General features: G+C 31.1%; 1 protein-coding gene across 1 annotated transcript; it reads left to right on the forward strand.

Annotated features, from left to right (window-relative positions):
* Window positions 1-1542: 1542 nt before the first annotated feature.
* Window positions 1543-56161, forward strand: LOC118198828 (uncharacterized). The gene is made up of 4 exons (XM_035370607.2): window positions 1543-1662; window positions 14513-14644; window positions 23769-23821; window positions 41020-56161. The coding sequence occupies exon 4, from the start codon at window positions 41076-41078 to the stop codon at window positions 44934-44936; it is 3861 nt and encodes a 1286-aa protein (XP_035226498.2). The 5' UTR covers window positions 1543-1662; window positions 14513-14644; window positions 23769-23821; window positions 41020-41075; the 3' UTR covers window positions 44937-56161.
* The last annotated feature ends 7021 nt before the right edge of the window (window positions 56162-63182 follow it).

Consider the following 63182-nt stretch of genomic DNA (forward strand, 5'->3'; position numbering starts at 1 on the left):
GTCATCGATTATTCTAAAGAGAAAGAAGAGATACCAAATATTTTAGCTCTTCACTGATTCATGGACAGCATTTAGTTGCAAAAATCTCAGCTACCTTTTGGATTAGTCATTGCAATACGTCGTCTCTGCTGTGAACAAAATTCGCAGTAACGCTCTCAACGATCAATTACTCGAGCAGCTGCGTGAGGACAACGACGAAAAATTCGATGGCTTGCTCCTACAAGCCGATGTTCGCTGGTTCACCAAAAGCACCTGCCTCAATAGGTTCTGGAATCTTTCCGATTCTGTACTTGAGTTTCTCGAAGAAAAATATGTAGCTCTGAAAGACAGATTGCTATAACTTAAGACAAGTGTTGCTTACATGACCGATTTATTCGCAACATTCAATGGAATTAATTTACAGCTTGAAGATGAAGAGCTCAATTTGATCACAGCAAAATCTGTTATTTCTGCCTTTCCAAAAAAGCTCACTTTGTGGAAGTAGAATTTTTGTTTCCACGAGTTCAGTCAGTTTCCAATCTTTTCAGATCTGCATAAAAGCAGTGAAATCCACTTGGATGAAATATAAGTTTACAATCAACACCTTTAAGTCTTTGCACCAGGATGTTTCTAAGCGTTTTGAGGATATTTTGTCCCTGGAAGTCCCTCAGTGAGTCATGAACACTTTTATGAATATTGAGACAGAGGAGGTTCAGATTCAAAAACTGGCCGAACATTAAACCAATGAAATTTTGAAAGCTAGTTTCCAGAATGGTGATAGTCTCACAGAAGTTTAGCTTCAAGGTAACAACAGATGCCTCATCAGATGCCGACGAGTCCATCTCTGTAATGATCAGACGTTGACACGAGACTTGCTCTTTGTCGAGTAGATCGTGAAAAACGACCTGTTCTTCCATCTCGGCGGTGTCCAGACTAGGGCCCTGAGGGTTACACTAGGCAGCACAAATAGGACCCATCGAGATTACGCCGTGAGACAATATGACTCTTTCCGAACTGCCCTGGATATCTTCGTGGAGGACTTTCTAGGAAAGAACCTCTTGTATTATATTACACGGGGAAAAACTACGAAAGTTCTCATATAGCCAGCCTGTTCTGCGGGTTTTGAATGAAGTCGAATTATCAGTGTTCAGTGACTCCGTTGCTGATTAGCTCGATGTGGATCACTTTAATGCCAAGAAAAGACTTTTAGTAGCAGATACAACATAATTACTAAATCAACTTCATTAAGCTTATTTTATTAATAAAAGAAATTTTCAAGCCTGAATAGGAACTAGAAACATTTTCTCCCTTTGAAAAGAAAGAAAACATGAAATTTTCGTCATAAGGAGTCAATAAAAGCCAGTATCCATCAAATAGATGACAGCAGAAATTTGTCTTAATTACGGATTCATCAGTCTTCGCGCTAAAATTCTAGAAGCAAGTGCACACAATAACTAGTGCGTAAATAGTATTAAATTTGCGTTATTAATTCTATTTCAGGTTCATTTATTCTTCCAAGTTTTTATTCCTACTTTCATTTTCTAACATATATTTTTCTGTAGAGGACGCTGAGAATGGCAGAATTAAACGCGACATCCGGGTGCCATTGCTTATGGCTCCTTTAAAGTTTTTTTTTTAAAAATTATTTATACATAGCTATTTAATGTAAACATTTATTTTGTGGTGAGTTGTATATTGCCTTTAAGTACATAAATTTTGAGAAAATTTATGCGAGAAGTATTTTGTGTATTAATTTTAATTTGATTTTGCGGAAGTTTTAAGTATTTAAAAATTGAAATAAGTGTGTACCACGTCTATGTTTCTTTTTTTCTTCAAAAACACATGACAATTTCTGTATTATGTACTTTGTAAAGAACTGATTTTAAAATTTATTCTATTCTCCGTTGTTAAGTAATTCCAGTCCCATAATTATACAAATAATTACATGTCCATACCATCGGCATGTGTTGGAATTCAAATAAATGTTACGGAAATATAATTCATAAATATTGTTTTAAATTCATCAATATTCTAATTTATTAGAATTATGGAAATTTATACGGAGGCATAATTTACTTTTAGTTTTCGTGATACTACGCTGATTTTAGTTACTTTTAAGTAAGCCTACTAATTGCGGAAATCTTGTGTAATAATAAAAAGATCTTTTGCAAAATTCTTTCGAATTGTATTAAAATTCTTATAATCTAGAAGTATTTATTAGGGAGAAAACAGCCTCCCATCACTGATTGCAATGTGAACCGTGTACAGTAGTTAAATAACCAAACATATTGACATATATCATGATAAATTCATTCTTTGGCGACAACTTTTAATAAACTTTGGAGTATTTAAAATTTCATTGCGCTTTATAAAAGCATATTTAATTAAAATTTTTCTGTTTGATTTCCTAGAAGAGTTAACTTGGTTCCTTAAGCATTTTTGTGTAATTTCAAATGTGTTTGTCAGCATAGAATATTCTCATTAATTATTGGCCATATATTTGTTTTCCTTCAAACTCTTTAATCCAGTTTAATTTGTTGCGTTTAAAGATTGCATTCTGAAGTGTAAATACTTATTCTAGAGGGAAAATGTTAGCTTCTCAAGAAAAATTTCTATAAGTTAGTTTTATAGCTGGTTAAAAGTAAGATAGGATGTTTATTCTTGAATTGTCTCTTACTGTTGGTAATCTATTATATTTTCAATCGTTATGGATTCATAATATGGATTTTTGATTAATTTACATATTGTAGATGACATAAATTGGGCAAGTGGCATTACTTATGGCTATCTAGATATTTAGCTAAAAATTTGATTATTTACAACTGAATGTCATCTATTACAAGTTCTGAGTAACTTTTATGAAATATTTCTGTTGTCTAAGTTGCAGGAGATTGTTAAACTTAATGAGAACTTGAGAATGACTGTGAGATTTAAGAGAAGATTTAAAACTTACATGAGAATTTTATCCTAGTTATGTTTTTATAAATAATTCCTTAATCATTAATTCATCCTATTTCTGTGCATATGTATTTTGTACATTCAGATTCAAGATGTAGCATTTATTTTCTGTTTTACTGTTTTATATTTTAAGATACTATTTAAATTTATTTTAATTATTCATATTTTTGCTAAGGAATGAAGAGCATGAATCTGTCATTATATTTTTTCATATGGTGTTATGTTTTAAATGTAGTTTGTTATCTGTCTGCCATGTTATGGTATTTGTAATCGTATGTCTGGCATTTAATCAAAGATCTTCATATTGATATCTTGTAGCCTAATTATTCTGTATTTATTTTATTGCATTTTAATTTTCTTACTAAATGGCTTTTGTTTCATTACTGAAAAGTTTCATTTTGGCTTATTTCTAATATTCTAGCATTACTGAAGATTAGCACTTATTAAATAGCTTTATAAATAATTAAAATTTAGATTGGTATGAAACAAATTAATACTGCAGCAATTAAATTGTTAATACTAATTATACATTCTGTGTAATGATTATAAAGATGCATATGTATTTATTTACTTTTATATGTCAGTTTCAGTTAAGTGATTTTTACTGATTATTTTAAATATCTGGACACGTTTTGTTGTTTTATACTTCAATGGGATTTAAACTGTCTATTTATGTCAGGATATTAAATTTTCCGTTTTATTTTTGTAAACCAGATTTATTTATGATATTAAAATAGTGTATTTATGCTGTCGTCTAATCTATTGTACATGTGTATCATTTTTAAGATTTAATTTTTAAGTTTTATGGGTTATTTATTTTATTTCTTGTAAACTAATTTCTTTTTAGTACACATTTTAGGTTGATAAAAGATTTGATTTGTATAAATTCTGTCCTAAAAATCTGTGAAAAGAATTTAATTATGAAGATTTAGTTTTAAGTGTTGGAAATTGGATCAAAGCCAGTTGTGGCTTAAATGGGAGACAAAATTTTGGGTAGGCAAAATTCTTTAGGAGCCACATAAATTGTAATGTATGACAAAAGTCTAGCACTGCCTTTTTCCCCTGTTGCTTGTTATAGAAACCCATTCTTATTTTAATATAGCCATTAAAAACTTTGACTCACATTCTCCTTTTGAATAATCTACTACTTGGAAGAATATTTCTTTTGAATTTTTCACTGAAAGAAAGGTACGTGTTTTTTTAACTCCTTTCCATAGAAAGTTACTGGTTGTTTATCTTTCAACTAGTCAGCTATCAGCATCAAAACATCATGTCTGCATTATTGTTGAATACCTGTTTATCTGTTGTCGTAATCTTGTGGTTTATGTTAGTTGAGTATTTTACATCATGCAACTAAAAGAAAAAATTGTACGAATGAATTGTTAGTCTTGAATGACTTTTATGTGCTTATGATGCTCATTCATTTTTTGCTTTAATGCATTTATATTTTAGGTATGCACATTTGACCTACCAGAAAAATGGATCTGTCTAATACCTGGTAGGATGAATTCTGAATCTTAGAACTGTGGAAATAAGATGGAGCTTTATAAGCTCTATGATACCATCCTTTTGAAAAACAGTTTTAAGATTATGTACTTGTCATTGGTGGTGTATAATTTCTTCAGATGGAATATTGTCAAAAATTTATTCAATAATGTCAGGATCTCATGAACTAGTGGACCGTTTTATTACACAAATTTAACTGCTTGCTTATCAAATCATTACACATGTGATTGCACACTGTTAGAAGATATCAGTTAGAATGGATGCACGGAATAGAGTAGGATAAATCTTTGAAAGGATATTAACAGATGATTTACTGGTTTATAAGGACATAGTATCTGTGTGGCAAGAGGCACTCAAAATCTATGGCTAGCTGAAAGTTCTCTTGAGAAGTTGGTGGTAAGGGAAACAGAGTTGGGAGACCCTCAGACCCTTCTAAGGGTTTTCTTCCTAAAAATTGGGGTAGAAGTGCACAGTTAATGTGACAGAAGTATATTTGTATGACCATTGGTAAAAATTCTGATGACCTGCTCACTTCTGTGCCTGCCATACGTTTGGTGTTTTGCTGGAATTCTTATGTTTGAAGTATACTTTTTAATTTGTCAAATATTAAAATGCAAATTTAACCTCAATCTGGAATGTCTTATCGTATTTAATGAATACTTGCTGTCATAGATGTTAGAAAGTAGCTTAAATTATAATGCATTCATCTTCACTTGTAATAAGCTCTGAAGCTTCTGATAGCTGTTACTCCCTAGGAGCAATTTTCAATTGAAATAATTCATGAGAAATATTTTGTGGCTTTATATTCTGAACAGGATTATCTATTCCATGTTTTTTCACTCTCTTTTTTAACTGTATAAACATTTCTGAGCTATTTAATTTTACAATTTATTAACCTCTTCTTTGTCAACATATTGTATATGATAAGCTTCATTTTCCTTTCATAGGTCCCGCATATCAAATATGATAAAGGAGTGAAGTGTCACTGATTGTCCGCTATATCACTTTTGACACAATGAAATAGAACATTTTATTTGAAATTTTAAAAACAGATAAAATATCAGAATGCCATGAATGTAACTATATAGTCTTTGGCATTAACTTTGTTATGACTTTAATTCTGTTTTATTCTGCAAATGTAAAATGCATTTTGCTTACAATATTCAGAATTTAAAAGTGTTTTACACAATGAAAAATGTGTGAATTTCTACATGCATATGTATGGCAACTGGATATAATACATCTTAATATTTGATGAGTTCTTACATTTTTGTATTTCATTATTGGGTGGAAATAATTTAAATACTATAGAAATATTATGTAATATTATGCTTTATCTCAATTTTTTTTCAATTATCTATGATGATTTTAATTTATATTATAAAAACAGTACTTCCTTATTTCAGCAGACACCTTGACCATTTTCCAAAATTTGGAAATCTGTCATGATTAGAAGTTGTTGCCAGATTTAGCAAACTTAATTGCCGAATTTTTAATGTGCAGCGTGTTTCATTTTCAGACTGTTTTAGTTATGAATTTGTTTATGTATATATCAAAGTATTTTTCTTCTTCCAAAATGTTTACTTTTAATTTGTAATCAATTAAAAAAGAAACAGTAATATTTTGTGATATTTATAGCATGGAACATATTTTATTTTCACGCTGGCTTTAAATCATGTTATATCTTCCCTTTGTTATTTTGGTTGATCTTTGGATTATGGTAACTTGGTGAAAATTTGGCGACCAACTCTGCTACAGCAACCCCCTATTTTTTTTTCGCCGCCATTTTATCTTCACTAAGTAAAGACATGTTTCTTTTCTTTTTATTTACTCAACACTTTTTCCAACAATCTGCTAGCTGAATTACACTTATGCTAGAAATTTTATGGAACAAAACTGCTTAATCATGACAAATATTAACTGCAAAATTGGGAAAAGTGCAGAATCGCAAACTCCTTGCCGCATTTTTCAAAATCGCACATACACAGTAACCATGTACACGTCGACTTCTTTTTACTTAACAAAAACATCCCAGAATTGCACAAAAATGGCATTGCGCAAACTCTTGACTTTATCCATCTACACTGCTATTTTCTCATAAATTACAAAAATTTGCATGAAAATGCAGGAAAATTTTGTGAATCTTTAAACTCGGTAAAAAGCACATACAGTCAAAAGTCGTTAATTCGGACACCCATAATTCGGAATGATCTATAATCCTAGCAATTAACGGGACTTGAACAGCGGAACTTTGTAACTGGACAAAAAATTGTGTCTGTTTATAGAATTAAAGAGAAAGTAATATCACATACAACGAAGCAAAACTTAAACAACTTACATTGAAAGAAATGTTTAATAAAGTAAACAAATAAATATTAAGCTTTTTTTGTAAATTTTGATACCCTTTAGATTATAATTGTTCTTTATTTCATAAATTAAGGTTTCATATTTTTAATTTTAGAATTTCTGCATGCCATCTTACGCGATTTAAACTGATGATCTATAATCCGGAAAAATCGTTAATTCGGAATCGCCGAAGTCCCGACTAACGACTTTTGACTGTATATGAAATTACCTGATCGCGAAAAAATATATACCCTATCCAAGGATGAACATTTCCACGTATAATATAAATAAAATATCCAAAAACTTTTACCTCTAAATTATCTATTATAAACGTCACCAACGAATTCATAACAAAACATTAAAAATGGTTACAAATACTTAGTATCAAATATTTAAATTATTTCCATGCACGTTTACTTCCACTCAAACGTATACCAAATTGCTACAAACATATAATTCACAAAATAGCTATCATTTAATTAAAATATAATTAAACCATGTACACGTCGACTTATTTTTACTTAAAAAAACATCCCAGAATTGCAGAAAAATGACATTGCGCACACTCTTCACTATATCCATGTACACTGCTTTTTTTCTCATAAATTAGAAAAATTTCACGAAAATGCATGAAAATTTTGTGAATCTTTAAATTCGGTAAAAAGGACATATATGAAATTACCTGATCGCGGAAAAGTATATACTCTTTCCAAGGATGGACATTTGCACGTATAAAATAAATAAAATATCCAAAAACTTTTACCTCTAAATTATCTATTATAAACATCACCAACAAATTTATAACAAAACATTAAAAATGATTACAAATACTTAGTGTTAAATACTTAAATTCTCTCCATGCACATTTACTTTTACTCAAACGTATTCCAAAATACTACAAACATGTAACTCTCAAAATCACGATCATTAAATTAAAATATAATTAAATTAAAAAACACTACTTAAAATATAAATAAGCACATACATTAAATTAATAAAAATTAGCTTACAATCCTAATTACTTTAAACTAAATCATTGCTAATAACAATTTTCCAATAATACCATATTAATTTATTTACTCCTTACATTTAGAACAATGGATAAAAATAATATCCTTAAATAATTAAAAATACTAACTTACCTAATCTTCTACAGAATCTTGAGTGCATGGTGGATCACAAAATGTCCATTTTCACCAGGTTTCTTGCACCGCCATTCAAACTATCTGTAATATCCTTCCTTTCACACAATCTCATTTCATTCCCACATATTGGACATTCATACTTATCCGCAATTAAGCAATTCTTTTCAATTACACATAAACGTAATAAAAATTTTGGATTTACTTTATATACGGCCATGGGATCCAAATATTAAACGAACACTTTTTCACAGAACATAGAATGAAACTACTCCTATAAATTACAGCAGATATTTTTACAAATATACCCCCTTTTCCGATTAAAGAACAGTGATGCGTCCATTAATGTCACATGAAATATCTCATGATCTCTCATTTCCCTCACACAAAATAATGCGTAATCGGAACTGAGTACTTCTCACATTATTCCCAAAGTCCTAGGTAGTAAACTTTATCGCCTCCAAAATGTCGCCAAACTACCTGTTACCATATTCCAAAGATCAGCTGTTATTTTTTCCTGTCTAAAAATGTTGACCACTTTTAACGGTCCATCAAGTGGAAAATAAATAGTACAGTCAAAAGTCGTTAATCCGGACTTTTCGGGACTTCAGCAATTCCAGATTAGGGGTTTTTCCGGATTATAGATCATCAATTTAAATCTGGTAAGATGGCATGCAGAAATTATATAATTAAAAATATGAAACCGTAATTTATGAAATAAAGAACAATTATGATCTAAAGGGTATCATAATTTACAAAAAAAAAGCTTAATATTTATTTGTTTACTTTATTAAACATTTTTTTCAATGTAAGTTGTTTAAGTTGCTTCATTTTATGTGATAATACTTTCTCTTTAATTCTATAAACAGACATAATTTCTTCTTCAGTTGCAAAGTTCTGCTGTTCAAGTCCTATAATTGCTGTGTCGAGAATACCAACTAATATGTCAATCGAAATTTTTCCGTTTTCAATAACCTCTGTGTCACTTTCTTCACTATCGGAAGTGAATTATAATGACGAGAAATTTGATTTAAATCATATCAAAGACAGAGTACATCGAGATGAAATACTACATTTAGTAAGAAATTATAAGCCAAATAAAATAAAAACATCTGCCCTGAAGATAAGGATAGTGCTGAAAGATCAACTTCCAGTTCATTGTGTGCCGCGACGTCCCCCCCCCCCACACGCACGCAGAGCAGCGTGAAATTGATAAACAGATTTCGGAATGGTTAGATAAACAAAGGATATGCCTTTATCCACTTTTTGCAGGAATTCCACTTTTTGTTTGATGGTCTTCGAAACATACTTTCGCTTTGTAGATCCTTTACATATTAGTAAATATATATCAGAAATTCTATTTGACATAATCAAAAGTTCAAGCTTACTTTTATAAAATTGCTCTAACAGTCTGCAAAAAAATAATAAGCCGGATCCAAAGATTAAGGAACAACGCAATCTGCAACATTAACTGAATTAGATAATTTTAGCTTAGCTTATACCGTCCGTTATACATTAAACGCGCATGCGTAAACGTATTATGCGCATATGCACACGCATATTCGCAGCCGTAAAGGTCTTACGCGCATGCGCAGAAAGTTTGTAGCTTTGAGGTCCGGATTATGGGTGCCCGAATTAACGGCTTTTGACTGTAGTTTCTTTGCTGTATTTTTCTTTTGTATCTTGTTATTCCTTTTCGTCTAGAATGTTAACTGTGTTTAACCTACCATCAACTGAAAAAGAAGCAATGGTTTTTTTTTCTTCAAGTGAACAGAATTTTACATATTCAGGAAAAGTGCAAAATTGGCTACCAAATTATGAAATTATTTATCTGAAGGTAGAGAATTTGGTAATGCAATGTGAAAAACTACAGGGGGATATTCTTTGTGCAGTTTCATGGCTCTTACTCCTTTCTGTTTCATATTCTGTTAGGCTGAAGAACTAACTTCTATAAGATGGTGCAATAGACAGTTAAATGAGGATGAAAATTAGAAAATATCAATATTTGATTCTGTAATAGCAGGAGCTGTTGAATTATCACTAAAAAGAAAAATGTTATCCCTCTCCCAAATCAGTGCAAATTTTCATTTTTTGGGGGTTCCTGCTAAATTAATTATAAATGTCACTAAATTTCATGACAGTGCATGCTGGGGATGCTTTGACAAGGAAGTACCAAAATAATATTTAAATAATATATACATGTATCAAATGTTTTGATAAAAATCTTGATTTTATAGGAATTTTTTTTTGCATGCCAGGCTTAGTTAAAATGTACTTGGACACGTAGTCATGTTCAAGGCTACATGGGCATATGCCCCCAGGGGAACTTTTTTTCTCTTTGCCAGCAGCAACGAAATTAAACTTCATCTAAAGATAATTATTATCATTATAAAATTATATCTGAAGTTGTGTGTTGTATACATGTAGCACAGAATAGGAATTTTTGTATTTGTGACATATATTATAGAAGTGAAATGCTCATGAAAACTTGAAATAGATTTTATAGTGAATTAATAATTTGTTATTATTCATAAATTGAAAGTTAGTTTTTATGAAGTTCATAAATTGAAGGTTAGTTTTTATGAAGCATGAAAGTGAAGGGCTTCATGAAAATGAAATACCCACCACATAGTCACAGATTTATGGGAAAGAAGAAAATCCTTTTTTTTTCTTTCTTAAAAATATGATACTTAGTATTTAATCAAATATTAAAACTTGTATTTAAATAATTTGAAACTGTTCTTAGTATTTAATATTGGGAGAATTTGAAACTGTTCTTAGTATTTAATATTGGGAGAAGAATCAAGATATTTCTTTCAATTAAAATAAATAAAAATAAAAGAATTTCAACAACTCTGTGTTAAATTCCACATTGCATTTGCATATTTTGTGATTGGGAATTTTGTCAATACTTTTGATGTGAACATTGAGTATGCAAGGTTCATTCTGATTTTGTGTTTTGCTGCAGTGGGATGTTTATCTTTTGAATATTATAATGTGATTATGAACCATTATATTTTTTTATCAACAGAAATAGCACAGGGTCTGTGGCAGTGCTTGTCTTGTATGGGTCAGTCATTGAGCCTGTAAAACAGTCTTCTTCAGGTTTACTTCTGTTCTTCTCATTCTTCACTTTTCTCCAACAGTTCTTAAGTGCTGCAGTGAAGTATCATGAAAACTAGAGTAGTATTTCATCATATTTCAACTGTGCTAACATTGATGGAAAAAAAAAAAAAAAAAAAAATCTTGTGTGACCAGATTGTTATAATTTTTTTAAAATTCAGTTTGCTACTTTTATACTTCAGAGTTGCTTGGGCAAATAAATGTGCATCTATTTTATTTATCTCACAGTCCGTAGTTAGTTGAAGTGTTATTAATTGATTGCGAGAAGTTATTTACAAGGTATGAACTGATGACCTGGGTCTGAATTAAATAGCCGAACAGTTTTCTTTTCTGTATTTATATTTCCTCACTTTTCAAAGAATATTTTTTCATTATCCTGCCACTTCCTGCTACCCAACCCTTCAAGCGTTTGGTCCTAACTTATTAAAAAGCCCACGAGTAAGTGATATTTTCTGGATTAGAATTCTAAAATGTCCCTTCTACTTTAACCTGACTCTTTCTTTTCTACTGTTTGTATATTACTTTGTCTTGGCTTATTTCAAATTATATGTTTGTATACTTAAAGATATCATGATAGATTTTTTTTTTTTTTATGTATTATTATTGGCTGATCGAGTTTTAGTTCCATTTACATCACCAGCATCATGTAAAAGTCGTATGACATGGTTAGTCTCAACATAGCGTTCTGCATTGCATTGTTTCGAGACTAATCCATGGCTTTGAGATTCATGTCATTCAAGACTAATCCAATATCTCCCATGGAATACATGTTACCTTTGTTTCTTCTTGTTTCCATTGTCAAAACTAGCAAATAGTTCAAATAGCTAGATCAATAACAATAATCAAAGCTCTAGCACTTTGTGGTAGAAACTTCTGTAGCATGCATGTTTTTAATATATTTATATGTATCATCAATTGTAGATTTTATTTTGCTCATATTTGCTCATATTTAGAGAATGGGCACATGATCATCTTGTTATAATTCTTAAATAATAGATATATCATTCACTTCGTATTTCAGTATATGATAGAAAATTTACATGTACTGCTTTCTCACTGGACCCTTCAGATTTATGTTTTGATACTCTTCAGGAGTGAAAATAACTGAAATATTTTATAAGAGCTGCATTAATTAGATGAAAAAATGAAATTTTATTGGTTGAAAAATCATTAAATATATATTATATATTATTATTCATTAAAAATGTATTATTATTTATTAAATGTAGTTCTATTACACAAATAATTAAGTTATGAAATTAAGAAATCCAGTTTGTTTGCATTATAACTGTGGGGCAGAGAGCTTTGAGTTCATTTAGTGCAGTAAGTGCTTTGTTAAAGTTAAGGTGTTTATTTTGTGTCAGAGTCATTTTTATTTTGGGTCCATAAAAAAACATAGATTCATTGTTAAAAAGAATTTAGATTTTTTTCAAGCTGTATGTTATGAAATTTAACAGATAGTTGTACAGTTAGACTTTTATATTTTGACTTAGAATTGAAAAGAAGAGGTATCCATTTTTTGGCGTGTATTGATAGTGTTATGAATTTTGTACATAGATAGATAATTTTAGTGAAATTATATGTAAAATTGTAGTATTTTTCAGTATAATTTAACATAGAAAGCTTGAGAGAAATGATGCTCTGCTGGAAAAGTAAGAATGCAGGGGCAAGTCTGTTTAACCTTTGAGTAAATGACTGTCTTGCTAAATTGCAAGATATCTTTAAGCTGGCAACAGTATTGGCGAGAAATAAGTCAACTTGGTGACCATTTGGCAAAATTTGGTTCCTATACAGTACAAAGTCTTTAATTTGGGCATCCGTAATCCGGAATGGTCTATAATTCGGACCTCAAAGCTACAAACTTCCTGCGCATGTGTAAACGCATGCGCATTACTTAAAAATATTATTTTATGTTTGTCATAAAGTTAAGGTCATGTACCTGTTTTTTGGGGAATGCTTAGCAAGTCTGAAATGTATTTTTTGTTGTTTTATATGACCAGCATTTAATTAGTAAAACATTGGCAGATGGTAATTAAATGTTTTCTGCATATATCATATTATTTACATTGTAATATTTAAAATTTATTTTGCAGGTAATGGAATAAAATGAAAATTCTTTTCTTTTAAAAAATTTGTTATTAAAACATAAATTTATAATTTTACTCTTTCCATTCATGTATTTAATAAAACTATGTAATATTTATGTGCATGTGCAGATGATAATATAGTTTGGGAAAATATAAAAAGTAAGATATGCTGTCTACATATATACATGGCACATTTGCTGTTTCATTTAAATTGTGAAGTACATATTACATGGGATGTTTCCATAGTTCTAGGAATTGAGCTGTAGTTCAGTTCATTTAGAATTTTATAGGCAACACGATCAGCCAGAGACTAGTTTTGACATGTTTATGCAGCTATCCTTTGCAATATTATATTGTTCCATTCAGTTGTTAGCTGATGCAGCTGCATTTTGGTAGCACTGTTTTTGCAACTTTGGAAGATGTAAAAAGCAATCATCGTCTTTTTGTGGAAAAAGGGTATAAAAACTTCAGAAATTACTCAACATCTGGGAAAACCTTTACAGGGTTTTCAATTTGAGAGTTTAACCATGCCTAAGGAGAGGAGACGGCAAAAAAGTTTTTGAGGATGGCTATAAATTTCTTACGGGACAGTGTACTCAATTAAGTGTGGATTGTGTTGGAAAACTGCATGTTAGTATTAATGAAAGTAGACAAAATTAAAAAAAAATATGTATTTCCTAGAACTTTGGAAACATCCCTACATATTAAGAATTAAATATTTCTGTTTGTAGCAGAGTATTTTAAACTAATTAGTGTTTGAGTCATTACTTATGTTATTAATTTGGGAACATAAATTCACATGCAATCAGAATAGTTTATGATATTTACATATTTGTGATTATTTCATAAATTAAATTTTTGAATATGTGATGTGCAACTTTTTGTTTACTGAAAAATATTGCCGGGATTGAATGATGATTGTCATTTAATTTTAAATTAATTTAAAGTAATAATCTGTTTGCTTTATTTAATGTTAAATAATTAAAAAAATTTTAACTTATTATTTTTTTATAGCATATGGTATCATTGCCTAAGAATATAAGAATATATATCATAGCCTAAGAATGCCTAAGTTTTAAATTTTACTTTAGCATCTTTTTTTTCTTCCATTGTATTGTGTGATATTTATTTTTTTCTCACTAGTATGTCAGCTAATGTCCTTGATAAATTTTCTGGAAGATTAAAAATATTATGTATTTTTTTCTAAAACTCTATTTTGAAATTTAAGGTTAGTCTGCATAAGTATAAAAGCTAAATATAATATGTTTATCCTTTTAAATGACCCATTTTTTAAAGTAATTTGTATAAGAAAAGTATTTGTAGTTCTGGTATATTGTGACTTGTTTCTGTAAATAATATATTTTGTTTTAGAATAAAAGAAGAAAATGAAACCGTATGTCATAGGAAAAACTGCAAAGCAGAAACTGTGTAAAAAAACTGATACCTTCACAAAGGAGAAATGTGAAACATAGTTCCAATGCATCACAAGTTTTGCAATAATCGGTAATTTTAATATTTCTTTGCTTTATTGATTAATTATTGCCTGATGTTCATGTAAATTATAGACATCAGATGCATAAGCTAAAATTCTTCACTACTAGTCGGTTATAATTGTTTGATTAAGCTAATTAAAGGCAGTAAAAGGCAAGATTGAAATTGTTGGTTAAATAAATAAGAATAAATTATAAGGTAAGCTGGTGAGAATTTTATTTCATAACTTAAAAATGTCAACTATAAACTTTTATTAAAACATGTATTTTTGTAGAAGTATTCTAATAATATAAAAGTTTTGAAAATGAATTTTGAAATATAATTAAAAAGTACCTATTTTTTTGTATCCTATTTTTCCTCCACATTTTGAAAAAAAATTAATAATATTTGGGACAGCATAAAATGAGTTACATAATTTGGACATTTAAAAAAAAAGGCCGCAACACCAGACTTGGAAACTATCTGGTGAACAATGGCGATGTTATGTGAAAAATTATGACAAGTGATTTAAGTTTTTTATATCCTATATTCGTAATTTCTATCTCTTTATTATCTAATTAAATAAAGAATGACCTGTTCTTAAACTTATGCTGGAATGATTAGAGACATCCTTGCCAACTTTCATGTTCAGCAGGATTTCATAATCGGATCAGATCAGATCTTTTACTTTCATGTTTAAGGCCCAAGAAATGCATTAGCTTTTATGTCTGAAATACTTTTTTTTTTTTTTAAATCTTGTATCATTTTAAATATAAGCTTTCGGTATTAAGATATAATGATTGTTTTTATAATTTTAAAGAGGAAATTTTTCACATTCATTTAGCTTTTCTAGCATGAATTCATTTTTAATATGCCTAGTTATTGGGAATTTTCATGTATCCAGAATTCTACATTTCCCAAGCTTTCTGAATAGTCGAACTTTTATTGTAATATAAATTTTGGGAAATAATGCCATGTTCTCAGTGTTTATTATTCCATAAACTGTGCATTTCTGAAGACATAAATGCTATTTACCCCCTAATACGAAGTTAAGACATTCTAGAGAAATATAATAAGTTTCATCCATGGTGTTTCCCCTAGACCTGACATTCAGACCCAGATCATATGAACGTGAAATGATAATGCCCATTTTAAAGGCAATTGATATCATTCTCCAACATCCGAAATAATTATATCAATTTTCAACAATTCTAGAATTTTCTTTAACTGAAGTGCATCTTTCATTTCAATAATTACACACATTCACAATTGTACAATTTCAGTAATTAACATAATTCACAGGAATTCTCAGATGTACATTTATTGTATCAGATAGTGAATCTGTTTAAATCCTTTCAAAATTTTTCTATTTTAAAGGAAATTTCCCCCCCTTTTTTTTTCTTTTTCTCTTCTGTATGCAGTAATAATTAAGCAAAAATTAAAATGCTTAGTGTATCAGATTTTGAAAGTTAAATTTGAGTTTTTTCCTTTACTTAGAAACAAAATTATGAAACAGTACAGATAAACAATAAGTATAGAATGAAAATTCTATATATCGAAGCATAGTTTAGTAATTTAGTTCTAAAAAAGAAGCATCACTAATTTATGTTTTTATTTCTATTTATCCCTCTTTTGGGGCAGCAATTTTACATATGTATTAGGAAAATAATTTTTAAAATTTTATTTTTTTAGCATTCCCATTTTTTCTAAATATACAGTATTACTATATTTTTGTTTTGAAGTTCAGTAGAATCTTATATTCAATATACTGCATAGAATAATTATGCTGTGTAAATGCTAAATAAACTGCACACATAAATAATAAATATATACAGGATGTTTTTTTTTTAAACTGATGGTACTCTGTATCTTGAATTATCAGCCGCAAAGCTACGAAATTTTGTACAGGGACTATTGACAACATCAGAAAAAGGAATCCGTGAAAAAAATTTAGTTCCAAAAGTTGCCGATAAGGGGAATATGGTGCTTTTGATCTAGATTTTAACTGCACGATAAAATTTCTGACCACTTTAAAAAGTTACAGTAAACAGATAAAAGAATAACAAAGAATTAATTTTCCCACAAATGTAATAAAAAAATAACTTCTGCAAATGGTTACAAATTTAAAAAAAAAAAAAAATGTGATCGTATCCTCTGATACCGGTTTTCGTCCTCTACCAGGCTGAGTTGCGAGAGAACCTATTTTTTAAAATTTTTTAATCATTGCTTTCACTGCATTAATTGATAGAGCTCCTTTATGTAAATTGTTTCTACGTCTAAATTCGTGAAGAGCGGCTGCTGCATTGGATTAATTAATACAAAACAACTTCACAAGTAATGCATGCTGTGCTAAAGTGAGATGCATTGTACAAAGCAACTAATACTTGAAATTATTTTCAATGACCCGTTTCTTTTTTTTAACTCAAAATACTGGCGCTGGTGTCGACTACATAATCGCAATTTGCAATTACGATTATGTACAATAATTGCAATTTTTTTCCAGTGTTTTATGCAAAATTTTAGCTGTCTTAAAGCGTCACATTTTCCCCTATCGGCAACTTTTGAAACTAATTTTTTTCACGGATTCCTTTTTCCCATGTCGTCAATAGTACCTGTACAAAATTTCGTGGCTTTGTGGCTGATAGTTCAAGCTACTGAGGTCTCTGAGTATCGTCAGTTAAAAAAAACACCCTGTATGTAAATTTGTATAATTGCCACTAATTTTGACAGTCACATTTAGTTGGGGCGATTTCAATTTAAATCTGCATCTGTTATACTGATTACGGGTGATGTTATGTTAATTAATTAAGTCGTAACAATTATCTGCCTGTGGATAGGGATGCCTTTTTTGAGCATGTTGTGAGGGAAACTGCCTCATATCCACACTGTCCATGGGGGAAAATTTCCATGCAGACAACTTTAAAATGAGACTTCTCTATATCTGGCAATCTTTGCCCTGTGAGATTGCCACTAATTTGTTTCCTAGATCCTTGCTAAGGTGCAATCTTATTTTCTGTGCCTTAGGGTGTTCTTCGTACATGGCCTTCACCACCATGATTCCAGTATTTGGATGTCAGTTTGTTATTACTCCTGTTCTGCCTCAAGTTATCATCTGGACAAGCACTGTCTAGATGATGCACTGCTTTCTGGACTTGAGCAGCTGATGGAATGGCAGTCTTTACGAGTTGCTTGCTGGGCTGCCTCTAAGTTCATGGCCTAAAGCTCTCTTAGATCCCTGACATCCATCATTCATAGTATTTTCTGTATCTCAGGATCCTGAATGCCATTGCTGAAATAAAGCAGGGACAGGATTTTTTTGTTTCTGTTGGGCAGTCCAAAAAGACGAGACAGCCTTTCAACATCTGTGGCGAGCTTCTGGAGTGTGTCCTTGTGCTTCAGTTTGTGACTGAAGCCTGCTATAGTCTTTTAAACACTTCCTGCCAGTTCTCAACTACAACACCCCGAATAGAGCTTTGAAATCTAGCCTCTGGTGTTCGGACAAAGTTTGAAGGTTATCCGCTGTGTCTGCTTTCATAGAAGCAGCCAGGTGTCAAGCCTTAGCTTGGGAATCCTATCCATTTGCTTGCATCACTGTAGAAAAGTGAGTTTTGCACTTGCCAGGAGGTCTTTCCATTGCATGTGGATGGCTTTAGAGAGGGTTGAGAAAATGTGTCTAGGAATTTAAAAGTGTCAGAATTGTTTCCTGCTGTAATTATGGATTTTTTTAAATGTCAACTTCCTCGGTGATCGCAGCAGAAACTGTGTAATCGGGTTGTTGTTTGACATCAGAATCTCTTTCTTTGAATTGTTTGATGGCAGAAACTGTTTCTCTGATCTGTTGTTCAACAGCAGAAACTCTTTCTGCAATTTGTTTTTGGTCTGCAGAAATTTGTTCCTCAGTTTCTCCAACTCCAACAACTATTCTGCCTTCCATAGCTTCAAATATGTTTTCTATTAGTGCAGTAATTTCTCTTTTCATTTCCTCTTAACTTGCTTCAGTCTTTTCTTGAACTGACTTGATGGCCCCTTCTGTCTCTTCTTGACCCACTTTTATCTCTTCTTGGATGTTTCATCTTTTCTTTAATGGACTTGAAACCTCCTCCATTACCACTTCCGTCTTTTCTCAGCCTACCTTCATATCTTCTTTAATATATTCTTGAACCACTTCATAGCTTCTTTAAATGCAGCAAAGGCTGTCAGCTGTTATATTAGTTGCTCCTCTATAACTGTTATCACCAGCATTCAATCTCATTTCTGACACCAAAAATTGTTGTGTGTGTAGGGGTTTGTAATGGACTGAAAGCACACAGAACTAATGATAGCTTGATAGAATTTAATTTTTCTCCCAAAAAACTTTTCAGTTCTGGAACTTTTCATAAAAGTGTTTGTATAGCTCTTGTCTCTCTTCATTACAGAGCACAATCGGTAGTAAACTTCCACTAAAAAGAAAGTTAAGCACAATGCTCCTCATAGCGCATCTAAAAGACGAACCTCTCACTGAGATCTCAATACTCAAAGTCAGCTCTGAATTAACAAATGAGAGCTGATGCAGTCTCCTGTCGTATATAGCTGTTGCCTGGCTGCCAGGAAATCTCTAGTACCTTTCATGTTTTGAAATTACTGGAAGACACATAAGGTTACAGTTACATATAAAGGCTGGAAAGAGTTTCTGTTACATGTAGGGATCAATTACTGTTGTACAGGGACTAGATAAGATATTGTCAAGTTTGGCAACTTTTCAAAAAATGTGGTGACAAAAATTAGTTTCTAAAACCATCCCCAGTTTACCTCAGTTTTAAATAGACCTGCCTGCCTTTGTAATCTAATTTTTCCATCATAGCTTCACTGTCTTCATACTTTTCCTGTTACATCATATTACAATTTCTTATATATAATTTCACTAAAATTGCTTACATTTATGTAGAAATTCATTACAGTATGGTTATTTACTTTCCTCCGTAGTTTTTTTAATTACTGTTGGATTAACTGCGATTTTAGGTTAACTATAGAGTTCATCCTGTGTATTGTTTCAGTTAATTGGGAGTCTACTGTATTTTCAAATTAATTAAATACTTTACTTTTTTATAAAAAATTGGCAAAGAACCCTTTTTTAAGTAAATTTCAAATTAATTTTAAAATGTTGAATCTAATTTTATAAGATGTGCTCTGTTTGTGTTGTCATCATGAAACTTTTGTTTCATCTTTGAGCAAGAATTAGGGATTTAATCTCATTAATGATTCATCTTATTTATAAATACATAATTATGACAGTTATGGATGCAGAATTATTACATTCAGTTGTTTTTAAATATTAAATATTTTGAAGCATTAAATATTTGTCATTTAAGTAAATTCTAAGAGTGTATCTTGAACATAATTAATAATTATAAAAATAATATGCATTTAAAGCATTCAGAATTGAATTTACCTATGTGTTTTATAAATTAAATATAATTCTTAATTTTGTAAGGTTAAAAAGCAGTTGAGTGTACCAGAACACTGTATTTGGTTATTTTTCTCAAGTTGGATTTCCAGTAGTTAAATAGGTTAGCTGCTTGATATTTTCATGATTCCCATCACATCTAAAGGCAATACAGTAGAAAGTCAGAAATTGATTGGAACTTCGATCGTTCCAAGTTTTAGATTATCAGATGAAATCTGCTAAGATGACGTGGAAATTATAAAATTAAAATATGAAATGATTCCTTGAAGTATTTATGATTTTAAAGGAATCAGAATTTAGGCTCATTATTTACTTGTTTGCTTTGTTAAATATTTCTTTTAATTTAAGGTATTTAAGTTACTTTATATAAATTTCTTGTTCAGTTACAAAATTCAATTTTTTAAGTTTTGTAATTGTCAAGTCAAAAATTTCCATTAAATTGTCAATGGAAATTTTTTTGTTCTTAGCAAGCTCTTTATCATTTCTTCCATGTAGAACCATCTTACAGTTTTCGAGAAGGGGCTTACTTTAGATGGCTTAATGCTTACCTAGCATCTGTTATACATTGTTGGCAATTAATGAAATTAGCAACAAAAAGCATGGTGTTCTGCTAAATTTTGTCCTACTTTTAATGCACACTGTGTAAGTTAAACCTGAATTATATTAGTTATTTATTATAATTACATCCATTTTTGGCATATATTTAAAGCTTATTTGGGATCTGAATAAATAGGTTCCCACTCATACTTTGACTTATCTAAATAACAAATCAGTTATTCTTAATTCAAACAGGTCTAAATATAATCTTTCAGCTTATGAATATAATTTACAAAACCTATTTTTTTGCACATAGAAAGAAATTTCTGTTAAATTTTTTTTTTTTTGGCAACACACTATGCTTCGTAGTGCAATTGCCTGAAGTCTATAATTGTCACCAAGTATAATGTCAACATAAAAGGTTATCATGCTATTTGGTATTTAACACGTGACTGCCACAGCAAAATATTGTAAAATAATCTCTATTTAATTCTTGTGTTTTCTTGACCCATTTACCCTAAAAATCAGTTCAGTACTTAGTTTTTGTTTGAACTTGTTATAATTTTGTTTATTTTCACATTTCATTTTCACTTGCATGATTTTAAACTTCTATATTTTTTGTAGTTATAAATAGATTACAACTTAATTCATCATAAAGTAATACAAAAGTTCATTGTCTTGATAGTTAAAATTAATAAAATTAGACAAATAGTATGTTACAATACAAATAGTAAAGCAGCTTATATAACTAAAAATGAACAACTTAATGAATGTATAACATCTTAAAGTGTGCCACTTGTATTCTTTCAATAACAGCACAATCCCCTTTAATTAAAAATTTTTTTGCTCTTATATCCACACAATAACTACTTAGTTACTGTAGCAAAATATAATAACAATTTATGGAAAAGCTTCTAGAAACCAAGAATGCAAAGCAACTTTCTGAGGCCGCAGAAATAATTATTAACCATATAAATATGCTCCAGTAACTCACATTGCTTCAAACAATATAAAACCTGTGAATCACATTCAGTGTACATGGCTCCAAAAAGCATGGCTGCTGAGTTCAAGTATGGCTATCAATGATGCACATGGCAGTCAAGGTGTTAGTTACAAATACAGTCAAAAGTTGTTAATCCGGACTCGTCGTGACTTCGGCGATTCCGGATTATCGATTTTTCCGGATTATAGATCATCAGTTTAAATCTCGTAAGATGGCATGCAGAAATTCTAAAATTAAAAATATGAAACCGTAATTTATGAAATAAAGAACAATTATGATCTAAAGGGTATCAAAATTTGCAAAGAGAAAAAGCTTAATGTTTATTTGTTTACTTTATTAAACATTTCTTTCAATGTAAGTTGTTTAAGTTTTGCTTCGTTTCATGTGATAATACTTTCTCTTTAATTATATTAAACAGACATAATTTCTTGTTCAGTTACAAAGTTCCGCTGTTCAAGTCCTATAATTGCTGTGTCAAGAACACCGACTAATTTGTCAATCGAAATTTTTTCGTTTTCAATAACCTCTGTCACTTTTCTTTGCTATCGGAAGCGAATTATAATGACGAGGAACTTGTTTTAAATCATATCAAAGACGGAGCATATCGAGATGAAATACTACATTTGGTAAGGAATTATAAGCCAAATAAAATAAAAACATCTGCGCTGAAGATAAGGATAGTGCTGAGAGATCAACTTCCAATTCATTACGCGCCCGCCCGCCGCAGCGTTCCTCCCGCCGAGCAGCGTGAAATTGATAAACAGATTTCGGATTTCAAAACATACTTTCGCTTTAGATCCTTTACATATTAACAAATATATATCGGAAATTCTATTTGATATAATCGAAAGTTTAAACTTACTTTTATAAAATTGCTCTTACAGTCTGCAAAAAATAATAAGCCGGATAAAATTCGAAAATTAAGGAACAACACAATCATCAACATTAACTGAAATAGATAATTAGATAATTTTAGCTTATACGTCCATTATACATAAAACGCGCACGCGAAAACGTATTCTGCACTTGCGCACACTCATATGCGCAGTCGTAAAAGGTCTTATGCGCACGCGTAAACGCCTATGCGCATGTGTCAACGCGGCGCATGCGCAGAAATTTTTTAGTTTTGAAGTCCGGATTATAGATCATTCCGAATTATGGGTGTCCGAATTAACGACTTTTGACTGTATTAACGAAAAATTGTGTTAGACATTGCGTGAGTCATTTCTCAAGCTGCCATAAATTGATAGTCATGTGGTGATGACAGCAAAAACTAATAAAAAGTTATTGCCAGATTGGCATTAGAGATATAAGTTATTCAGTAGGTGCAAAATCAACGATGAGCTTTGGAAAATGTTTCAGTTTGAGATGTATGTGTAGTAGAAAGGTGGCTACAAAGCCAACAGATTGATAGTGTAGATTTAAATAATTAATGACCATGTTTCTTTAATATAGAGGTGTTTTATTTAGTGCTGAATTTAAATTAAGAATCGGAACCTTTCACATACATTATCATGAAAAAGTGTCTACCGTGCATGCATGGAGCATTTTAAACATATTGAGACACTATTTTTGGAATCTAATTCTTTCTCACTTTTTGCAAAAGATTAAGAAAAAAATGGTGGTGGTCTGGAGGTTGAGATATTAGATCATTCTGGAATAGGACATCTGGATTTTGGCTGTACTGGCCAGTTTCCTTCAGAAAAGCCCTGTACTTAGTCCTCTAACTAAGGTAGATAATACTCAAATGAAATAAATTAAATTAGAAATTAACATGTACTTATGGTATTTATCTCTCTCAGTATTTAATCTAATTAATGATAAATATGTAAAAGTAGTTTTATCAATAGTGGAGCTTGTAAATATGAACCAGTTTTTAAGAAATTCTTCTTGAAGAGATTCTCTGAAGGCTAGTAGTTATTGAGTGCTTTGCTTTAAAGATTATTTTGCTCAGTTATCTACCACAATAATGTATTTTGTTGTTGATAGTGATGAAAGTACTTAAATTAGTTTATTGAAATTTAGTGAACAAGATGATTCTGTGTATTATAGTTTATATGTTAAATTTCTTTTCTCTCTCTTTATTGTTATTTTTTAATTAGAGAGTATTTGTTAATCATGAGAAAAGATTTCAAACTAATGTTTGCTTTAAAATTTTTGTTTCTGATTTTTAGGTTTTGCATCAGTTTTTATCCTTATCATTAAAGTCAGCATTGTGATTTCTGAGGTTGGTAAATTATTATGTTTCTTTCCTGAAGTAAATTTGAATTTCTTAAGTTATAATTGTGTTATAATAAAACCAGTTTTCCCACTTTGGCGCATTGCATTTGGAAAATGATCATATTCATTATGCATTGAATTGCATTTAATACTGCTATCTGTTATTAATTGATTAAATTTATGGAAGTTTATCAAGAGTTCATAATAAAAGTACTTTTCCCTTTTATTATAATTTTTTTTAACCTGTTATGTATATTTTTTCATCATTTCTGTTTCTTCTGGAATAATATCTGTTTTTTTGGGGGGGGGGAGTGGAGAAGGGCCATAAGTGAAATAATTATGACTAATGTCTTTAACATTGTTGTGATGAAGGTGAAATGCGTTTAAGTTTTTATGTATGTCTTTAAGAACAGTCTGGGATGGGGATGTTCAAACCTATGGAGCTTCTGGATCATATAATACCCCCCCCCCCCAAAAAAAAAAGTACCAAGTGTTTCTTACGTGACAAAATGTGCCAGGTATGGGATATGTAATATAATTTATTTATAGCAGCTGATAAAATCTTTACATTTTAACTATGAAATATATTTATGATGAAACATTACATTTTCAATATGAACATTAAGCCTGCAATACATATGTCATCTAGTCTGATATACACTGAAGTGCCACTGAATTAGGGATAGCTAATCAACAATGAGTTCAGCCTCCTGTGGCCTTTATAATGGCTTTCAAATGACGAAGCATAGATTCAGTAAGTTTCTGGAAGCATTCTACGGGAATGGCTTGCCAAACATCGGATAGAGCTGTTTATAATTTAGGAAGAGTCGCTAGTGTTGTGTGATGAGGTTTCAAACCTTTCTCCAAAATGTCTGAAAGATGCTCAGTAAAATTTAAGTCGGGGCTTTTAAGTAGCCAATTTATAACAGAGAAATTAGAAGAACACTTATCCAACCAGACAGTAGTCAACCGGGACCTGTAAGAGGTGCAGTTGTCTTGCTGGGATACTCCATTTCTGTGTGAATGACTGGACAACATAAATGGATGGAGATGATCGCCCAGCAACTCTATGTACCAAATCATGTTGAGGGAGGTTGGTACAAGTACCAAAGATACCAAACACTGTCAAGAGAAAACATCCCAGACCATGATTAAACCATCATGGCCTTGTACAGGGTTCATGCTTTCATGAGTCTGAAGTCATATTCTCAGACTCACATTGGTATTAATTAGTCAGAATTGAGACTCATCACTCCTTGCTACTCATTTCAAGTCCACTAGAGTCTATTCTTTTGCCCAGGCAAGAAGTGCAGCTCGATGACATGCATTCAGCAAAGGGACTCTCATGAATCTACGGTTTCTGAAGCCCATATGGTGAAGCCAAGCGTTGCACGATCCTTTTTACTGACTGTACGACTGTCGCCTTGATTCAGCTGGGTGGTAATTTGAGGTAATATTTGGCTTCATTGAGTATGTACAATACGGCTGAGCCGTCTCACACCACACTTATTCTAGGTTAATTGTCCTTTGTAATTTGCCCGATGGCTAATTCTTTTTTGCACCATCCATGCATTCTCGATATACTCTTGACATTGTCGACCTTGAAAATCCTAGCCTGCTGAGGATTTTGGAAATTGAATGGCCCATGCGTCGAGTGCCTACTATCTGTCCGAGATTGAAGCTGTCTAAATCAGAAGTTTTACTCATACTGGCAATTGAAACGACTGATTAACAACAACCATAGTACTAGCTGTATGTGCATTTACCCCAAATTCACGTGAGCACAGCTGACGCGCTGGGCTGTAAAATTTGCATAGCCATGTGTATCTCTAATTCAGTGGCACTTCAGTGTATGTGGTACAGTTGTAGAAGAATTATAATATTTATTTAAAATATTTATTTTTGCTTTGCTTTTTTTTGATTTAATTGAAAGATACACTTTAAAAAAATGATATTGCAAGTAGGAACTGTCTGTGAAGTATTAGAAATTATAATTTTTTTAGTAAGTGCAATTTATAAAAGTCTGTTTGAATAAATTATCTGTATGACTCATAAATCATTGTGATATTTATATTCCTCTTGCAAATTCATGGGTAAGTTGGATGTAATCCAAGAGTAGAGTTAAAAGTATGTTAAAATGCAATTGGTGATTTCTGAAATCTTAGAATCTTCAAATATATATGTCTTTTGATTAGCAGTTCTTATTTTTCATTAGTTTACATTATTTTATACAACAGCGCTTCAGAATGAAGTATATTATTGTTTTTAATATAAGATTGCTGCAATTTGAATTTAATTTTATATATTATCATTCTTTGAACTGTTATTTATTAACTGCTTTAGGCTTTAAAAATGCATGTTCATTTCGTTTAAATAAACAGTGTGTATTTTTTTAAAGGTCAGACAATTGACAGTGTGTCTTTTACCTTCTGGCTTCCTAATACGTTCTATATGTACAATTAAAACAACTGAGTGCAGAGGTCGAGTTGAGTTGAGAATCATTTATTGATTGTTTATAATTATAAAGAGAGCAAGTCAGTTCTCAATCAGTCTAATATGCAACATACGAGCACCAGGACATCCATACATTGTTAAATGACAAAATGTAGTTACAACCTATTTATGAGATAGGCTTAGCATAAATGACTTTGAATTAAGAAGATATTCCAATGCTCATGAGCAAGGATGTTTCTTCTCAAAATCTGCATTTGGTAAAGTTTATGATTTAAGTAAGCAGCCATATTCACTAAATAAACTTTCTTTTTTGCTATTTTCTTTTCTTTTTTGTTATAGAGGGCTTTGTTGCTAGCTACTTGTAAATTCTCGAAAATTCATTGATCTGTTTTTGTTTCTGTTGGCTTTCAGTTAGTTGCAGCTGTAAAATGTGAAATGTATTCAATTGCTGAACACACTTCTGAAGAAATAAAATTTATTTCAGTTAAAGATTTTCTTGCATTCAGTACTAATTTGTATTTTTGTCCTTGCTTTGAAATAAAATTTACTTTTTAATTAATCTAAATTCACGAACACGAAGGGAGATCTCATAGCTAATATATAAAAATACACATACTTATATACATACTGCCAAAAACGTTATTGCAGTCTTGCAGATGAAGCTAATTAAAGTCTATACATAATGGTAGTATTGAAGAATGCATATGAATAAAGTATAAATTTTTAATTTTTTAAATAATTAAATAGTTGCTTCTTAAGCATAGCATATTATAGTATAAATATAAAACAAGTATCAAAATCATTTTCTTTCTCTTTTATTTCTTGTTGCTGGTCTTTTTTTTTGTTCCATTATGGGAAAAGTTAGTAAACTTCTATCTGTTTGCAGTATTATTCATACACAGAAATGTTTGGTGCCAATAATTTTAAAGTACAGGTTGATGTAAAAGAATATTCTAAATATGAAATTGAGTATATTTGTATTGGGAGAAGAGCTGTTGCATACTTTCTAATGAAAGATTTTGAATGTGTAATTTTATTTAACTATTTAAGTACATAACCTAAGTTAATTTGTTATATGTAATATATGAATTTCCTGTATCCTGAAAGAACTGAGACTGAACTGTATCAGTCTTGCCAAACCTGTTTATTTTCAAGGAAAGCTATGTAATTATTCTGCATAACTGAGTATACTCAATAGTTTATAGGTTTTTCTAGTGCATGACAGAATATTTTAGGCTACAGTAATGCCTCTTACTTAGCTACGGACTAGAAAAACAATCAGTTTCGCTCAAAATCCCAAATTAATCAAAATTTGTGATGGACTTTAGTTAAGTTACTGGTCAATAGATGGTGCCACTAAGCTACAAAAATTTTTTAGGTTATATAGAGGAGTTTAAGACGTAGTGATACGAATTCGCAGTCATGCTATGTGTTATCTCTCTTTTTTCATTTAATATATATCCAAGGCGTATTCGAAAACTAAGTACCGTTTAAAAAAAAAAAAAAAACAGTAAAACAATTTTTTCGAATCCAATTTTATTTTTACATGAAAATACGTGTCTTAAACTATTTTTCAACATAGTTTCCGCCGATGATCAAACACTTGTCATAGCGGGTGACCAGTTTTTGTATACCATCGTCAAAGAAACTTCCCGCCAGTTTTGATAACCACGACTCCACAGCATTTTTTGTGTCATCGTCAGATCCAAAGCGCTTGCCACCAAGCTTGCGCTTCATGTGCAGGAACAAGTGATAGTCGGACGGCACCAAGTCCGGGCTGTACGGCGGTTGATCGAACTGCTCCCAATGAAACTGTCGAATTAACGATTGAGTGACACCAGCAGTATGGGGCCGAGCATTGTCATGGAGCAGCACAATTCTTTTAATGAGCATTCCTCTTCGTCTGTTTTGAATGGCACGCCTTAGCTTTGTTAAAGTCTCACAATATCGTGCTGCATTAATGGTTTCACCTCTGGGAAGAAATTCAGTAAGCAAAACGCCTTTCCTATCCCAGAAGACAGTGCACATGATTTTTTGTGATGACATTGTCACTTGGAACTTTTGTTTTTTCGGAGAATGAGTGTGTCTCCACTCCATCGATTGTTGTTTCGATTCTGGTGTGAAATGACACACCCAAGTTTCATCACCTGTCACAATTTGGTTTAAAAAGTTTTCTCCCTCATCACTGTACCACGTGAGAAATGTCAGGGCACTACCAAGTCGCTTTGCTTTGTGAACAACAGTGAGCATTTTTGGAACCCATCGGGAACACAGTTTGCGATAATTCAAGCGGTCAGACACAATTTCGAACAAAACAGCATGTGAAATTTGTGGAAATGCCTCTGAAAGAGTTGTCATTGTGAAGCGTCTGTTCTCATGAATTGCTTCATCAACTTTCCTTACCAAATCATTGGTGACAACAGAAGGCCGACCACTCCGAGCTTCGGCGTGGACATTTGTTCGACCTGCATTAAACATTCTTACCCACTTTCTCACCATTCCATCACTTATCGCATATTCACCGTAAACTTCTGTCACTTGACGATAAATTTCGGCCGGTTCAACTTTCCTCGCGTTAAAAAATTTACTCACGGCACGAATCTCACAGTCAGCGGGAGAACTAATTGTCTTAAACATTTTGAATGTGCACTGCAAACTGAAAACACAACATAGACAAATATTTTTATTTAGCTGGAATTTAGTGATTAAAGACCTTTAAGAAATAGTTGATAACATATCCTTTAGCCTGATCAAAAATCATTTTTTTGCATTAAAAAATATGCTATCAAAGTGGGGCATATGGTAAATTAAATAAGATAATAGAATGCCTTATTTGATCACCAACCCATTGCTGTTTCTATTGAAATGATATTTCATGATTAACTGTGAAATTATCAATTCTGTTTCTAATCTTATTATGAAGATTTTCAGTAATTCTGAATATATTTATGAAACCTTCATTCGGATGATTAGGTCTTTGAGAAAGGAAGTACTTCCTAGTCTCTTGGCAGTTATCAAAATCTGTTGCTTAGAATGAAATAGCAAGCTTAGTTTTGACTTTTACCAAACAAGGCTTAGTTCCCTTTGGCAATCAAATTTGGACCATTGTGTATTATTTTTATTATTTTGTGACATTATATTTTCTGATGATGTGATGCAGACTTCACTTATGTAATTATTTCAATCTGTATCAGTGAAATTTATATATCAAGTTGTTTATTGTATTGTTTATATTTTCCCTAGATTATAAAGTTGGCATCTTTTAATCTCTCATTGTTAGTAGTTAAAAGAGAGTAAATCATTTACATCTGGCAAAACGAGAAGTATGAGATAATGTTATATTCCATTGAAAATAGAAAACAACCAATGCGATTTCTTGGTTTCCAAGGGATTGTAAAATCTTCTGAGTATTTTTTTTTTTTTAAAGAAGAAACAAATTAGAACAAAATGGAAGATGGAACACACATTACATGAACTGCAGTTAAGGCAGGAATTTTTATTTTTCTGATGAAACCAAGGAATAAGGTGGAAAAAGTGTTTGTTTACTAATATTGGAATGAGGTTTTGCAAGATAATAATCAGTTAGGGGGTTAAACTTTGAGGTAGGTAATAATAAAGCTTTTTTCTATGTGTAAAACAAAATGATTGATATTGGTTATTTTACCATATAAGAAATCTTAAATCTTAAGTTTTTTTAAACTGTTATGCATGGCTATATTGCCATTTCTAAATATTTTATTGAGAAACTTTTCATGGTGTCCATTAAATTGGGGAAAAGGATGTGTGTAATTTGTCTTTTTTTGGATGCTTATATGCATACATGCATCACATTAGGAAATGAAAGTGAATGAAGACAGTTTTGAAGGCAATAGTAATGAAAATGTTGCTGACATTAAGATCATGATATTTGCAATTTTTGGTGCATATCTAATTAAAGAAAAAGTACAGTGGTAGTATAAAATATCAAAATATTAGCACAGTTGTAAAAATTTATTTGATTTTATTTGTATTTTTTTTTAATTGTTAACAATTCTAAAGCAAATCATCATTGTTAGATTAGTGTATCAATCCAATTCAGATTTTTAAAGATTCAGTTTGTTTATCTAACTCTAAATTATATATTTTAAAATTATTTAGCACCTATTAGATCAAGTTAGAAAATCACATGCAGAATATTTAGATGATAAAATCAAATATTGAACAAGAATATTGATGATAAAGTCAAAGGTGGGAGAGGTAAACTTTTTCAAGTTAGAACAGCTGAAGAAACTGGTAAATGGCGAGAAGTTAGTGAAAGCTACGAATGCTCTACAGAAGTTACTTGATAGCAAGCAGAAAACAGAAGAAAACACTTGAAAGTAATAAAAATGAAATAAAAATTGCTTAAACTATTGCCTGTGGTGGTCAATAAAATGGCTTTTTGTAACAAGAAATTAATGCTCAGCAAGAATAAATAAAACCCAGAATTTTAAAATCAGATAAACAGAGATATACGAGGGCTGTAAATTAAGTAATGGCAACATAGGTATAACTCAATTTTTAATGAATTTACAAGTACAATTGCATTACATTCCTTCTATGTAATCACCAGCAAAGCTTATAATCTTTTGCCAAATGTCGGGAAGCCATCGTAGACCAGTGGCAAGGTGTTGATTGTTGATGTGAGCGACCGAGCGCTGTACTACGTGGAGTAGAGATGAAACGTCATGAAATCGGTGACCTTGGAGGTGTTCCTTCAACTTCGGAAACAGATCGAAGTCACAAGGACTCGTGTCGGGTGAGTAGGGAGGGTGTTCCAGGATTTCCCACTGCCACTGTCGCAAAAGGAGAGTGACATTGTTTGCAACATGGCAGTGAGCATTGTCATGCAATATGATAGGGAGATTGTTGTGCAATAAACGTGGATGTTTGTGCAGCATAGCTGGACGCAGACGGTGCTGTAGAAATCGGTAGTAGTAATCTGCGTTGACAATTTGTCCTTCAGGTACAGCATGTGTAAGAATTATACCGCCCCAGTCGTATGCCATTAATCAGCATAACCTTCGACTGGGTTCCTGTCGAAATTTCTGTGGACGTGGCGAACCTTAGTGACGCCATTAATTTGATTGATGCTTTAACTCAGGCTCATAGGCTCGTGCCCATGTCTCATCAATGGCAACAATACGCTGCAGAAATGTGTCTTCTTCATTGCGGTATCTCTCCAAGTGGGTGCCAGCCACTTGGAGGGATACCGCAATACTGGTGCCATTTTTGTACTTCGGTTAGTCGATGTGGAACCCAGCGGGAAGCAATTTTCCTCATGTTGAGAGATTTCTTCATTATGCGCCACACCATTTGATGACTCAGACCAACCTCTAAGGATAATTCTCGGACAGTCCATTGATGGTCTATGGTAAGGAGACTGCTCAGGATGTCAATCTGCTCTTGAGGAACGGAGGGCCGACATGTGCGTTGCAAATCTGCAGTCTCATTATTCCAACCCAAACGAAATGCTTGAACCCATCGTGCTACTGTCCTATACGTTAAAGCATTTGAGCCGCAGGCTTCCACTAATCCTCGATAGCATTCTGTTGCATTTTTGCCACGGGCAACCTCGATTTCAAGCCATGACCGCTGCTCACCTTTTCAAAACATGTTTTAGAGTGATGGAAACAAAACTCCTCACTTTAATGCCACGCAACTACCCTTCTAAGCAGATTGACTGTTTTTTGCACTCTACACATGAACAACAGCACCACCTCACCGCGCCCATATCCTATTTGCACATGCCTGCCCTTCTGCGAGTTTCAAGGCTAAGTTGCCACTATTTAATTTACAACCCCCATAGTTTGAGAAAATTTTCCAGTTCAAAAAAAATTTTTGTTTTACTTTTTTCCAATTTATAAAAGATGCAATATTTTTTCATATTTTTTTTTTTAAAAGCGGATAAGTTCTGCATGCCTAGTCATATTTAAAAATTTTGATATTCTTAGTTACTCTTTCACTCAGTTAGGTCACTTTTGATCTAAAATCTTCCCTTTTTAGAAATTTTTAGAAAAGTCTTTACTTTTTTTTTTTTAATTACTCAGAATGTATTTTGTAATGAAATGATTTGGAATGAAGACTTTTAAAGACTACACTCTACTCCCGATTATCGTGCTAATTAAGTCCTGCATTTGCATGGATAATCAAGAAACACAGATAATATAAAAATTGCTCAAAATACTGTAAAAATAAAAAAATCGTATGTTTTAAACAGCTTAAAGAGAGAAGAGAAACATTGTAAGGTAAAACTTAAAATTAGGCAAAACAGCTAATTTATATTTGTTGTAAATTTTGATTAAAAAAAAAAAAAAAAAGATGATTTGGGATTAAAGTCTACCGAAGATAAGGTTGCTCTTTTCCTTAATTTTAAGCATAGATTTTAAGCAATATTCATATATTTTAATCACCAAATTAATTAAAATAAGAATAAATAATTTAATAATTTATTAAAATAATTAAATGCAATTTTTGTGATATGTGTGCAAACCAAGTAACCTTATTTGGTTACTTTTGTAATGGCCTGGGTGAGAAAGTGAATGACGTTGGCTCACTTTTCAGCCTTAAGAAAGTGCCAAATGTTGTAAACATCAGTGAAATGAAAAGTGACTGCCATAAACAATAAACTGATAACCCAATCGTTACCTATATAAGTTAATTTAACACACATGTATAAAAGAAATTTAACATAAATATGTATTTACTATAGTATTTAAATGCAATTTTGTCAGCAGTTTATTTAAAATAACAACAATTCAACAGAACTTATTTAATATACATTTATTAATATATTTGGTATAATAATGTAAGTCATTTGTTTAAAATAACATAACTCAGGATAACTTTAATTTAGAAGTTGAACAACAGGATAACTTATTTAATATAACACATCAGTTATTGTATTTAATGCAGTTATGCAAGCAATTTATTCTAAATAATTACATAAATAAATGTGCCAAAATTCTATTAATTATTCAATATATCATAAAATTCTATTTACTAATTTACTTACTTATTACATATGATTAATATTTATTATCTATTACGTATGATTTTAGTAACAATCTATTAAAAATACATGCATAAACATACCAGAAAATTCATTTTTCATAGACTCTTTCTGATGGCCACAGTTGCTGCTATTGATGTCTCAAACGCCAACTATGAATTCTTTTTTCATTGATGGAAGATTGACAATAGTAAACATAATGAGTATTTTACAATGAAAAACTGCTATATTGTCCCAGTATTAATATGAAAAACTAGTTAGATTGTTAACCATTTGTTTCTCACACATGTGCAGATTTGTAACATTTTGTTCCTCATAGATGTGAAGATTGGTAACCACTTGTTTGACAGTGTAGAAAAGTGCTGCCAAATTCACCTTGTTGTCAAGGCGGTTACAGAATACAAGTACCATTGTCAGATTTAGTGAATACCATATTTGTGTGACAGATTTGGTGAATATTACACAATGCTATAATGTTGTTAAATTCAAATTTGTTGAACCGCATAGTCTAACAGCTTGTCAGCATAGCATTTTTGTGTCTCGTAGTCTAACAGCTTGTCAGCATAGCATTTTTGTGTCTCGTACCATTATTTCTTCAGTTGCAAAATCAAGAACCCCAGTAGTGATTTCAACAAGGTAAATTGCTATAACCTTTTTGCTGCCTGAATTTTCTTTATGATATCAGGGATTAATTTTTCAAGTTCAACATTAAGGTTGAAAATTTTGCCTCATTTCAGTATTTTCAATCAGATTTTCAGCATCTAAAATGGTTAGTTTCTTCCAAAAATGGAGAAAATTTTTATTTTCTTCACATGCTATATGATGCATTAGTTTTTCTAATAAATGCATTTCATTGCTGGTATGAAATCTTGGTCAATGAAGTCGTGGTGAATAGCAGAACTTTAATCTTGCCATTAACAGAAATTAACTGAGTAGGATGGCATGCACATTATCAACTAGGAAAAGAACCCCTTTTTCTTGGATGTTTGGAGGGGAGCAAACTCTTATCTAACAGTTTATTCAATTGTAGCACAAATGTTCTGCGGTACTTCTTTCGGTTTGAGTTTGTCAGGTATCAGGCACCTCTGCTAAATAGCATTTTGTGCCAAATGCACCAAACCCAGTGCTTCCTAACTCCATTTGTTTGGGTTCTGCATTTTGTTTGTAAAGTCTAGCAGCCCTTAATAGAGCTCAAGTATAAATCTTTAGTATTGAGAATCTAAAGTAGTCGACGTTATCAGAAGTTCAAGGTCAGTAGCCTTTTCCTCCGATAAACGTTTTTCAGGACATCCCTCAATGAGTACAACATCTTGACTACCATAAGAGCCTCCCTGAAAGTATAACCTTCAGGTCTGTCTGTTTTGGCAGCCTTCAGGGCTTTATTCTGCTCTATCCTTTGAGATTGCTTTTTTTTTTTCACCATTCCCCTTGGGTTTTTCAACCCAGGTACCTATGGTAATTTTCAATTCTTGGGTATGTTTCTTTTTTGTGCTCTGGACATTCTCTTTTTGAATTTTATTTTATCTAGAGGGGCAGTCATGCTTTTAAGAGCTTCCTGCCCTTTTCCAGATGTTGATTGAATAACTTGAGGTCATTTCTACCTCACTCGACGAAGGATTCATTTCTGCTCTTTTGATTGATTTTCTCTGGCTTTCCTTGTATTTATTGAGAGGTTTTGCCTGCAAAAGCAGAATTTCTTGTTATATTGTCATTTTCAGCCATATATGAACTAGAAAAGAAAAGTACAAGATAAAAATGGGTACCCAGTATTGCCTTTTGCTGGGTAACACAACCTGCCAACCCACCTTGTAGGCACATAGGCATCAGGTTTTATAGTATGATTTTTTAAAAATTCCAGTGTCCATTCAAGTAGATGACTGAAAAATTTTAATGAACTGGGATTTTATTTTCAAAATTCTTTCTAAACTTTTGAGGCTTTTAAATATGCCTGTAATTAAAAGGCACATGTAAAAGCCTCAAAGGCTTCAATATTTAAGTCCCAAAAAGTACTTGTGTAGCATATCATTGTTACTTTTTGTGTAAATAATTTACCTAGAGCATTTTCTCTTGTTATATTATTAATGTTTTAGGCGAAAGGCATATCCAAACAAATACATGTTTCTTTAGCATTAAACATTAGATCAGGTTTTTTTTTTTTTTTTTTTTTTTTTTTTTTTAATTTAATCAAAAACTCTTAAATAAAAGATTCTGCTGCTAATTCATACTTGATTTTTTAGCACAATTTTGAAATGCTGTTTCTTTCCAGTATTTTTTAAAACAGGCTAAAAAGTTTGAAAAAGCATTAAATTAGGCTCTGTGATTAAGAATTGTGTGTAGGGGAGATATATTTTTCCATGCACATAGAGCCTGAGATAGAGATTTTCATAAAGTTGTGTATAATTTGAACGTTAATACTGAACCTGGACTGTATAGTCAGTTTGTGGACTGATTTTTAAATTTCACACTGGTCTTAATTTTTTTCTTTGTGAAAAATTAAAATTTACATTCTTGGTTAAAATTTTAGGAAGATGTGCTATTTATTTCAGATACACAGCTGAACTAAAGATATGGTCATTCTGACTTTTATATTATAGGATTCCGATGATGCTTATGATTTTAAAAATGAAATATACAGTACAAAGTCTGAAATTTGACATCCAATATATGGAAGGATCTAGTACTTGAAACTCTAGACTACCACCCTTCCCCGTCAAAAAAATCTGAAAGAGTTCAGATTAAAAAATCGCCCAAAATGATTTGTTAAGTTTTTTTTTTTTTTTTTTTTTTTTTTTTTTTTGTACTCATGCTGAGCTCACAGTGTGCCAATCTGTTGTTTCACTCATTCTTGCTAACTTTATTATTAAGCACCATTTTCTTCAAACTTATGCTGTGCTGTATATGATTCAACCACAAAATAAAAAAAAAAAAAAAAAAAAAAAAATAAAGCAGCATGTGTTTAGAATTCCTGATGCAGTGTCAAGTGTTGGCATATGTTTTTCTATTTTTTTCCAAATCTTTTCTCAGTTCATCACATTCAGTTCAGTTTTCTTAGTTAAGATGGCTTGCAAAACTTTTCTTTTTGCCTTTTTATTATTGGTTTGTGCATTAACATTATTTATAAATTATATTATAAACATTATTCATTTTATATTAATCTATTCTCCCATATAATGAATAATGATATATGTATATGTGCTGTGACATATCCTTTCTCATGCTTTCTTTTGAAAATTTTGTATTGATTCTAGTATGTCTTCTGGTCATACAGCATACAATGTTTAAAATTCATAAATTAGTGTCTTAACAATTACAAAATTTTTAAAAGCACCATATCTTTAGAATTCCTGATAGAGCATTAAGTGCTTCCATATATTTTTCCATCTTCAGTTCATGATATCAGTGTTCAGTTTTCTTAATAAGAGACCATATTTTTTATTTATCACTTTAGCTTTATTTATTAAGCATCACTTTCTTCACACTTATGTGCCATAAAATTTAACAACAAAGTCACAAAAGGTTTTAAAAACAGCATATCTCTAGAATTTTCAATAGTGTTTAGTGTTGCCATATCTTTTTTTTTATTATTTGCTACATTCTTTATATATATTTTTTTAACCTCTCATTCATTAACCTCATTTCTTTTTTTATACTTACTATATTGTTTCTTTGACAATAATGCATTTAAATAACATTTGGTGGCAGCACTGTTTTATTTGAAAAGTGATTTGACATAAAAGTGAAACAGGCACAAAATTAAGGATTGAATCTAATAGTATATCTAATTGCTTTATAATAAGAACTCATCTTTGCAATGAGTGTATTCGCAATACTTTTGCATAATTCCAAGACACAGTTTGATACTAAAATGTTGTATGTTGATCTTGGTTACATACATATTTTAAATACCAAATTTGGAAAGTTTTGGATTATCTTATAACATATTTTTGTACAAAAGTGTTCAGAGCATAAAAAAAAGTATCACTTCTGGTTTATGAGTTTTAGCAAAAATCTAATTTGTTGTTTCCATTGATATAAAAATCAGAAATACTAAAATTAGGAAGTTTTAGATTATATTATAATGTAGTTTTTCATTAAAAACTGTTAATGGCTTCAAGTAAAATGCCACTTCTGGTTGTTTATTAATAAACAATTATTACTATGGCTTTCATGTAAGGTATCGCTTCCAGCTGTCTTAATATAATTGTCTGTTGCCCAAATCTAATCAACTCTGTATATCAAGGATGTCAAACTCGCGGCCCGGCCAATATATCGGCAAATAATAATATATAATAATAAAATAACATATCGACGAAGAAAAAAATGAAATGTTTACTGCTAAGTAATTAACGATAATTTATTCAGTGTTGTTAGATTACTCACAGCGAGCTGACACACATACTACTTAAATTCTAAATGCGTGTGAGTAGCTTGCATTCAGCTACCTTCGGCTTTTGGGGGACACGTGCACTCAGAACTTGTACGCATCCCCCGATAGCCGAATGTGGCCGAACTCATGGTCTCAGTTTTCCAATCATAGTTTTGTACAATATATTGGTGCATGCATGTGCATGCACTTTGCTTTATTATTAATTAATTCATATTGTTACGGATTTCATAGTTATTTATTTATTTAGTTTTTTTATTTAGAATTGTAATTAGATTTGCTTCATGTTGCCTTAGCAATGCAGACGATTTTTGAAAAGACAGCTGTGTTGGAAGGTTAAAAATAGAACAGCGCGTGCATTTAATACCTAATAAATAAATATCACGTAATTGCTGTTGCCATCCACAAAAATCCAGATATTTATAGATGTTTCCAGTATATTCGAGAAATTAATTATAAAGCTTATAAAAGCCGAGAACAAACAACTCATCTCAGTAGTAGCTGTAGTTCTAGCAAACTATTTGTTTACTTAATGCTGTGATTGATTTGTAGCGATTTCGCTGTGAGATAGAATTAGTTTCTCTGTTTTGAATTGATTTTTGCTAAACGTTTGACATTTTGTGATATTGTTAGAATATTTTTGAAGAAATATTTCAGCATTTTGATTTTTCTCTTGTGGAAAGAATAAATTTTTGTTAACTTTTTAACGTTAACCGTGTTTATTCCAGCCCTTTGTATTCAGTATGTCTATATCAAAACCAAGTGGTAGTAAAATTAAACGAAAAATCGCTGACGAACATAGAATATTCCAAGTAAAATGGGAATTAGAATATTTTTGCTGTGAAATAAAAGATAAAATAATCTGCTTGATATGTAATAATACTAATGTACCAAAGTTATATAATATTAAACGTCATTACAAACAACACAAATCGAAATATAACAATTACGAAGGATTAATGAGAGAAGAAAAGTTGAAAGAGCTCAAGTTAGGAGTGAAAAAGCAACAGTCCATGTTTCGTAAAGTATTGCAAGAAAGTGAAGCGGCGGTACATGCAAGCTACGTCTTGTCCGAGTTGATAGCTAAACATTCGAAGCCTTTTACTGACGGTAATTTCATCAAGGAATGCCTAATGAAAGCTGGAGAAATTGTTTGTCCTGGAAATTTGAAGGCTTTTCAATCTATTTCATTGTCTCGAAATACAGTTGCGGAAAGAGTTACTGATTTAGCCGCGAATTTAAGTGATCAGATCAAAGCAAAATCATCTAGTTTCGAAAGTTTCTCCATTGCCTGTGACGAGAGCACAGACATTAGTGGCAAAGCTCAATTAGCAGTGTTTCTTCGTTCTTGTGACAAGAATTTTAACATTTTTGAGGAATTATTGGAACTAATACCGATGCCTGGTACTACCACAGGAGAAGATATATTTACTTGTGTTTTTGGACTTCTGCAGAAATACAATCTACCTCTAGCAAAATTAAATTCTGTAGCTACAGATGGCGCTCCATCAATGACCGGGAAAAACAAGGGCTTCGTAGCATTACTAAGAAAAAAACTTAGTGAAATTCACGGTTCAAACATTCATCATATGCATTGTATTATACATCAAGAAGTTCTATGCACGAAAGTAATAAATATGGAGAATGTTTTGTCATATATAAAAAAAGTTATAAATTTTATAAGATCTCAAGGTTTAAATCAGCGTCAATTCCCTGCTTTCTTAAGCGAGTTAGATAGTGAATATTCGGGTTTGTCCTACTATACCGAGGTACGTTGGTTATCTTGCTCCAAGATTCTCAAACAATTCTGGGATTTGAAAGAAGAAATGTGTCAGTTTTTAAAAACGAAAAATCAAGACGTAAGTTTGTTTTGCGATCCAATATGGATACAAGATTTATCTTTCTTCGTTGATATAACCAAACACTTAACCAATTTAAATTTAGAAAAAAGATCATATCATTACGAACATGTTTGACATAATTAAAGCATTCAAATGTCAACTAGTCCTTTGGGAAAAACAACTTAAAAATGAAGATTTGACGCACTTCTCGACGTGCAGCATGAACAAATCAAGTTTAGATGATACTTGTTCGTATCAAAAATACGCAGAAAAAATTGCAAATTTAACAACTGAATTTGAAACAAGGTTTAATGATTTTAGTTCCCTCGAAGACAATTTTTTTTTTTTTTTTTTTGTTGTTTGTTTTCTTTGATTTTCTCAATAAGTATTGACTTCGTACCCAGCCATATGCAAATGGAGGTGATCGAGATTCAATGCAACTCAAATTTGAAAGCAAAATTCATTGAAGTGGGCGTGCCTGAATTTTACAAATATTTACCAGCCAGGTTTGAAAATACTCGAAAATTCGCATATGAAATTATTTCCATGTTTGGTAGCACTTATCGGTGCGAGCAGTTATTTTCAGCCATGAAAGGTAATAAGTCTCCTATTAGAAACCGTATTAATGATGCTCACCTTGGGTCAGCATTGAAAGTTATCACTGCAAACAAAATTTCTCCCGAAATAGGAAAGATAATAGCAGAGAAGAGATGTCAAGTATCAGGACGTAAACATTAAATTTTTCTTGTTCTTTTCTGTATAAATATATATATATATATGTTTATTATTGTATTATTCAAAATAAATCTACGTGTCTATGAATATTGATTTTTTTTTTTTTTTTTTGCGGCCCGCCTAAAGTTAAACCTTGTTTGTTTGGCCCAAGTGTACCTATGAGTTTGACATCCCTGCTGTATATGAATTCAGTAAGCGTAAATATGGAAAATGGAAATTTTAATTTCATGTGGGGTGATTCAGAAAAAATTCTTTTCTATATGCAGAATACCTCTTTGTCAAAGAAATATTAGTAAAGAATATTCTTAATTTTGTTATTTCCACATATCATCTTAACTAGATTTAAATTGATGTTCTAAAATCTAGAATTTGAAATCACCAGTCTTGAAAATTTTGAATCTTGTACTTTGTTCTCTATTTTGTTAATAGTTATTATTTTAAACAAGCTAAAAGCTAAATGGTAAAATTAAATATAAAAAAATATTTAGAGTAGTATTAAATTCTGTGGCGATGCATATTTATATTTTTAAACTGAAATTTCAATGTCTTTTTTTTTTCTAAAATACCTTGAATTGCATATATAGGATGCATTGTGGTATTTCTGGGATTTTTCAGAACTTGGAAATATGTTTGTACATTAAAAAGTTTGATTTTTGTTGTATATATTTATATTCAGAAAATTCAATTGTTAAATGTTTTGTAATTAGCAGTGATTAAAAAATGATAAAAAAATCTCAGTTGACCACATGTCTATTTTGCAGCTCATTTAGAATGATCCATGTCTGTGAACCAAAGATTGACCAGATGAAGGGACAAAATGAGTGATTGCTCTGGACCTCCTGAGACACCTTCCAGTGGTGAGCGGGAGCCCACTATGGTCTCCGTACCTGTAGTGGGCTCCAGTGCTTCAGATAATATGGCTACCACTTGGAACAGTAGCGAAACCCTTGATATCCATGAACCATCTGACATCTGCAACCTCACATCATTGTGTAACAATTCTGTTTCCACATCTGTGAGTTCATCACAGTTATCTAGTGCAATATGTACTGCCGAAATAATGTCGCAAGAAACTTCAAATTCAGCCTCCTTCATGCATTCAGGGATTACACATGATGCAGATTCTACATCAGAATCGTTAGGAGTGTGCGACGATGATAGAATGATGGTTGATGGCCCTACCTTGTCAGTACATGCCATTGTTTCTCAGGAATCAGTTTCGCAAGAATCAGATAGTAGTGAGGATCATTTGAGTGTGGTAGACAACATAACTGCGCAGAATTTTCTGCGTGAGTCAGATTTAATGAATGCCGCTTCATCAGCTTTGGGTCATAAAAAGTCACCACCAACTGACCAAGAGTTAGAAAAGTCTGACATGCATCATAATCTACTTTCTCTTGATCACCAATCAGTGACAAGCACTCAAGATCACATGGAGATGCAAAGTCTGTTGCAAGAGCAACAGGATTTAGATGGGCCAGTTTCATCCATTGCCGACTACCATCTGGATCATTCTCAAACTTCAGAATTATCTGTTGGTAGCACTTCACAGTTGGATATTGGTGCTACCTTACAGGAAGGTGTGACTGCTGATGGTGTTTGCTTGTCTCCTTCATCCAACAGCAGCACATCTTCTTTGGATTTGCCATCAGGTGTAAGTATATCATCAGGTATTGGTTTACCCCCCGTTTCAACTATCATACGTTCATCAGCAAAAGGAAGGTTTGATGTTTTTGGCAGACCTTCCAATATTAATATGATTATGGGCATCTCCCACTTTTTAGGTAACAACAATTCCTTTGATGTTATGACATCAATGAACAACATCCAGCGTTTAACCTCAAGTCCTTGTGACACTCTTAATAGTGTATCTTTAGCTAGTCCAATGGAAGTCTCTTCATCAAGGCATAGTACATGTACAGATGTAGTAATGGAAAATGTAGATGTTCCTCTATCATCATCATTAGTTTGCTCATCAACTTCTATTAGCCACATTGCATCCATTGTGGAAAGCAGGTGTATAAAAGCTAATACTGTGATGTCGTCTCTGGGACCAGATATGTTAGATAAACATAGTTTATCTGAAATGACTGACTCTCAGTTGGACTCAGATAATAATCTAAATTTACCCATCACATCCACCAGTTCTATTCCAAATTTTGTGGGAGTTGTGCCTCTTAGGGAGATTATGCATATTTCCACTTCCCCATCTCAGGTATCACAACACTTGGCAATGGAAGAAATGCAGAAAGTAGCTGAAATAAGTGAGCATTTACGGTCAGGAACCCCTGTAAGTGGACACTTTACTCTGCATTCAAGCGACGAATCAATTGCTCGAGTCATGATGCCATCTCATTTCAGTGTTAGTGAAAATATTCAACATTCAGATAACTATGCTGAGGGTGTTAATCAGAGGTCACAACCCACATCTGTTTCAGCTATTGAAACAAATGTAATCATGTCAACCTCTAATATTGATTCTTCACCAAAGTTTTCTCCTGTAGAAATTAAAGCTATTGAGCAACGGTTAAGGTCTGAACAATCTCGAAATCAAAATATCAATCATAATATTGAAAATGCATTAAATACTGAAGTAATAATTCCAGATTGTATAGAAACTACTCAAAGTTCAGATATTATTTATTCAAATGTACAGAGTGCCCTTAATCAGGTAGAAGCGAGAAAAATTTTGAAAGCACACAATATTGCACGGTCTTCTATAATTGAAAAAAATTTACTGCAGCAGTCTCAAGTCATAAAAAATGAGTCTACTGTGATAACAAGTGCTGAAACCATATCCTCAAATAAAGTAACTGGTGTTAGTGCAGATCAAAATAGTAATAGTGATATGATTACTATGAAATCTCCTGAAAAAATTACTATTTCTGATACTCAACAAAATACTATAACAAATGTGAACCCATCTGCAGTAACAGCTAGTGTTATTCAACAGCTTTTACGAGCTCAGTCACCCCCATCGAAACTCAGATCAACTATGCAACGTATACCAAGAGGTGTCATCACCTCCGTTATGTCAGCAAAAGGCGAGTCTCTAACTCATCATGATATCCTAATTCCTACATCTTCTTCAAATACAGAAACAGCAGATGTAAAAAAAGAAATAAATGAAGGTGATATTTCTGTTTCAAGTGCAAATATTCTTCAGAATAGAAACCTAGCAGAGAGTACAACTAACTCTAAAGATAAAACAGTTGATGTTTCACTAGATATGAATGAAGCATCAGTTATTAATCATGGAAATAAATCCCCTTCATCTGAAGAAAAAGAACCATCTTTGCCTAATTTAACAACAACTGTACTCCCATCTTTATTTTCAAACCTTTCTGCTAGTGCTCTGGCTTCATTACAGTCTAGTTTATCTTCTGCTCTTCCTTTAACAATACAATCTTCCCTGCCAAATATCAACATTTCAGACAGTACTGCTACTGTGTCTCAACTGTCTTCTTTGTCCCCTGTGCTGTCATCACCACCACTTTCACCTATTCTTCTACCAAGCATTCTTTCTTCAACTTTAAGAAATGCTGTATCAGCTGCCAAATCACCCATTGGTGATTCTGTTGTAACTTCAAATTGTGTAACATCTACCAATAATAATATTTACAGTGGTCTTTTAAAATCTGTTGGCCTATCCAGTGCTATCAAGCAAGAGCCTGGCATGATTACTGGATCAGGCCCTCTTCCTCCATTTACAGTAGTTTCAGGTTTATCACCATTGGTAAAGAGAGAATTCAGTGCTTCATTAGCTTCAAATATAATTGGTGCTAATCATACGAGTGCGCAAATACCAGTTGTGACCATAAAACAAGAGCCCGGATCATCCCGAGCTTCTGCTAGTGCCTCAGATTTCAACCCTTCCATAATTTTAAATGCCAGCGCAGGATTACCCAGCATTGCCTCCATACATCTTCCTTCTGCAGCTGCGGTCCAACTGCCGGTGGTTGTCACCAGCACGATCGCAATTACGACCTCTGCATTAACAAATCCAGTGCCTTCGCAAGCCTCAACCATTGCATTTGCAGGGAGCGTTTCCACATCAGTCGTAACTTCGACTGCTAACGCCATTTCTTCACCTCAGGACAATGAGGAGTCAAAGCCTTCGGACAAAAAATGGAACTGTTTAATGTGCAAAAATGGAAGCCCTTGTGGTCTACATCCAACCCAATCTCAGGGTTCGACTTCAAATTCCACAAGGTTAACAACACCACCACAGCCTGTGTTGTCTGGTGATCCAGCAAAACCTTTTCAATGCACTCTGTGTGGAAAACACTTGGCTTCTAAAAATGTTTATCAGTTGCATTTACGGAGCCATTCTGGAGAGAAACCATTCACATGCAACTTATGTGGTCATCACTTTTCTCAAAAGACATCACTTACAAGGCATATGAGATCCCACACAGGTGAACGTCCTTTTCCATGTGATGTCTGTGGTAAGCGTTTTGCTGATAAAGAACGAATTAAAATACACATGCGAACTCACACGGGTGAAAAGCCTTTTGCTTGTGAAGTGTGTGGCAAAAGGTTCTCTCAAAAGTCTACTGTAAAAAGACACATGAGTGTTCATACTGGTGAAAAGCCATTCAAGTGTGAATCATGTGGTAAAGGTTTTGCAAATCGTGGAAACTTGAATGCACATAGTAAAACTCATGCTAACTCATGACATTCATGTTGACAGGAATATATATATAAAAGTTATGTATACTTATACACACACACACACTCACCTTGTAAATTGACGTTTCAAGTTTTGGGAGCCCTGGTATTTCTCACAGTTTATTGTTTGAGAAATATTTCAAGGTTCTCCAAATGTAGTATAAGACTGTAAATTTTTATGACATTTTTAGCAAATAACCTTGATTAGAAGTTATAGAATGTTAACAACCTGATACTGAATTGTTAGCACTCATACATACATATATATATGTATATGAAGATCTACAGTATCATCGTCCTACCAATGAGTGATGTTTTTTGTTAAAACACTGTTGTAAGTAGAGACCATCTAAGGATTCCGAAAGTTTACTAAAGTACAAACGAATAACTTCTGTTATTGCAATATCAAAGCAGTAGTTTCTTAAAATTTTAGATCTTTCTTGCAAGAAGGATTATGTAGAATGTTTTTACCACATGCACATATCTAGTATAGGTAGAAGTATTAAAGTTTATATATATTATAATGTTATGATTAGCATACTATTTGCTATTGTTTCCAATTAACACTTGTTTCAAATCTTGAAGCATAGTCATGTTGCCATTTGTTAATCAGGTTTCAAATTTAAAGTGCAGTGATGTATAATTTTTTTTTATTAAAATAGCCAACAAGAGTAACATGCTTTAACCATTCATGTTTATCTTCTTATATGTTTGTATATGAGAAAGTCTGAATGTAATGTACATTATTAGGAATTTTATGATTTGTTTGTTTTCAGTAATTTTTTAATGCATGGTATTAATTTTAAACTTATTTCTTAAAAGATGTATGCACTCTGGTATCTTATTATTTGTATAAATAGGCAGCAATGGGAAAGCTTTGAAATTTTTCTCTACATAACTGGAATATGTCAATACTTATCTACACAGAAACTGCAAAGAGATTTTTGGTAGGAAGAAGTACAAAAGTTTCATCTTTTTTATGTAAATGCATATAATTTTAATATAAATTAATTAATTTTTATAGTTATGTTATGAATTATGGTAGTGACAACAATACAGTTAGTTCACAGTATTTCAAATACAGCATGTTGAATTGTGAAAAGTTGAAATTAATAGCTCGTATTCTGCGTAGTGGCATTGAATTCAGCTCATTAAAAAGTTTTGCCCTGTGTTTAATATGTAATGAAAGATGATATTCATTTGGTTTGCTCCATAGACATTTATTTCTGTATATTTATTTATTTATTTATATGTCATAAAATAATATTAAAATTATACTCTGATATATTCCGTGAGATGGAGACCTGCTTTCATTTATCACTTTCAAGATAGCTGTTTCAATCGAAATTTAAGGTGTGGAGTAGTATCGTATCCATAGGTTTTCCCACTAAATTATTAAATGACTAATATCTTTATTAGGAGAAAAGTCTTTCTTTTATTACTAAAATTGTTATCCATTATACTAAACTATCTGTAGCTTTAGTGGAATTAGAAAAAAATTTATTCAAAATTCTTTTCATTTGGAAAAGTATTTGAATGAATTTACTTTTTATTATCTGTACCATTGATAATATCTTGAAATCCTTTACTGAAATGTTGCAGTTTGTAATTTCAATTTCTTTTATTCTGTTCGAGTCTTCAAGCCATGGTGCTTCACAAATTTCATCCGCCCAAGTTCAGAATTTATTGTATTGAAATAATTCAGAAGATCTTATATTTGAATATAAATATCTTTTAAATGTTTAATATAGTTATAGTAGTATGGAAAAGTATATGAAAACATTCTGATTTCATTAAATGCTAAAAATGAAAGGTATTTTTATACTTCTTAGCATCGAACATAATCAGATTATTTTCATATATTTTGTATGCTTTTTTTTTTTTAATGATCACTCAAAGAGCAGTTTATTTACAATATTTGTGTTATGCAGAAGTTAATGTTGTAAACATATGATTTTAAAAAATTAATTCCAATTTATAATTAATTATTATACATTTTCTTTATTTCTCTCTTACAATGAAGAGGCAGCAATTTTTAGATTTTTCAAATGCATCTGAAAATGAAGCAATAAGAACATAACAGCATGAAAACGTTTTTGAATTCTGAACAAACAAAATGCTTATAAGTAGCCAAACAAGAGTGATAATATTGACATTTGAGACTTCTATTTGGACATATGGCTATTGGCAGTTGAAATTTGAAAGTATGGGTATTTCAGAATGACATAAAATTATATTGCCACACATGTGATCAATTGCCAATTGTAAATGCTCATGTGAATCATGATCTGATGAATTTGGCTGTGGTTTGATATTAGAAATGTCTACTGCAGAATCTTCTCAAAAGTTTAGGTGGTTAAATTGAGTCACTTTACACTACCAGGCATTTATCACTTATATAAATGAACTGGCAAATTTTCTATCTTGTGAGATACAATATTTTTTATTTATCTTTATATAGCTTTGTAAATAGTCAATTCTTAGAACGTTCTTTCAAATTATAGCAGTAATTGCTTAACCAAGTTAAAAGCAATAAGTTCATCTTTCATGTCGCTTTGGAAATAGTCAGTTCGTAGAATGTTCTTTCAAATTATAACAATAATTTCTTAACAAATTGTGTTAAATGCAGTAAGTGTTCTAAAAAATTTATATTTTTTATTTTTCTAATTCATACACTTTATAAATGCATTTAATTTATAACACATTCAAATGATAATTTTTATGAACATTGCAACATTATTAGATAAAAGATGCATCCATTGCCATAATTTATAGTAATACAGAATGTTTTTCTACTCTTAAATTTAAGAATATGCTTGCATTTTTCTTATTCATTATTCACACACTTAATAAATGAATGATAGAAATGGTATGAGGAACTTCATAAATTTTTAACAAAACTGTTATAGATATGCGAGTTTGTAGGAGCTGAATATCACCTCTGAATAAGTATAGACAAGAAGTTTATACATAAAATTTTATTATTTACTGTTAATCATACAATCATAATGTTAATCATACAATGCACTAATTATATCATCTAGTTTTTAAATTTTTTTAGAAATCAATTTAAATAAGTTTGCATTTATTAGCACGAGACTGTATTTTTAGTTTTACCGAAAGAATTATTCACTTAAAAGTATAAAATAATCAAGTAGAAATGATTTTTTTAATAAAAGATTCAGCTGAAATTGTATTTAATATTTGAATCATACTAACAAAATTATTTGAAAATATCTGAAATGTGAGCAGATGTTAAAAGTATTTTCTGTATTAAATTAGATTTGAAATTTCATTTTTATCATCAGATTTCCTTAGGGGACTAATAATGTACTACTGATAGTTAAAACAATTTTTGTTACTATTTCATTAATATTACAAAATGTAATAAAAATCTTATTTTTACTTTTTTAAAAAAAATTAATTTTCAATGTCTGGATATTTTGCTGCATAGCATTTTCTGAGAGACAGCTTGAAGTTATTCATCATTTTACAAACTTTTGACCCAGATATAGCCTATGGTACATCACAAGACAGATTGTGATGCATTCACAAGAAAAGGAATAAATTATGCAAACAATTAAGTTGTTTTATATGAATCTAAGATTCACTCTTGGTATCATATCAGCTGGCAGTCAGCTTTCACTAACTGCCATACTATCCAGGACAGTGAACTGCTAATAAGCATTTTGAATATTACTATTTGCTAGTAGTTCATTTTTTACAATTTGAATTTTTAAATTTTTCATGCTGCAGGAGCAAAGACCTGATTCATTTTGATTTTAGGACCCACCAGCGGCTGAGCGGTAAAGTCCCTTAATACTGGTAGTTGGGCCCGAGGTTCAAATCCCGCTAACAAGCTGGCTGCGTCGGCGTTTTCATGGCTTTCCCTGTGTATACGAGCCAGTTCCCCTTAGAAAGTCCTCCACGAAGGCATCCCTCCCCTTAGGCAGGTAGCCCTAGTGTGCTTTGCCATAATTAAGTAAACCAAACCATTTTGATTTTAGACACAGTCTGTTAGATTGCAGTATTGAATGACTTTATATTTTATGATTGAGCTATTTAGTAATATAGTGAAGTACATCTAGTAAAAAATTTAATAATTAAGAAATTGTAAAAAAGATTTATTGTGAGATATTTTAGTTTTACTAATTAATAGCAGTTGAACTTTGGTAGTTATAAATTATATAAGGCAAAAATAATACATAAATATTTTAATATGAAATATAATTAATATTGAATTTTGGTTAGCTCTATTATCTGTGGTGCTAAAATACTTGTTCTTTTAATAATATATTATTAAATTTAGCTATATATTGGAAAAATAAGAATTAAATTTCAACTTAAATATTTTTTTTGCTTTAAGTAATCAATGACGTTTTACTATTTTTCATTCATTCCTCTTGCTTAAAATCAATAATAATGAATACAAATTTAAAAAAAAAGTTTTATCAGTGAAAATAATATGGAGACGTGCCATAGTAGATTTAAATTAAGAATATAGTTATTGATGATCTATGGAATAAATCGTGTTAATTAATTGCCAAGTTCTGATTTTGTACAATTTTGATGATTCCCGTGAAAAAATATGTATGTAAATTACAGACTGAAGTAACTTCTGGTTTTCAGAAATTTTAGATATTTTAAGTTTGTGTACAGAGATTATTATTAGAATGCATAGAATAATTTCACGACCCCAGTCAGAGCACCAATCATTAGTTGTGTATCATGAATTCAGATTTTTTTAGGATTTTTATCCACCTTGCGACCCTAAATGTGCTCATGGCCGATGATTTTAACACCACTACTTTACAGGATAATGTTCTGTTAGAAAGTAACAGTTTGATTCAGGAAATGTTTTTAAATATGTAATTTAATTTTTAACGTTTAATGATTCGTAGCAGTTTTTATTCTATGCTTCCATATTTTATAAATTTTAGCTAGTAATTAACTAGATAAAAATCAGAAAAGGAATTAAAGTATCATATGCTCTATCTTCATCTTTTTTCTGTTGCTTTAACGAATTCTTAGTATTAAAGCAGATTAGTTTTGCACTGAGTATGTTTTTTCTTTTCTTTTTTTAACTTTGTTCAGATAAATAAAAATTATTCTCTTTGGTCATAGTAATTTTTTTATTTATCAAAATGAATATATATATATAAACATTTTATGTAATTATTAAAGATTTAGAATTTATAAACAATTTAATAAAACTACTAGCGTATCTTTAAAGTAATACATTTAAAGATTTTTAATATATGGGGCTAATGAATATTGTGTGTACATATTAAGGGAACGTGCAGTAAGCAGTGGGATGGATACCTTTCTGAATTTTAAAATACTAAGTTAGATTTGCAGTATATAAAAAAAAATCTTTTTATTAAATATATAATACATTATGAGAATGTTCCTGTTTTATAGTCATTGCATCTACATTGTGCTACTTTAATATTCATTGCCATGAAATTAAGGAATATAGGGGTTGGCTATCATGAAAGCATAACAATTGAGCAGTTACTCCAAATTCATTTAGTTATGAATTGTAGTTTTTATCCTTAGAAGTAATTTTATAATTGTTGGTAATAAAAGTTCAATTTCCAAGAGGATTATTTTGAAAGTGTTCTAAAATTAATCTGCTTCATGAAATACAGTCAAAACCTGCTATAATGAACTTCAAGGAATTAGAAATTTAGTTTGCTATACCAGGTGGTATGTTACATCTTATCCAAGAAGAAAAATTAATTATCTTGCAAAAAATGGACTAATGGATCCCCCTCAAATCATTGTCACATCTGCCAAAAGAAGTGACTAATAACTCTAAAAAAACTTAGGAACAGTTAATTAGTTATTATGCGCAATTATTAATTTTTGTTAATGTTGTGCAGTTTTATTTTGCACATTATTAATTTTACATAAATTGAACATAAAAGTCATGGTTTAGTTCCTTTCTTTGAAATAATAAAATATATTGATTCCTTCTTTATTGCTTAGAGTTATGCCTTACAGCTCAATCAAATAGCTTAATTATATCATCAAATCCATTCAAGTTCTCTGGCTGAGGTTGTTATATTACAGTATAATCTCTTGAGATGTATTAATTGTATTCTGGTTTTCCAAAAATTGGGTATTACACTTCTCTATATAGTCTTTGTTCAGATCATACAAAAAAGTGGAGATGAAAAAAGTAATGTTAAGGTGTTTTTAGCTATTCTAATGGATTACATATGGATAAATTTTAGGAATAGAAATTGTTTTGTTAAAACTTGCAGAAATTCAGGAAGGAAGAAAGAAGAAGGGGAAAGACAAGTTCATTCTAAGATAAGGTTTGTTAAATTTTATCTTAACATGGAAGTTTGCTATAGCTATATAGCATTAAGTATATAGAAAATTAGATGGGACCAACATGTGTATTTATTATCTCCATAGGGTTATTATAAATTGGGTTGTCTTGCAGGATTTGATTTTTTCCCTTAAGTTTTAAGATGTATGCTTGGAATTACTTCCAAGAAATACATTAATGTTTCTAATTTATTTTACAAAATAATCAAATAAGATAACTCATCTGATTGTTGTTTTGTCCATGTAATTCACAGAAGAACAGTTGTCAGAGCCTCAAGGATGCTGACTTTTACTTTCACCCTAATTTTGATGATAACTGAGTTTAATCTATTTGCTCCTAGTATGTTTAAGATATTATTAGTTACAGAATTTATGTAGTAAGTTCCAAATGAAAATGATAACTTTTTAATGTATGTAGATTGTATTAGAATGTTTGAGAAGAGGAAAATTAAAGAGAGTTGAAAGTGTTAAAAAATATTTTGAAATATTGAAAATCAGTATTATTGGGCACTCTAGAATTCTGGATCCATTGGTACTTAAATATTTAAAGTTAGTAGTATAAGACAAGGCATAATTTGAAGAACATTTAATTGCTTCACCATTGTCATATAAATGTTTATAGATGTGGAAAGCCCAAAAGAATTAAAAATTTCAAAAATTTATTTTAGGGGAGGCCAAGTCAGATTATTTTATCTTTATTCAAAAGAATAAATACAATACAAAGTCTGTAATGCAGATGTCCGTTATGCTGAATGATCTATAATCCGGACCTCAAAGCCACAAACTTTACGCATGCGCATACTATGCATGCGTGCATTGAAAAATGTTTAATAAAGTAAACAAATAAATATTAAGCTTTTTTTTTTAAATTTGATACCTTTTAGATCATAATTACTCTTTATTTCATAAATTACAGTTTCATATTTTTAATTGTATAATTTCTGCATGCCATCTTACCAGATTTAAATTGATGATAATCCAGAAAAACCCCTAATCCGGAATCGCCGAAGTCCCAACGAGTCCGGATTACTGACTTTGTACTGAATATCCAACCTTTCACACAAATGTTGAATTAAATTATTTAAACTTTTGAAACACATAAAAAAAACTTTATTTTCTAATGGATTCTTACAGTAAGTTCATCATAATAAATTTCATAATTGTTTTACATCAAAAACATAAACAATCTATGTTTCCAAAATTTTATAGGTTTTTCAGGTTGCACGTAGTTAAAAATGCTTCCCATTGCTTTTTTTAATGTTATATGGTTTTTGTTAATAACTGTTATATCATCATGCATTTTGTCAAACAAGATATTTTATAGCATAATACTTATCAATATTTTGTTCTCTTTTATTTGGAAAGAATGCAAACCATTTTTACTGGTTTGTTTAACCCCTTAACTGCCGCGGGCGTATATATACGCCTTGCTCAGCCGATGCGTTACTGCCCCAGGCGTATATATACGTCCTTCCAAACTGCTATCATTTGCTTTGCGCTGCTACACCTAAAATTATTCTCAAAGTTAACGCATTGGCTGCGCATCTGGGGCAGTTAACGCATCGGCTGAGCAAGCCGTATATATACGCCCGCGGCAGTTAAGGGGTTAAATTTAAAAAAAAAAATTTTTTTTTTTGAAAAAGAGTTTTAAATATTGAAAATCTAATCTGTAATGTTAAAATTTTTACAATTATTGCAGAATTGTAGAATTTGTTAGTTTATTTGGTCCTTTTAAATACATAGAAAGTCTTACATATCCTGCATGTTGCAGAATATTTTTTGCTAAAAATAATCCTTATTTTCTGCTCTTTCTAAAGATGTATTATACTCAAATGCATTAACAATTTTATTTGAAAATTAAAAGAAAAAGTAAAAAAAAATTGATTGTTTTATTAAAGTCATGATGAGGTAGCTTCTAGTATTTTGTGTGCCACGTCTATGACACCAGAGCTTTCTACTGTTATGATGTAATCAATGGTATAACTATGGAAGCAACAGGTGGCAATACAGTCAAACCTTACATTGCCCTGGTTGAAATAGTCATGCCTGTAGGCCTTATAACGTTGAGGGCATACAAAGCTATTTGCTATGTTGTCACCTCTAGTACTTTGACGTGAGCTTTCTTGCCTGGCTTGAATAGGCAAGTGCTACTCTTTGTTGTTTACCATAGTTACATCATTGGCTGTTATCACACCAAAACCTGAAAAGCCCGAGTGTTTGTTCTTTGTTGAGGCATTATGTATATTTTTAAACCAAAGGGTGACGGCAGTCAGAATTTCAGGTACCCATAGATATATTGCACTTTACATAGCATATAGTCATTACAGTTTTATTTAGGTTACTTATTACTATCAGATTTTAAATCTGTATATTTTAATAGCCAAGTAGATTTTTTCTTTTTTGTTATGTATCTGTTTTGATGTTCATATAATTTTACCTTGTATATTTCTGTACAGAAAGAACTAAAGAAAATATTATATATCCAGAGTTTTTGTTTATATAAATCCATCCAGGAGTTTTGCTCCTTTTGTATGATTCAATCCTACTGTGTTGGAAGTATTGTACTGTGGATGAGAATGTCAGTGTTTTACTTATTTTAAGGTTGTAGACAGTGAAGTTGCCTTTTAGTGGTGAAGTTAAGCCTAATTTATATGTGTTACTTAACAAATATTTTTATGCATGATTTATTTGTTAACTGTATGTTGTGCCAACATACACTGGTTAATTTCACTCTTCATGTTTCTCAAGCTTAATAACCTTAAATAGTTATGTATGCTAATAAGATGAAAAATTTGAAGGATAGATTTTAAGCATGGAACTTTAAAAAATTTTTAATTTTTCTTTGAGATTTTCTGCATGAAATTCAAGAAAATTGTTAAATTTGTATCATTTTATTATGCTTTTTTGTGTTGCTTTGAATGCAGTAGTTTGCCAAAATTACTATATTGTATAAATTTCTTTAAATTTTAATGTTAGCTTTAAGCATTTATTATTTGTAATCTCTCCCTCTTAAGGGCACAAAGCTTTTATAGAAATTCCTAAATGCATGTGTTGTGAAAACATTAAAAGAATATATTTAATTTTTAATCATAGAAATTTTAAATATCTGTTAATTAGATGATTAATGTATAGCTAAATGTGTTTCATACTTCAGTATGTACAAATTATCGTATATATTTTTATCTAAGAATTTTAACAAACATGTAATGTTCATAACATCATTGTATGTGATGAGAAATATATAAATCTTAGATAATTTTTTATTAAAGAAAGATTAGTGTTTGTTGGCATTACATTCAATTTAAAGTACATGTACAAAAAGATTTAAATTATTCATTTAAAGTTTTAAATAATAACTGAAGTGCTTTATGTTAATTAGCTTCAACTATGTAAACTATTTAGCCTTTTTTTAATTATATAGCAGTGGTTCCTAACTTATAGTCATGAGATTCTTAGAGCTTTACATGTAGTATAGTAGCATTTTTGGCTTCACTCACTCAGTCAGAAGTCATAAAATTTTCTGTATAACTTTAATTAGTATAACATTTTTAGAGGTTTTTATGACTTTACAAGGAAAAGACATTTTAGTATACTGGGAATAAATATGATGATTGTTTACAAGAATGCATTCTTTTTTCACATTACGTTTCAAGTTCAAAATATTAGCCATACTTTTAGAAGTATAGTTGGTGATATTTGACTTGCATTGATCTCTGTACAAGAATCAGCAAAATTTTTAACTCTCTTCAGTCCTTTAATATATTTTTTGACCTGTTTTAAGAAAATCACAACTGATAACTCATTCATAGCTCTTGGTTGTAAAATCAGAGTTACTATGTTGATAACTTGTGCATTTGAAAAATTATTTTGCATAGATATTTCATTCAATAGCTTATGAAAATATGATATTTTATGTATAATGTTTGTTATTTGTTTTTAAAGTCCTTAAGTTCACAAAGATAAGATTGGAAAATAGGAAATTTTTACTGTTATACAACAGTGTTGCTAATTATGTAAGATGCACCTATTATAAATCAATATTTGGAAATTATACTATTGATTTTATAAATTTATTGTGGAATATATTATCATTTTGAAGCTGGAGATTAGCAAATTTGGGTATTTTTTTTTGTGTAAAACTGCAAACGAGCAAAAAATACACACGCAATGGGTTTTTAATAAACTGGAATTTGTTATTAATGGCTTATTACATTTCCATTGTGTGATTGTTATTAACTGATTTAATGACTAATGGTTTGGAACCACTGAAATGATCTGTATGAGCATAGTTTTTATACAGAAAATTTGTGTAAAAAATTGGTACACAACTAGCAGATGACTTAAGTTATCCTGATTAAGACTGTTGATTGTTGGATCTTAATCAGACTTTTATTGAATTTCTAGCACTTTACTACTGTGATACAAGAACAGTTTGCTTTGGTTTTCAAAGAATGCATATTTTGTCAAAAGAGTTACAGAATCAATTTCCTGTAACTCAAACTAGGGAACTGCTTGCTTGTATTATTTTCTTTTATTTTGGGAAAAATTACTATTAAAACCTTGAAAAGTAAAAATCAAAATCAGTTTTAGTAATATTTTTTAAATATGTTTTCAAATTTAAAAAAAAAAAAATTGTAAAATCAACAATTTTCAGAAAATAATGCAAGCATTTCAAGCCCAACATACCCGGTGTTCATTCCTTGTTTTTTATTTAGCCATACTCAAGCACCTGTTAGTATGTACCTTCAATATTTTTCAATTTAGATGCTAAGATAAGCCTTCAAAGATTTTGTCTGATATCTTTGAGAAGATAATGACTTATTTACACTTCTTGCAATTGACCAAAATCACAACTTTGTAAATCACTTTGCAGATTAAAATAACATGCAAACATTTAGTGGCTTTTTCTTTATAATTTTCTCAATGAAATAAATATATATTCCCAGATTATCATAGTAATACAAGGATTACATAATGCATAATGAAAATAATACTGAATGAACAATTGAAATAAAAATTTAAAGATGATATAAGTTTCAAATAGATGTATCTTTCTTGGTGCATTGCATTTGTTGGATGAATGAAGTAATGCAAGCTCTGAATAAGTTTGTCTTGTATTTTAGTTCCAAACACTAGAGAAGTTAACAGAATAGTTTCGGTACCATAATATGTCACAGAAAAGTCTATCTGAATTATTTGAGCAAGGGAGGCTGCTAAAGATTATTTTCTGTTTATTTTTGTTTCCTATACTGTCAGCCTCACACAGTCTAAATCTTTATTAAAAATCAAATTATCGGATAAAGAACAGAATCACCTCACATCATGTTACCTGTAAGTAGTTAAAACTTTTCCATGCAAAATGATCCTAATAAATATCAGTTATCTTTTTTCTTTTCCCTTCTTTTAGTTACAAAATTGTTTATACTTAAATTGTTTTAATTATAATCTTCTAGTTTATTAATAAAATTTGTAATCTAGTATTTAAGTGCTCTGTTCTTGATAAGAACAGGGTTGAATTATTTAATTATGGTAAAGCATCTGAAGGTATTTTGCTTAAGTTAGATCCCAGTGATAATTAAGAGCATCTCAAGATCTAGTGAACTTCCTTTTTTTTTTTACTGCTGATCTCTTGAGATTTTCAAATTGACCAGTTTTTACAAAGACAGTATGCAATTACTAAAATCAATGTATTATTCATGATTCAAATATGACCCCAAATGCATAGCAACCAGTCTGCTAACTAACATATCATTCACAGTGGCTATTTTTGATGTAATTCCTGAGCATGCTCTGCCATTTAACTGTGAGACTATTATGAAAACTAAGGAAGATCTGAAATTTTGAATTCTGGAGCCTGAAACTGAAACTAGAAGATTATGAATCATATATTGCTCAGTTTTACCTGAAATCACAGCTACTCGGGTTACATTTTCTGCTAAAACTTGAAAATAATGCTTATCTGATTAACTGGATTTCTTTGACATTTCATATTTATGATAACAAAAACTTTCTAATTGGTTGTTATGTTTAACTGTAAAGTTAAAATTATTTTTGTAATGTAAAAGTATCAGCAACTGAAATATTTGTGTGGAACACATCTGATATTAGTAGTATGGGAAGAAATGGCAGTTCTATTTTAATATTAGGAAGATGATGATCAATTTTATATGAGTCATAGTGCATGCAATAAATAACTTGCTTGTGAGAAGATGTTTTCTTAGAATACTCTCTAAAAGAAACTGATTTGTTTTCATTATTACACATGACTGAAAATGAGAGATTCCCTTGCAGCTCGGTATATTCAGTTCATGGAAAACAAATTATCAGTATTTAGGAGCTTTATTTATTCAACCACGAGTTTCTAATGAATATACGGCGTATGTATATTTTCACATGCCACACTGTTAAAAAAATGAACTATGTTCAGCTTTTTAACATCTTATGATAATTATTTGTTAAAATACAAACTAACATGCTTTAAATGATGGAAACATCTTAACTAATGCCTTGGCTTGACAAACTTGACTGTCAATCCTCATTCAGTCAGCCATTAGAAAAAAAGAAATAAGGGAAAGATAGTAGGGAGACACTCCGATTTTAAAAACTTCCTATAACAATGCAAACTTCATAGAGTAATTTACTGTTGAGAGAATAAAAGTAATATTTAGGTTTGTTGGTTGATAAACCTAAATATTAGCTTATTAAAATTTAATTTGAAAAAATGATTTTTATTTTTAAAAGTCTGCATTTCTTTGATATTGGAATTGTCATGAGTGTTAGCTTTCCAAACTTTGGGACCACTTCCAAATATTTATTTATACAACTTAGGCTGCACAAAACATAAGATTTTAACTTCTTTTCCATGTGCCCTCGCAAATAACCAGTTTCAATGTTGTCAATTGGAATCTTTAATTTAGCTTTCAAATTTAATTTGTCTGTAATTGCTTAATAAGGCGAATGTGTTAAAAGCAATAAATATATTTTTTAATAATATAATTAACTAGTATAATTTAAAATGCCTTTAGCTTTTAATGTCTCCAGCTGACAATTATGAACATTGCAGCATTATAATATTGGGTTATGTGGTTTTTAGAATCAAAGTGTACTGTTGATAAGGAGTGACCTTGATTGAAGCAAATAGATGTTTAAATATTGTCTTTTCTGCTCATTTTGCATAATTCTAGCAAGTATTGTGGCATAATATTTGTTTCAGAATGCAGAACCCAAATGTTCATTTTCTCAAACTCTTTTATTTTAAAAAAGAAAAAAATGTTAGTCTGACCACTCATAAAATTTGTGCCCCTTGTCACACTTTGTCCATATATAATACAGACAGAGTGTTGTTTCTGATGACACAATACAAAGCTGGTTAGAGAAATTTAAGGATGGAAATTTCAGCCTCGAAGACCATGCTCTGTAAACAAAGATTTATTAAAAGAAACTGTCATTGAAAATCCATGTTATATAATTCAGACAGAGAGACTGAATAGTTCAAAAATATTTGAAAAAGATAAGTTATGTAAGGTGCTACAATGTATGTGTACCCCATACTTTAGCAGAGTAGAATACGCTTGCTCAAGTTTTGGCATGTGATTCTTGGCTGAAAAGAAATAAAGAAGCTCCTTTTTTGATATGGCTCGTTGCTGAAGATGAAAAATGAAAAGCCCAAAGTAACCTCCTTTTAATAACATCGAGAGGAAAGATGCATCCCCCAAATAATGCTTTGCATATGGTGAAACTACAAAGGAATAGTATACTAAGAATTGTTGCCACCAAATCAGATAATAAATTTGACACAGTACTGTTCCCAAATGGTAATTTGAAAAGCAGAAATCGAAGCTAAGCACCAGACCAATTGTTGAGGTTTGTCTTGCATTAGGTCCTAGATTTTGATGAATATCAGACAGACTTGTTGAGTATGGCTGGGATGTTTCATGTCACTCTCAAAACTCATAAGACATTTCTCCTTCAGGTTTTCATCTCAGGGTCAATTCAAAATTCTCTGAATGGTCTGGAATTCATTTCTTTGGAGAGTATCAAACAGCACCTTGACAACTTCTTTATGAATTAACCTAATGACTTTTTAAAACAAATCTGATGAGGCCAGCACATGACCTCCCATCATTTCCATGTTAAGACACAGGAACTGGCAGAATAGCAATAAGCTTTAAGTTAGCTATCATTTCCAGCTGATCATTTGCAAATAAAATACAATTTGTTCATAAACTTTGACTCCATTTTAAACATTATTCATTTTTTATTTTTGTATTCTCCCATACCACCGACAATGATAACTACATATACTCATATACATATCAATTACATGCTTGGAGCTGAAAATATACCATTAATTGTAGTAAATCCTCTGGTCACATAGTGTTTCAGATTCATAAATCAATGACTTAATAACCACATATTTTTAAAAGCAGGTATCTAGAATTTCCAATACAGTGTTTGTGTTGCCATATAATTTTTTAATATTCACTACACTACTTATATTATTTCTTCAAAAATAATAACACTGTAATAAAATTTGGTGGTAGCATTCTTTTATTCAAAAACTGATTCAATACAAAAGTGAAATGAACACAATTAAGGATTGAGGCTAATACATTTCATTGATTCATAATCATCACTTAGTTCATCTTTTCAATGAGCATATTCTCACTGTATTTAGCATAATTTCGAAAATACATTTAATGCTTATAATACTTTATTCTCAATCACATGCCTATTTTAAATACCAAATCCGAGAACTTTTAGATTATCTCATATTTTCTACAAAAGTCTGTACAGCTTCAAGTCAAATATTATTTTCGGTCTAACAATTTTAACAAAAATCTAATGTTATTCCCACTTATATAGAAGTCTTAAACATTAAAATTGGAAAGTTTTAGATTATATTTTAATATAGGTTTTCATTAAAAACTGTTATGGGCTTCAAGTAAAGTTGAGTTCCAATTGTACATTAAAAAAACTTACCTACCACTGATGTCAAGTACTATTTCTGGTAGTTCAGTTTTATCAAAATTAAATCAGCTCTATAATAATGTAGATAGCTGAAATTTGGAAAATGGAAATTTTTGGAAGTTTCATAAAGAGTTACTGTGAGGAAAAAATCGTCACATACAGACGATATTGCAAAAATAATAAAAATGTGTTACGGGAACTTCAGTTCGTGCTTATTCTCTAAAAACTCACTATCAACATATTCCCTTACCTACATATATAGCTGGCAGTAGGTAAAAAAGAATTTTCCAGCTGTTGAAGATGTGTCAAAAAAGGACAGAACAAAAAAGGCTTATGTAATTCAATGAAATTTTATGTTGCTTCATTTGTATATATCATTTCAAAACCACGTAAATTTCCAAATTTGAATACTTAAGAGAAATTTCTAATGCTATGTTATATAATTAGGCACAAAACTGTTTGAAATTCAAATGTAAAATGTACATTACCACTTGTATAAAATAATAAGGAAAATATGAATACCAGAAAATAGCAATTTAAATGCTACTTAAAAATTTCATCATCATCATTAGCCTAGAAGGGCTATTTATTTCATTTTGGCATTTTGTGTTGAATCACTATAAACAGCATATCACTTTTCAAATTGTTGCTACCAAATGTTAGAGACCTGCATTATATTTAAAAAATTAAATAATGAAGAATCTTCATAAATGTATGTATGTTTCTCACATTGTGATAAAGAAACAGTACCTAGAGCCATCAAATTTTGAATAGCGTAATCCTCCACCCAAATATGGGCATCTGGAAGCCCTAATTTGGAATTTGTTTTATTATCTATTTGATATTTCGTAAAACTTTTAATGAATTTTTGGTTAACAAATTCAACGATTTCAAAGTGAGCAATGGCAACACTGTATGGAGGGAATTTTTTTTTTTTTTTTCAATCTCCAGTGCGCAAGACTGTGTATTGAAATTTCTATAGATATGCGCTTTTTAAAATTATTTTGTAACACAGCTGTTGAATTTAATTTTATTACTTAAGTGCAAAGAACATGATATTTAATAAATAAATGTAACATACGTTAAAGAAAAGCCCCTTTAAATATAACATAAGGTCTAAAAACTTTCAGATTTTTTTTATTGTTAAAATTTATTTTTGATGTAGGATACATGAGAATTGCACTAAAAAATATTCATTCAGAATATTGCATGGTGTTAAGAAATGTATCTCATTGTGATGAAAGTTTTCTGCCAGAAAAACATCATTAAAGTTAGGGGGAGAATACACGAAAGCAGTACCTGTAGTGGGGGTAGTAATCACTACACAAATCTATGATTTTCTGCTACCGTTTTCGTAGGTTTTCATAGCTTTTGGCCCAGAAATTTGGTAGCTGCAAGTCCAAAATATTGGGTTGGCAACTAAGTAATTGCGGATTTTTTTTAGAAAATCAAAGACAATTTTTTCATGGAACTAAATAACTTTATTCTGTAATGTATTGCCCATTTTGATCAATGACCTTTTGCCATCTTTCAGGCAGCATCATAATCCCACGTTCATAAAACTTCTGATTTTTATTAGCAAAAAACTGAATCAGGTATGATTTGACATCATCATCATTATTGAAATTTTTACCATTCAAGGAGTTTTGTAAAGATCGAAACAAAAGTAATCAGATGGTGCAAAGTCAGGACTATATGGTGGATGTAGCAAAACATCCCAACCAAGCTCCAATAATTTTTGCCGAGTGACCAAAGTTGTGTGTGGCCTCGCATTGTCATGATGGAATACAACACCTTTTCGATTTGTCAATTCGGGCCGCTTTTCTTTAACTGCATTGTTTAATTTCGTTAGTTGTTCAATGTAGACATCAGAATTGATCGTTCAGTTGGGTGGTAAGAGTTCAAAGTAGACAATTTCTTTGTAATCCCACCAAACTGATAACAAAACCTTCTTTTGATGTTGTTTGAGTTGGTTCACTTGGCCTGCTCCACGATCTTTTCCGCTTGATATTGTTGTAAACAACCCATTTTTCATTGCCAGTTATCAGTTGTTTTAAAAATGGATCATTTTCATTACGTTACGCAAATCGCAGCTGTTAATGCGTTGTGTTAAATGCGTTTCTTTCAGTTTGTGAGGAACCCATGTATCGAGTTTTTGAACATAGCCAAGTTGTTTTAAATGATTTTCAATGCATGTATGTGATACATGAAGCTTCTCTGCAATCTCACGTGTTGTACTGTGATGATTTGAATCGATTAATGCTTTGATTAGGTCGTCATCAACTTTAACTGGACGACCAGAGTGTTTTTCATCTTTGAGTGAAAAATCACCAGAACGAAATTTGGCAAACCAATTTTGACACTGCCGTTCTTTTAAGGCTTCGTCACCATAAACAGCACGTAACTTTTTATGAGCTTGCGATACATTTTTCCCTTTGCGGAAATACAAAAAGCAAAATATGACGAAACTGTTCCTTTTGATTTTCCATTTTTCAACGAACGCCAAACGAAAACTACGCAACCGATCAAAAAAACTTTTTTTTACTGATTGACAGCTGAATTGCCAACTATCAAATAACAAAATGTGTTTTACATTTTTACTATGTCTGCAACTCTAAAAATTCAACTGAAGCCATCTTTGAGTGAAATCCGCAATTACTTAGTTGCCAACCCAATAGATCAGCTTCATATTGGACATCCTATACAGAATGGAAGATAGCACCAGTAAGATGTAATTGCAGGTGTGAAAAAAGGTAGAAGTCCAAAGGAGCGATGTCAGGGCTATATGGTGGGCGTGGTAAAAGATCCCATTCGAGTTTGTACAGAGTACAGCCGGTGAATGCAGACACATGTGGTTTTGTATTATCTTGATGGAACATTATCTTTTTGTGATGGAACTCAATTTGACGTTTTTCCTTCATAGCAGCATCAACATGGAGTAGCA

Source organism: Stegodyphus dumicola, chromosome 5 (genome assembly GCF_044657685.1).
Source record: "Stegodyphus dumicola isolate Sdum_Otavi_A_Nest chromosome 5, ASM4465768v1".
In the NCBI taxonomy this organism is placed as follows: Eukaryota; Metazoa; Arthropoda; class Arachnida; order Araneae; family Eresidae; genus Stegodyphus; species Stegodyphus dumicola.

Excerpts from the sequence above, each read along its gene's own strand:
- LOC118198828 (XM_035370607.2), top strand. The coding sequence starts at position 41,076 with ATGAGTGATTGCTCTGGACCTCCTGAGACACCTTCCAGTGGTGAGCGG.